Source organism: Amblyomma maculatum, chromosome 5 (assembly GCF_055883805.1).
Source record: "Amblyomma maculatum isolate TAMU_Amacu chromosome 5, ASM5588380v1, whole genome shotgun sequence".
NCBI lineage: Eukaryota > Metazoa > Arthropoda > Arachnida > Ixodida > Ixodidae > Amblyomma > Amblyomma maculatum.
The window spans coordinates 91,399,123-91,471,211 of record NC_139348.1 but is presented as its reverse complement, the minus strand read 5'-3'; the positions used below and the strand labels follow the sequence as shown (position 1 = coordinate 91,471,211).

At 44.6% G+C, this 72,089-nt stretch overlaps 2 protein-coding genes across 2 annotated transcripts in view; both read right to left on the bottom strand.

The window, feature by feature from the left end:
- Positions 1 to 22,893: 22,893 nt before the first annotated feature.
- On the bottom strand, positions 22,894 to 41,269 carry LOC146188679 (beta-1,4-mannosyl-glycoprotein 4-beta-N-acetylglucosaminyltransferase-like). The gene is made up of 2 exons (XM_084603884.1): positions 40,253 to 41,269; positions 22,894 to 23,209 (listed from the first exon to the last, which is right to left on the bottom strand). The coding sequence occupies exons 1-2, from the start codon at positions 41,267 to 41,269 to the stop codon at positions 23,003 to 23,005; spliced, it is 1,224 nt and encodes a 407-aa protein (XP_084460010.1). The 3' UTR covers positions 22,894 to 23,002.
- Positions 41,270 to 58,129: 16,860 nt separating this feature from the next.
- The window catches only part of LOC146188678 (uncharacterized), an 18,351-nt gene continuing 4,391 nt past the window's right edge, over positions 58,130 to 72,089 (bottom strand). Inside the window, exons 2-3 of the mRNA XM_084603169.1 lie at positions 66,475 to 66,532; positions 58,130 to 58,321 (exon numbers count right to left, since the gene is read on the bottom strand). Coding sequence (XP_084459295.1) covers positions 58,145 to 58,321; positions 66,475 to 66,532 — 235 coding nt within the window. The 3' untranslated portion in view covers positions 58,130 to 58,144. The remainder of the gene's footprint in view (positions 58,322 to 66,474; positions 66,533 to 72,089) is intronic.

Here is a 72,089-nt window from a genome sequence, read left to right as displayed (position 1 = left end):
GACGCCGTGGCCTTACCGGCTCATTCAATGAGGTCTGCTATGCGTCTACACCGGGCCGATGCAAGCCATAAGCAGGACCGTATCTCTTGGCTAAATGCAGGCTCGCGACTTCACCTACCACCTAAAACTATGCGACGTTAAGGAACTCTGCTCCATCGGTTACAATTTGGAGTCGCGTACACCAAAACCTACCTCCACTTGATTGGAGTTGGAGCAAGCCCGAATGGCGCATACTGCAACATTCTAGAGTCAATTTTTCATATTATTTGTGAGTGCTCTACCTACAGTGACGCGAGGAGGGCCTTGCCTTGAAAAATACTCCCAAGCAGTTGGACAGCCGCTCTCTCTCTGAGGAAAAACCTCTAGGTGCCAGGCCGAGCCAAACAGATAACTGCTGCATGATAAAGGCCCTGTTCGATTTTTAAGTACAACGGGCGTATATTCCCGCCTGTGACATTTGTGTGTGCTGTGAAGTGAGCGAGTATCACACGTGCATACGCTCTTGTGCTGAAACGTGTGTCAGTGCACTTTTAGCTTTTTCTGCTGAAGTGCCTTGTGTGCGTGCTTCCGCGTTCGTGCCGGCATGCGTGTTCAGTAACAAGTGGTGCGTGTCCAACACATATGCGGCATGTTGCGTTCTAAGAGTGTGCATGGTATCCTCATATGAGCGAGTACCCCACGCGTATGTGGAACTTTGAGATTTTCTAGTGATGTGCATCGTGTGCGTGTTTCTGCGTTTATGATGGCATGTGAGAGTGCAGAGTTCTTTGTAATTGTGGTTGTGTTCAGTGATAATTGGTATGTGCCCAAGACATGTGCGGCATATGGCGTTTCAAGAGTGTCGTAAGCTGTGTGCATGGTCTCCTCCATAACACGGACCACAAGTGAAACCTCACTGTACTATGACATCATCATCCTTCATTCACATCCTACCTCTATTTTATTTCATCTTCCTCTCTTGCCCAGTGGGTAGTAGCAGGCCAGGGTTTTTTTACCACCGGCCGACCTCTCCACCTTTCTTCTCATTAAAACTCTCTCTCTCTCTCTTGACCTTCAATTATATTGGATACTTGGACACGTTAGGATCAATTTTGTAACACAAAAAATGCAAGCTAGCAGAATATTTGAATTTACAATCTCTCTTGCACCACCAGATTTTACTGCTAGCTGATTGGCATGCCATCGCATTGGAGGTCGCCATTCAGTCATGCTTGTTACTCCGAATCACACTAGCCGCGTTGCAGACATACCGAGTTTTTCGGGGTGTTTTCGTCTGTCTTATTCTCTTCAGACAATGTTAATACTTTCATGATGCCTAATTTACAGAAGACTAACGTGCCTTACACGTAACGAATCTTTTGATTTACGCCGGAAGTTGTTTCGTCGTGGTTCCAAAAAACTCCTCGTAACGAGACCATCAGTGAATGTTGTTCGAAGTACGCGACATTTGCATACAATCACAGACTTGCCATGTTGAGATCATGTAGACCAACTTATTCATGTATACGTTGCATGCGTATCTGCTTAGCAGTCTTCAATAATACCTACAATTTCATTAAAGCGTTAGATGTATACAAAATGAGCATATATTTATGTTTTTGAAGCTGGGTCTGTCTCAATAAGTGGCCAACGCAAATTGTCATTTTTAACTCTAACATAAATTGATACTGGAAACAAAAAAAAAAAAAAAACACGCACGAATCCTTTCATCTTTGTAGTTATTTGATGTAATTGCACCAGAAGAATACTCGTAAATCAAATGCACCTGCTGAATAACATCCTGTACGTTGAAATGTTCAGTGAAAGTAAAACAGGCGTTCACAGTCATATGAAATATACAGTGTGGATCGAAGTCGACAGCATGAAGTACCCTTTGTTATTGTGCTCCATGCTCTCAGTCTTACAAGAAGAGTGAGTGTCGCACTAAACGCCTAAGAGAGAGGTCAGGTGCCATTGACACAAAGGAAAGGATAAGGAACTTTTTGACATTGATGAATGCGAAGTAATAATTAATCGTGAAAGTAATTATTTTGAGAGTAGAATGAAAAATAACCACATGCCGTCGGTGGGATTTTAACCCATGATCTTCGGGTTACGAATCAAACACATAGGGATCGGCGCTGGCCTCATATAATGACACTGCAAAGCTTTTTTGATGATGCTTATTTCTTCATTAATATCACTATGATTGAGTTGCATCTGAACGCTGTGCAGTAAAATGAAAACTAAACCACCGTGTAGTAAACGGACAAACAGCTACTTACTCAAACTACTGGCATCCGTATCCACACCATTATGATTTTCAGGTTTTGTACAATTTTCTGCATTGCGTTCAGCTGGCAAAGAACAGTAGAGGCCATTGAGGTTAAAGACTAAAGTTGGGTGCCAATTACTCGGTGAAACAAAACTGCAGCTCGACCCATATGTTTGGCTTTGTGGCTTTAGGGTGTTAAAGGTGTAGCTAGCGACATTTCCAATAGGCCAATTGTTTTAGAGCGTTTGCTTACTGCATTCGTTTCTGAGTTTCGCGCTATTCCGAGATCGACCCTTGACCGCGTATATAACGAACACGTCACTTCGACCTAAAATATAACGAACATGAGAAATGGGATACAACGAAGATGCATGCATGCCATGTGATTTCGGATACACCGAGCACGCAACCTAGGTTGTAACGAAGATGTGTGTATGCCGCGTGGTTTGCGATCTCGAAGATAACGAAACAATAACTTCGGCTATAACGAATATGCATGCATGCCACATGATTTCGGATATAACGAACACGTAACCTCAGTTATAAGGAAGGTGCATGCATCTTCGCCGTAACTGATGTCAAGTAGCGCTCGATATCCATGTGCGGCAGCGTATAACAGCTGCATATTTTATCTGAGCTCATTCTTTTGCTCTATTATCGCAAATCATTTAGTATTTATGGTGACTTTTCGAAAATTTTTAAGTATTTTGCCCCAAGGCTCAGACTCCTTTTCCAAGCACAGCAATCAGGGAAATATAAAATGTTACTCAGTATATGGCGTTGATTTCTTTGAATTTTTTACATGCGCAGAAATGTTTTGTTACAAGTTTCAGTGCATGTACAATGGAGACAGTCACCAAACCACTTACTGGACAATTTGCTTAAAAGCAATAATGGCACGCTACTGTGGCTTAGATGCATTGGTAGAAACGGACCTCTACGTTCCGCTAAGTAAAGAGTCCTCGTCCGTCTGGCACAGACATCGCTCTTTTGTCTCTTCGCGAATGCCGCGGTTAGGCTTTCCTTCGTTTGACTGGTGGAATGGTGGTCATCTTGCGATCTATTTTCGATGCGTGATGACATATTGTATTTTTTATTTTGTGCATATTTAAAAGCCATCCAAGTTTAAAAATCCAAGAACGTTGGCGTTATTTTCGCAACATGTTGCGAAAATAACACCAACGTTCTTAGATTTTTAAACTAGGATGGCTTTTTGGTCGAATCTGTGGTATAGGAGCGGCTTGGACGAGGAAGTTTGGCCTTCAGGCAAGGCGTTATGTGCAAAGCAATATTCGCTGTCTCCTCAAGTCTGTACTTAGTTCACGTCTCCTTGATAGTTCACGTAGCTCGTAGTGCACACTTCGTGCTAAATTGGCAGTCCTCATGAGGGCATGGGATTGCGACATGCCGTCAACAACTGCCTTGAAATTCCACGGATAGACGCATGCACTGATGATATGATGTCCCACATCGCGCCTCTGCGCAGTAAGAGTTGTCTTGTTGCAATAAAGGCACACACGGCGACTTCATGGATCAGTAGCTTAACAAGAGGACCTTAAATCCAGCCGAGGTGGAGACCGGGCTCGGAAAGCAGCATGTAACCGGAGGCGAGGACTAAAAAAATTAAACCTCCTTACGTGCGACAATGTTGATAGCATTTCTCTCCTAGGCATGCAGCGGCGCCACCGGTGCTGCTATGGCCACGCTTGACATGTAGACATATTTGGGCATGCAGTGGCGCCATTTACATTAAGTCGCCATGACATCATAAACTGTACCATGACGATGACTAACCTTGACTGCGACTAACCAGTCATAGCTAGTCATAGTCTAGACATATTCATGGTTAGTCATAGTCATAGGCACGCTAATAGCTCATCATAGTCATTGAACGGCATAGCCATAGTGGTGGTTAGTCATGGTTTGGCACACTCAGTCAGTCATAGATAGCCACAGTCGTACTTAATTATAGTGATAGTCATAGCCGTATTCATGATTAGACACAATCATAATCATACCATGGTTTGTTGTAATATTTTCATTGTTAGTCATATTCATGATTAGTGAGGCACAGATTTGATAATCATAGTAGAAGTTTTAGTCATAATCATAGTTAATCACGGTTAGCCACAATCATAGTCATAGTCATGGTGATAAACTAATATGACTGATTAACCATGGCTATGACCAACCATGACTGACTGACCAAGATTTCTTACTAAGTATGCTATATGGATAACTATAATTATGAATAACTATGGATATGCCTTTAACTCTAAGACTAATCAAATGTAAATATTATGATTGTTTATCAATGACTGATTGCATTATTATCGATAACTGGGTGATTGAAAGGTGTGAAGGGCGTTGTCTTGTCCTACTCTGGTCGCGTTTTTTGGTCACACGCAGCATGAGGTGGTAAGTGCTGTCACAATAAAACATATAGTGGGTTTTAAGGTGCTCGGCTGCTGAAAGAACCGGAATTGTCAAGTTCAAACCCAACCGCGATATCCGCGTTTCGATGGAGGCAAAGCGTAAATTTTTACGTGCGCTGTAAGATATCAGTGGATGTTAAAGATCCTTTGGAGGCTTACACAACGCCACATCTTTCGCTCTTGCTTCTTCCCATCCCACCTTCCTCCGTACACTTACGGTATCTAACGAGAAGTCTCGCATATACTGTGAATTTCCGTTCCTTTATCTAAGCTTACATCTTACATTAGTGCTAACCACTCCCATTACCCCGGGTGAATTCGCTGTAATTTTTTTTCCTTGGCTTGATATGGTTATCGCGAGCTGCGATGTGTGGAAAAGTAAGCTATAGCAATGGGCAGATCCTTACCTGTCGCACCATGATACAGAAAATGCTCAAGAACAATAACTAGAAACACGAGCTTCATTGCTTGCTGTGAAGGCAGGCTTCAATGCGACGCGGTTCTGTCAAATGTGGCCCTTTATATACGTCTCGAACGAAGCTCCAATTTTACCCCATCCATTCCAGAGCTTGCAAGAATTTATTCCAAACTTTCTGGGAAAGAACACATTTTTTCATTAATCGTGGTCAGTAACACGGCGACAGCTTTAAGGAAGCGAATTCTGTAAAACTGAGCAGCTCAGGAATTTCATGCGACACCGTTTTGCAGTATACAACCGTTGAAAGATGAACCGACAAAATACCGATCCCATGAGGACGGCACGTGACGAACAGTTTTTTTCTTGGAAGCGTTCAGTGACGAGACCACGTGCAGTCCTGGCTGATCTCGTGATTAATGGGACTGAATAAAGGGGGGTATTGTTATTTAGAAGGATCACGATGCGGGGGGGGGGGGTTTCTCGGTTACTCACGGCGCATGAGCCTTTTGCAGCGAGAGGACAGGCTCGTAATTATATCTCGCATGCTGACTTAATGCGCGTCGCTCTGTGCGAAAAAAGAAACGTGTATTACTTTGAGGCAGAAATAAACTTCTCTATTTCTCTCTCTCTCTCTCTCTCTCTCTCTCTCACACACACACACACACACACACACACACACACACACACACACACACACACACACACACACACACACACACACACACACACACACACACACACACACACACACACACACACACACACACACACACACACACACACACACACACACACACACACACACACACACACACACACACACACACACACACACACACACACACACACACACACACACACACACACACACACACACACACACACACACACACACACACACACACACACACACACACACACACACACACACACACACACACACACACACACACACACACACACACACACACACACACACACACACACACACACACACACACACACACACACACACACACACACACACACACACACACACACACACACACACACACACACACACACACACACACACACACACACACACACACACACACACACACACACACACACACACACACACACACACACACACACACACACACACACACACACACACACACACACACACACACACACACACACACACACACACACACACACACACACACACACACACACACACACACACACACACACACACACACACACACACACACACACACACACACACACACACACACACACACACACACACACACACACACACACACACACACACACACACACACACACACACACACACACACACACACACACACACACACACACACACACACACACACACACACACACACACACACACACACACACACACACACACACACACACACACACACACACACACACACACACACACACACACACACACACACACACACACACACACACACACACACACACACACACACACACACACACACACACACACACACACACACACACACACACACACACACACACACACACACACACACACACACACACACACACACACACACACACACACACACACACACACACACACACACACACACACGCGACACACACACACACACACACACACACGCGCGCGCGCGCGCGAGCGAAGGAAACCGTTCAAATAAGGGTATGAATCTAAATAGAGCATATAAGCACTGTACAGCGGCGTGAGTTAAACCTAATACGTGGTCCCATTAAAAAGCAGATTTGGATGATTAAGTACAGCAGACAAATTCTGCTAGAAATGTGTGCTAGCTTTGTTATCACTAAGTTGCTGGTTTCAAGAGGCGCGGTTTGCTGTGATGATCATGTCTCTCTTGGCATAAAGCAGAACAAACATATCTGATGTCTGCACTTGTGTTTCTGCTGTGCCATACGTTTGAAATCTAAAGGAAATAAAGTTAAGACGCCGTCAGTCGGTTCGGCTTATCGATGAAGAAATGAAGTGTTGTTAGCGCCAGATAGCTCGTGATCTTGCGATGAGCAAACATCAAGCAGGCTTTTTCTTTTAACCTTGGCTCGTTTCACCCTTGGTGACCGGTTCACCTTGTCCTCATGATATGGTGCTAGTGCCCACCCCGGGATGACCATCTCTGGGCTTTTGAACGACAAGAGACCAGGTCGCTTCTGTGCGCCGTGGTTACGGCACCTGGTTGCTTTTCCGGATGTTATCGCGGTGGCGTTGCAGTGCAATGTCTGCGGACGCTAAAAAAATCCAGATGATCAAAATCATCCGGAGTCGTTCATCACGGCATCTCTCGTAGCTGATGTCACTATGGGACCTCAATCCTCGCAATAGGAGAAAATGTAGGTACGAACGCCATGTTGACAAATATGGAGTACGAAGTTGGGATGCTACAAGCGGGCAAAAGTGAGTCATGCTTCATCGTGTGCTACAATGCACGGTTGGTTTATCATGGCTTAAAATATTTTTGTTATATACAGAGCTGTTGGCGCTGTCTAGATTGGAAAACAGTATTTGTGACCAATCATAGTGCAAACTTTGGCAAACTTTGGCAAAAGTGGCAAACTTTTCGAAAAAAAAAATTATAGTGCACATGACTGACTGCATGTATACGCGAGAAGCTTGGGAAAGTCGGAGGAACACCCTCATGGTTGAGCGCCCATATGTTGTTGGCGGCGAGGTGTCAAGTCCGACTCCACAGCATACATTTGTCGTGGCACTTTAAAATGAGTTCTGCTTCGAAATTTACGCATTATAGGTTTCCGCACTGTCCGCAAAAGCACTCACCTATTGTTGAAATGTCGCCTTGAGATGCACCGTGCCAAATTAAAAAAAAAAAAAACATGCTCGAAATGATTCCTATTTATTGTTTTTATTTATGCATATTGCAGCCCTACGAATGGGTTATTGCAGGGGTGGTACATAAAGAAAAATAAAAATACAAAATGTACAAGTCATAGCAGCAAATGTTCGACCACATAACTCGAAATCACGTACAATGCAAAAATAGCTAAGAAATGCCAATAGGAAAGCATAAATATATCTACTATTAACAGACGAACTGAGCCAAATAATGAATTTCAATGTTTAGTGGCACGCAAAAAAAAAAAAACCTGTTTTTGAAGGTCTTAGACCGAGTAAAGTAAGTGCAAAATCAAGAATTTGACAGTTTCTTGTTAGCGTTGGTTTAGCGCGCGTGATTTAGCAGTCACTCTAGAGACGATAACGCTATTGGAAGATGGAGTTCATACCTTTAATTGATTCGAAATGCCTGGGCTGGCGAGTGTGGTTAGTTGCAATGATCGAAGGAAAGAAGTGGATGAAAAGTCGCGGCGATATTTATGACATATGAAGCGAGTTGATTTCTATGGCTTCTGTGTTATATCAATTATTTTGTAGGGATTCCATACAGACGAAGCGTAGTCAAGGATAGGGCTGATTAATGATTTATACTTTATTAACTTAGTTTCTTTTAAAGGCTGAGTTAATGTTCGTCTGAGATATCCTAGTTTGGGAGGGTTTTATTGCACATGAAATCAATATGTCTCGCCCCATGATAAGTTATCTGTAAAAGTAACTGTAGGTACGTATATTCACACACCGTTTGGAGACTATACATTGTAATAACAGTAAGGGAAAGGAGAGGAGCTGTTGCAAAATACCATAACGGCAGTTTTGAAAACTTCACATTCATCTCCCAACGTTCTTACGACGTGCAAAAGTTGGAAAAAGATTCTAGTAAGCGAGGGTGTTCATCTGAGGAGTTAGTAGTGTCGTACAGTACGCAATCGTCAGCATACATGCGGAATTTCGAAGTGATGTTGCATGAGAGGTCATTATTATACAGAAAAATAACAAAGGTCCAACACTGAGCCCTGCACAGAGTACTCCAGAAGATACCGAGGGAACAGATGACGGAGCAGAACTGTTGGTATCGAGCAGTGAACACGCAGTTAGGCAATTTGAAATTAAATAAACTAGACTCAGGTTATTTAAAATCATGTTCAATTTGTACATTACCTTACAATGAATTGCGGTGTCCAATGGTTTCAAAAAATCAATAAAAAGGGCATCAGTCTGATATCCGCAGTCTAGATTACAGGCAATATCATGCATAAATTCGGATAATTGCGTTGATGTGTTCAACCCTTGCCTAAAGCCATGATGAACTTTTGATAAGATGTTATATGACTCAAGAAACTTTCTAATACGGGCATGAATGCTAAGCTCCAGAATTTTACACAGTGTCATTGAAATCGGTCTGTAATTGTCTAGGAGTTGCCCATTTTCGCACTTGAATAAAGCAATGACATTAGCCAGTTTCCATGATTATGACACAATGCCGGAAGTATATTTATTGAATATAACGTGAAGATATCCAGTTCTCGATAATGAAAATTGAACGAAAAATTCGCCATGAATGACATCGAGATCCATTGAGGCTTTGTGCTAATATTTAGTATCAGGTTTAAAACACTCTATAAGGAAATTACAATATTGCCTAGTGAGGGTGAGACACGTTAAGAAACAAAGGAATGATTTGCGTATCGCAAGTGAAAACAGACAAAGAATTTGTTTAAAGCATTTGAATTTATTTCATGTTCCTGAATTGGTTCATCGTTTACAACAAACAAGTTCAATAGAGTGCGCTTTGGAATTATTGATGAGAAAAATTCTTTAGATCATGGGTATGCAATTTTTTTAGTTTGACTGGAAAGTAAAGGTCTTTTCCCCTAATTAGTCTTAGACACTGAGTTGCGCTTTTGCTATATTGCAACAAGCAAAGATTCAAGGATTACAACATGACAGTGAACGTTTAAGCATCTGTACTCGACGTGATAGACTTAAAATGTCGCAATACATCCAGGGAACGTTCAAGTTCACCTTCTTAGTCTTCATGGGGATAAAACGGGCAATACAAATTTTCACAGTATTAAAAAAAAAAAGAAACCACGGAATCGATATCACTTTTGTGACTAAGCGCTACAAAATAATCGAAACGATCGGCTAGATTGTCCGTGATTGGAATATCATCGGTACTTTTGAAATCGGCGAAAAAAAAAAAAAGAAAACATATTGTGGCATAGGGATAGGAGAAATGATAGATATAGGAACTGCTTTGTGGTCAGAGATAACATCTATTATTTCGCATTTGTAACCTTTTTCCGCATGATCAGAAGAAAGGAAAATAAAGTATAATAATGCGCCGTTACGTGTTGCTCCGTTAATAACTTGCGAGAGACCAAAAGTCAATCAGAAGTTTAGTAACTCAGTGCATGTGTTGTGTCTCTATTGGAAGTACGCAGGGAAGGCCAGGGCTAATAAATTCGCCCATGCCGGTGTAGCTGGTTACACTAAAACTATTCTCACACTTGTACTGATTAAAGTTATGTAAAGTGTCGATGGAAGATCCAGGAGGTCGACAGAAGTCAGAAACAACTATGGAACACCTTGAAAGGATGATTTTGCAAAAAACAGAGTTAGTATCTCTGCGATTCGGCATTAGAGGAACCTTAATATCGGACCGCATGAACAAGGCAACGCCTCCTCCTTTTCCTGCATTCCTGTCTCTTCAAAATTCAGTGTGGCCACGAGGAGTAAATTCAGTATCATACATGTTGTCATGTAACCGGATTTCAGTGATACAAACCACATGAGGTGAGTAGACAGAAGCGTGAGCAGACTAGCAAATTTATTAACGACGATTATGACAGTCACATTTAGGAGGGTGAGATTTTTTCGGAGCCACATGTCTGTCAAGAAGAAGGGTGCTCAACGAAGGGGGCTTGGGTGAAGTTGAACGGCCGGCATCTGATAAAGCAGATGGGTGGACGGCTTGTGTTGAAAGGTTGTGAGGTACATGAGAAGTTTTGATGAAGAAATTAGAAACATCGCCCAAATATTATCGAACGCTGTCAATAAAAATGTGGTCATATTGAAATATTGCTCGAGAATTACCATCGCGAAAAGAAGCCGAACCTTTGCACAACTTTGTTTTTTGCAAGGTGTACCCAAGAAGAAAAGTCTTCGGTAGTGTAAACGCTGGAGCGTTTGAGCTTCGAGACATTTTTCATAACGTTTGTTTTTTTATGATAGTCCAGAAGTTTAAAAGTAACTGGACGCGTGTAGTCTTTACTGCTCCGCCCCAATCTGCGGAAAGTTCAATCTGGGGGCACTCCATTTTTAGTTCATCAGTGAGCAAAGAACAAATTGGGAACTTTGACCAGTAAGGTATAACTGCCTTCATCTTCCTCGGCCAGTCTGTGCACAATGATATTGCCACGTCTTGAAAAGTGTTCTAAGTCATCTGTTTATTCGTGAGGAGGTTTATCACCTCACCAGCTGTAAAAAAAAAAGAAAAAAAGTTGCGAACACAATCCTCCATGCACTATGCCGAGCTAGGGGTCACAGGACAATAATTCAAGTGCTGATACGCGTAATTCCAAAACCTAAAAGAGAGAAGAAAACTGAACATTGACATCAAACGCATTGCAAGCGATTTGCTTCTAGTTTGCAATCAATTTCGAAAACATAGAAACATTTTCGTTTTTAAATGAGTCAGCTCCACTGGGGCGTAAACCATATACACTTTCGAACATAAAACCAACTGAAGCACTTCTGAAGCGCCTTAAGCGTCTATCATAGGCCTGATGGCTCGTAGCTGACTTGGACGATGAGCCATTTTTCGCAGTGGCTAGAGGGACTGGGTTCAGCGCAATGTCACCACGTAGCATAAGACGACGTAAGCAAAACGACGCATGCAAACAAGCAGCACTCCGCAGGCGTGGTAGCAGCAGCCAGAAACGATTGTCAGATCGAACACAATTTCAACATAAAGGCAATCAAGTAATACTAATTGCTGGGTTAGTTGTTGCATTGCTCTTAAAAAGAAAGATTAACAGCGCTAACAAATAGACACTCATGGTCAGCGTCTGTCCTGCGTGCCTATTTGTGAGTGTCTATCTGTTAGCGCTGTTCATCTTTATTTTTAAGAACATGAAGGTAACATACCTGGACAAGAAAAATGCAATGCCTTAACAGTGGGCTGTTGTCGCGGTCACCGAGCCCATTGGAGAAGGATTCCGTGTCTAGCGGTTTTAAGAAGTCGATATGAAACGTCACAGGGTCCCTCAGATCGCGGTGATTGGTTGATCGATGTTGAAAGTGGCCAGTGAATGTCTTGCCGATTTTTTATGAGCCTTTAGGCACACTTATCTTCATTTTCACGCACGAGACTGATAAAATAGCCCAGGAAAAGGCAGAATCCTGCATCCACGTGCTCTTTGCACGGCAGCGATGCAGTGGGGAACTATGTGATGATCACACTAGGCAAGGCAGGGTTGGCGAGGAAGAGCGAACCAGGGACGCATCCCAGGCACTGTACGAGAAACCAGCAATGGATAGACATCGTGCTGTTGTCGCTGCCACCGAGCCTATTTGCATGCATATGTTTTGTTGTCTGCACTCTCGGTAGGTATTCACCGAATCAGCAAATCGGGTCACTAGTATTACAATGCTTTAAATGTTTATTGCCTTTCAAATTATGTCCCAAATTTGAACTTTCTGCTTGTGGGTGCCAGGGACGTTTGTCAAGTAAACACGACTGATTTGGTGCATTGCAATGTTGAATAACTAGTTTGAATGTTTTGTTGACATGCATTTATGAAGGCCTTACGTCCAGATATTACCCACATTGTCGACTGGAATTCCACCACTATTTGTTTACGTCAAAACCTGGCTGGGTATACAGACGCGCACAGAGCTTGAGAAAACGGATTTTAGAAGCATTTGGTTAAGTTGTACTATCGTGGCTCCGACCCGATGACAACGCTTGTAGCGAGGGGCGTGAGAAGCAATCTGTGTGGTAAAGAGTGATGATCGTATCGCGAAGAAGAGGGGACGTAGTCAGCGGGAGACTTGCATAATGTAGAGAGCTAGTTGTGGACATGCATGTCATGAATGTCCCCCGTGCGACGGAATAGGAGGACACTCAGGAGGGTTGGCTAGCAAAGCGAGCATTCGAAGGCCTTTCAACGATCATATATTATTACACCCGCAGGTCTGTACGAATGGGTTAGGGGAGCCATAAAGACTGTGGAAGTCATCTGGGTACTGCAGAAAGTCGAGCACTAATCACACGTCCTGCAAGAGCCAAAGCAATTCTCAAAACCCGTAAATATCCTTATTTTGTGCTCTGACGAGAAAACACGCGGCAAAGGCGACGTCAACTTCCTTACTATATATAAAAAACGAACAAAACACGAGTGAATCATGGTTTTGGTGGTTCGCTGCTTTGCACCCCATTATGAGGTAGATGAAATGCGTCACAATTTAAATGCTTCCAATCAGTCAACTGCTATAATAAATAAAAGTGTACTAACTGAACATAACATACTTTTAGGAGCCTTAATAAAAATTTATTATATATTTCGCCGATATCACTGTGTTTTACTGCCTGGCACTGTGAAATTATGTTTAATTGGGGCGAAAAGTGCATCATGGGACTGCTTAGCCTCCCAATGCTATTACAAGTAACATAAAGTTAATAAAGTCCGGCGATTTTGGTGGAGTGGTTAAGGCACTCGACTGTACTCAAGAATGCGGGATCGAAGTCCGGCCGTGGCAGCGGCTTTTCTACAGAGGCGAAAAGCTAGGCGTCCTTGTGCTGTGCGATATCAGTGCACATTAAAGAACTCCAAGCGATCGCAATTTACACAGCCCTCCACTATGGTGTCCCAATAGTCTAACTGGCATCGACACATTAGAGTTCAGAAACCAAACCAAGTTATAAAGGTTTCCACAGCGCTCTTCCTCTCTAAAATGGCAGGAAGAACATTTAAGAAGAAATAAAAAATATATAAAAAGCAATATAGTACTTGTTCGCGACTGGAACAGTCCATTCGCTAAGAGAGGGTTCTCAATGATACCTGATCACGTTTATTTTTTTTTTATCATACTCCTGTGTACCTCTCAGTTATTACGAGGCGATCCTTTGGTAAAATATGATTCGGGGTTACTACTGCTAGCCATCATACGCCCGTCACACACCTGTGTCATGCACCAATCGGCACTAACTAACGAAACGAGCCGTCAAAACAACGTGCTTAACTCAATTGCATATCCATTCGTGCACCAACAGTGACTGGCTAACGCAACGGCTGGTGCTGCCGGTGGCACAAAGAAGCAACTCAAGCAAGAACACAGATTTCATAAATGTTTATCGTGCACAACAATCTTTTGCTGAGAAATCGCGGTTGACTTCTCTTGATGGTGATGTATCACTTCTGTTGTAGTTGCATGAGAATCTCCCACTTTTTTTTACGCACTGCTGGCATCCGCTTTAGCAGATTAACGTTTAAGGCTGTTTTCGAGCATTCCTGGTTCGCACTAACACAATACAATAAAATTCAGAAGAATGTCGCGTGCCTTGTGACCATGGAAAACGACTGCGTGCGGCGAGCGAGTTGATCACCAGCCGGCTTCGGTGCTTCAACCCCTTTTAAAAAATAATTTATCCTGTTTTTTTTTCAATATATTGAGGTGAAGAGATGTTTCAAATGCTTTTATTACTTTTGAAGGTCTGTCATCGTTGCCGGCATGGTGTTTTCCGACCCTCAATGTGGTAGCTTTTTCAAAATTTAGACCTTTTGCCATTTTTTTTTACAAAAAAATGCAATAAAGGTTTGGATTGAAACTTAATAAACAGTGTGAGACCAGGTGCCAGAGAACATGTGAAAAAAAAAAAAATCGTGGATGCCATTTTTATTTAAACTGGAACAAAAATAAAACCTGAAAAAACTATATATTTAACCATTTTTACAGCGGCATTTTTCCTACACATGTGAAGTCTTTGATATTTCATTGTTTTAGGTAAAAAGGGCACATATTCATGTTTCCAAATATCCCCGTAGGCGCCAGTGCGAGCTAACATACTTTAACAAAAATTGTGAGAAGGCGCACATTAAAAGGCTTTCTCGCATTCTCGAATATGACGTCAGCAAATAAATATTATATTTTGGAAAAAATGCTTTTGCCAGTATTGTCACAAAGAACTTCAATCTATGTAATGTTCTCACGCTGCAAAAAAAAAAAAAAAATCCAAGTTTACCGCGTCTCCTTTTGCGTGGATGACCCATTGGAATGCGTCCTCTCCGACGGGAGCATGCTCCCTGGTGGACGTAAGACAATCAGCACGCAGATATGCTTCTCGTAGCTCCGCACTGTGCAATGGCCGCCATTGCCTTCAGTTTGTTGCGAGCCCATTCTTGCAGCTTTTTTAAAAACAAGTGTATCTAATTGAATGAATTTTTACGTTCCTGATAAAGCATAATTAAATCTTGGATCGAAGCTATCACTTGTAATTGATGTGGCAGAGGTGCCGTTTGAAAAAGCTGCCGATGCTGAACGCGGCGCGACGGCATCTCAAGTGAAGAGAATGCAAGATTTTTCTACCTGCAGTCATTCAGTGGCTCACTAGTTATAACAAATGCTTAAAAACACTGTTCTTACGTTCGTTGTGATGCGGAACCATTTGCGAGATCCAAATACAAAAAATATGTTTCGAAAGTTGGCGGGGTGCATACAGCTCACACATGTCATGCATACAGCTCACTTGTCCTGTTTTTTAAGGCTCACCTGAAACGAAAGCTTACGACAGATAAGTTATTCCCAGTCTCTGCTCGTCTGTACAGCGTCGCTGCAACGGCTGCCCACTGTAATAGGCCTGATGCCGGCGCTTGCCAGCGGCGACTGCTCCTTGCTCGATTTCGATGCAGCCCGCCTGGCAAGATTTTTCATCGCGATGATTTCCCGGTAAAAGTTCACTCCTTGGAGGTCAGCAAGCAGGCAAAGGTTTCATGCCATCCACGGCTGCTCGAACCGCCGTGCAGCGATGAGGAAGTGAGGATGCGTTGGTCGTGGAGGGGAGCAGGAGAGGAAACATGAGACGCGACATACGGGCTTCCAGCCGAATCCCCCGATTTCGGCGGAGCAAATATTGATGGTCCATGGAGCGACCCAGGATCGACGCCTGATTCCATTCTACCATTGGAGCAGACAGCTCTCGCTTCCATTATGCCATTGGAATGCACTTGCCTCAAACGGAGAAAAACGTGATCGGGATCTGCTATTGGAAATTAATATTAGTTACTGCTTCATGCCGTGCCGGGGTGGCGCAGTGGTTGCGGCGCTCACTACTGTTCCCAAGGACGCGGGATCGAATCCCGGCCTCAGCGGCCGCTTTTCGATGGAGGCGAAAAGCAAGGCGCCCGTGTGCTGTGCGATGTCAGTGCACGGTAAAGAACCCCAGGTAGTCGAAATTTCCGGAGTCCTCCACTATGGTGTCTCTCATAGCCTGAGTCGCTTTGGGACGTTAAACCCACAAACCAACTAACCAACCTGTTTGGTTTTATCTTCTCTAGCTTTTCATCCGGACTCTTGTTACTGGTTTCTGTCATTCGTTTAAGTTTAGCTTCTTCACATTTACTCTTGCTTCTTCTTGCTGACATCTTTCACGCTTTTATGTTTTTATTTTGGATGCCCCCTGGTCTCGGGTTCTTGGTTGGGTCCATCTTGTTCACTTTTTCTGTAGGATAGGCTTCTTCGCCTGCTTCCGTGATCCTGGGGAATCGGCATGCTTATCGTTTATTCATTTTGACGTGCATCCGAGTGTTCTTCCCTTATGGGCTTTTTTTTTCGTTTTCAAAAATGGTTACATTGCCTTTCTGCTCTCCCCTTTTCTGATGTTCATGGCATGCTCGATGGTTGTGGTCGAGGCCAGAAGGGCTTCGCCTGGATGATATTACATTTTTTGGGTTTTTTCTTTCCTTGCTTCGTGCTGTTCAGATCTTATTGCTATCACGTGTGGATGAAGTACTGCATACAGCTACTACACGGCTACTTGAATGCCGAATTAGCACTGGTTCACTTAATGGAAAAAGGACAAAAGTAAGTTTCGAGTAAACTAGACGCGGAGTGTCGTTTATTGATTCCAACCACTTCGTAATGAAACACATGTACACGCGAGTCGGAGATGAAGGGGGAAACAAGCGTTGGGGTGCAGGGCCTCGATAATTACTGTGGATATTTCACGTGAACTGAAATCGCAGAGCACATGGCCATGCTCGGTATTTTTGCCTCTATTAAAATGCGGGAGCGAAGTGGCCCAATATAGATGCGGGCTGTTTACAGACGCTATTGTGAGCGGCATGTGCTCTGCCCTTTTCACGAGAGCTATAAGCAGATGTGAATGGCCCGACGCGCATCTGGCGAGTGCATAACTGCACTATGGATCGAGCGTCTAGCATCATGCGCTGGGCGGCAAGCCGCATTTCCCGCATCTGGTATGCTCCAGCAGCTTTCAGCGCTGAAACAATGGCGAGGGGAGTTAAAAAACAAAAACGGTAATTTGAGAAGCAAAAGGTTCTGCGTTTGCTTCATGTGCCTGGAATTCTGTTATAAGAATAAAATATGAGTTCTGATAATTTTACCACGTTTCGTTAAGCAGCAGGAAGCCGATTTTGCGTTACTCTTGATAAAGTGCCGCGGAGAACTATTTCGAGCGGTAGATGATGACAAACGCCATACGCTGAAATTATGTTTCTTCCCATGTTTTGTTTTTTTCCGAACACGGATGCTTTCGTAGCGTAAAGCTACACTACGCGGGTAAGAGCCGAGTTTCGCGTGAGTCTGGGCCACCCGTTATGCGCATGCGCGATAGCCGCCAAATTCAAAGCAACCAACCAGAAGTCTCATGCCTATAATCACCATTGAATTGATACTTAAAAATAAATAATAAACTTTGTCTTCCTCCGGGGAATCGTACCTCCATCCCTTGGATGCCCAGCCCAGCGCTTTACCTCTGCACCACACCCTGGATATTTTTTTATTTATTGCCTTGCTTTGGTACACGACATAAGACGAAAGGAGACTCCAATCAAAATATGAAAAACGACAAACAAGGTAATGTACATGAATTAATGTCATGATCAGCCATGTAATGCACAGGTGTCCAATTAAGAGTTCATTTCTAGATAATAAGTGAATCGTAGTGCAGTGGTTACGAAAGCATAAGAACCATAATATCGAAATTATATCAAATGTGAACTGCGAAATGTGTCTTTAAAGGCCTGACTAATGCCTATATGAGCGGAGTATAGTTGGACGAGCTTCACTCAACATTCAAAAGTCACGGCCCGGCCCAAGTGAGGTACAGCTCCATCATTTCCCCGCCTTTGTAATAACTATCCAGATGAGCCCGAGGCATTGCAAAGTTCTATTGCTCGAGGAATTTCTGCTACCCCCCCCCCCCCCCCTCGTTAGCAGGGCTCGGGGTTTTTGTAACGTTTTGCACTGTGGTCTCCTGTGCCGCTAGGTCAGTACACGAGTCAGGTGCGGTATGACTTTGAACAACGCATAGTTGCCAATAGCTTGTGGATTTCAGCCTGCAGCTGTTTGAAACGCATAGGTGGACTCTGCAATTTATTCTTGGAAGATTTCTTGGTCGGTAGTTGAAAATGATGTACGGGGCACGGAAGTCAAGCCCGACAACGAAAATTACGTGTATTGAAGGTGATGAAATAGTGGATCTCGGAGAACCAAGCCTTTTTGATACTACTGAGTCATATCTAAAGTAACAAGATTACATAAACTTAAGAAGACCACATAAAGATTGCAACGCATTTTTGACGAAACTTTTGTGGAAGAGGTTTGACATTGAAGCTAGAAGGCTCATGTTTGATGGTCAGGTGAACCAAAACGTCGACCGGAAAACGAGAGACGTGCGCCTGAGAGGCGGCTGCACACAGATGTTTTTGTCTGCATACCGTTCCCGGATTCCCGGTGTAATTTGTCACTGTAGCATGTTTGAGCAAAATATATATGGCAGTAAAAATGTTGCAACAGCTATGGTATTCCAATCGATGGAGATGTTTTGGTTACAGTAGGATGTTTCAAACAAAGATTAATAAACTTACACCCGAAAAAAATTCTTTATGAATGCGTGGGGCTTCAGATCCCAGTTCGCAGTTGTGATACTTCCGGCAAAGAAGCCATCTGCAAAAAGACTGCAATTGTGCGTTATTCCCAGCTTTTATTTCCTCAGCGCACCGACAGTCTGCTCAGGCTATTCGTAGCCGGTACAGTTAGGTGCCGTTTGCGTCAATAATAGCAGAAGTAACAAGACAAAGAATGCTCCTCATCGGTTTAGTGGAGCCTTTAGAGGACCCGCAAATGCCAAAAGGTCTCAAAACACGAGCTCTAGGGCTCTATTAACTTAACGCTGATATTGAACTTTAGTTAATTCATTAGTGTGCTGCAACGCGCTTAAATACATACTGTTTTGCTGCTTTAGGTTGAAGGTTGAAGGTTTATTTCCGCAACTGGTGTTGCGAGGACAGCCAGGGAAAAGGCTGTATAAACACGGTTGAAGGGGTTGCTTTACTGAATTACGATCGCGTAATTCGTTTTTGCACAGTTGTGGGAGCTTGTTTTTAGCGAAACTTAGATGAAAGTTATGGGTACACTTAGTGGAATGTGATAGCAGTAGCATCAACGTTGCTACTACATGGTTCTGTCGATAAAGCTGGAAGTGCATGTTTTCGTTTTGCACAGAAAGTGTTTTGCACTTATAGTGGTGGCATATTCAACAATTCGATTTGGGGTTGCTTTTTGCACTTCGGCTGACATAAGCGGCGTTGATTCTGGCTATAAACTCATATGCCAAACCGTCTTGAAACATGTTCAGTTCAGTTCAGTTCAGTCGTGTCCGACTCTTCGTGACCCTATGGACCATGTCACGCCACGCTTTCCGGTCTCTCACTATCTTCCTAACATCACATAACTTCATCTGCAGTGCCTCGGGGATGCCATCTAACCATCGCGTTCGCTGCCTACCCCTTCTCCGGCGACCCTCAACCTTTCCCAACATCAAATCTTTCTCCAGCGACTCCTCTCTTCTCATCAGATGACCAAAGTAGCTGAGCTTTAACTTTAGAATTTGACCCTCCAATGAGCAGTCAGGGTTTATGGTCGACAATATCGACTGATTTGATCTTCTGGCAGTCCAAGGAACTCTCAAGAGTCTTCGCCAGCACCACAATTCAAACTCGTTAATTCTTCGGCGGTCAGCCTTCTTCATAGTCCAACTCTCGTATCCATACATCACAAATGGAAAGACCATAGCACGAGTTATACGGATCTTGGTTGGCAGTCTAATGTCTCTGCTCTTTACTAGGTGGTCAAGGCTAGCCATGGCTCTCTTTCCCAGTAGCAGGCGTCTCCTAATTTCATGGCGGCAGTCTCCTTCCGGGATAATCCTGGAGCCCAAGATAACCCCGAAAACATGTGCACGGAACCAAATGCTGATGCCGACTGCTTCTCAGCTTGCCATCCCTGTCGGCCATCTCACGTAAATCTACAACTGCTAACTTGTAGGTTATCTGCCATTGCCATGTTACCTACCGTCTCATGACTTCATACCCTCCATTTTGCAACATGTTAGGGTTTGGCCGTGCCACATCCCAGAGTAGCAGCCCACTCGGCTGCATAAGGTCTTCTTGCGACGTCCGGCAGCCCGGGGACGAATCAGTAGGACAAAGAATAGCACTTTTTGGTTCATGATAACAAGGAATAAGCAGGTCGACAGAGACCAAGGTGAAAAGCAGCACTGTATGTTTTGTGTGTCCTTGCTGTGTTCATAACAAGCCTACTTGTTATTCCTTAATATGAACGAGCACTCAGACAATCCGAGATTTTTATGACACATTGGAGTTGTTTGTTCTTGCCGGCTCTATTGCGGCATCAAAAGCGTTAGTACGTGCTTCCGAGACTCAACAGACATTTATTTATACTGAATATTTATGTACCGACGAACATTTACGTTTCACGTGCGGCATTGATTTTTGGGTCCCTAGAGAAGTTCCGAGGACTGCATTGATACGGTCATACTATGCGAAGGTAAGGTCGGAACGGTAAAATCTTGAGTGTTTAACAATTCCGTAGCACAAATTATTCAACCGCACCTGTCACAGACAGCTTTTCTATATCTGTTTCGGAAATCCATAGAAGCAAATGTTATAGCTCTTCAGTGTTGCGTATGCAATGGGCGGAAATTGAGTTCATCTCTAACCAAAAGCCAATGACAGGGGTTGCTTAGACGTGCTGGTGACTACCCACTTTCAGCAAGTTACCCTGGACAAAATTCTTTTTTATTTATTAAAACGAATTCCTAAATTCGCAGACTTCACCAATAATTTAACTCTGCCGTAAACTTTTAAACCCACAGTTCATCGGTCATATTGTTTTCAGCGACACCGCACATTTTGTTGCAGTGTCATTTACTGATGCTTCCTTGTGCCAACCTCTGCTCATCTGTTCTTGCAAATCCTGTGCTCTTTCTTCATACCTAAACATTTGCGACTCTCGGATGTGTTTGGGATGCTTTTGCTCTATAACTTTCCCAATAGAGCTAGGCCACAATGCGAAGGTTGATAGTAGAAATGGTGTATGTCTGAAATTATGTGCGGTATTTCGTTACTCCCGTTCTTTCCTCTTGCTTGTCTGATTCCTGCTGAAGGCAGTTCCTCTGTCAATAGGTCTGAAAAATGCTCTGTCCAATACTGCCACACTGAAGCGCCTAATACTCCCCCAGTCTTCGTTTCCTCCTTCCCCGAGAGACCAGAACTCACTGGTCGCTTTTTGGTGAGTACAGTACTCAAAGTCCTTACGCGCCGAGACGCTTGTGCCTTGGTTTGTTGGAATGAAGCGATTATATTGATGTTAACAGTTTGTTATCCTCGGATAGTTGAACGGAAACATAGATATCAATCGGGAGTTAAAAATTAAGCCGCAGAAGTAATTTGCCAAACAAATTTCGTGTCCTTATAAATGTACGTATGCATGTTCCTAAGGCGTGGTAGGCACTGGGGCTAAATCAAGTGCAGAAATACGTTTACAGGTTTCGGACCTCTTTCCAGGTCCGTCGTAATCTCCGTTCGTCATTTGCACAACACAAGTAAGTGGAGGGGACTGAGATGAATGTTTCGATGAAGTCATGAAGGGTTAAACCATATTTTGAAGGCTGCACTTAAAATGTTCAGTGACAACAATGCAGTTTCATGGCCTCAGTATATCTCCGGAAAGCCGGATAATTCCTACCCTTCTTTTTAGCCTATTTATCCATATCATATTAGAAGTATTTTGGTGCCTCAAAGCGGGGAGTAAAACAAGCCGGATTAGGCAATCAAATATGATAACAAAGTTACCACTGAAGGCAAAATACCATAAGGTTTATTTCTTCATTTGTAGCTTAATAAACCATGGTGAGTAAACGCACTCATACATAGTAAATGCTTGTAAATGGCGACATCCGCGCATGCGCACGCTACTAGAAAATCCTTTAGAGAGCTGCGAAATGCAGCAATTCAATAAGCGCCGAATTTAAAGCAAGCAGCAGGGCTATCTCAGTAGTCACCGCACTGATGCGGCTCCAGTGTTGATCTTAGATCTACAGCCAATGGTGCGAGGTGAAAATTGCACTTCAAGGATAAATACATTATTTCATTTCAAATCGAACTACAAACTAAGCCAGGGCTTCAATAAATCACAGGTCGTCATGACAGCAGGTGTCCCGCATTTATGTACGAAAGGTGCACCTTGTGCTAAAGAACTGGTGGCGACGCCGTGCAAGAGTGATGAAATTGCCGAAACATCCACATGACAATGTCTTCAGAAACAGGCGCTAAATTCGCATGAACAAATTACAACTTAGCACTCTCGGAAGCCTAACGGGTCTCTAGCTTTTACCAAATTTTCTCTCGTCATTAACTGCTGCCGGAGACAACGCGAAGCATTCACGGAATCATTAGATATCTGAAGCGATCGACATTGTTCCTGACGTAGGCCGGAGCCGCCTCATAAGGGTTGCAGCTGTCAAGGGGCGGGCTGTTGTCGAAGTATCGCCCGCTCTTACGCAGGGTGTTGATATATGCGATGTCTCTCTTCTCGGCGAAGTCTCCCCATCTTACTCCGTCATCCCTTTGGGCCGCCTCCAGCTTCACCTGCGTAGCCAAATAAAGCAGAATTTCAAGCAAAATTTTTAAACACGCATGAATGGCGGAATTGGCGCGAATATAATTACGTATTTGAAATCGGAATACATATTGAACAGGCCGTTTTTCATTGAAGGTAATTTACAAATTGTAAGCTTTAAATTTTTGTGGATATGGCTTAATGGGGGACCCTCATGCATCGCCTATAAGCGTGTGATCATCATCATCATCATAATCATCATCAGCCTGATTATACCCACTGCAGGACGAAGGCCTCTCCCATATTTCTCCAATTATACCGGTCCTGCGCTAGCTGCATCCACTTGACCCCTGGGAACTTCTTCTCCTTCTCTAATTCTCCCACCTAACTTTCTGCCGCTCCCTGCTACGCTTTCCCTCACTTGGAATCCAGTTTGTTACCCTAAGCGACCATCGGTTATCCTCTCTTCGCGCTCCATGTCATGTGCATACTCATTTCTTCTTCTTGATTTTCACTAGAATGTCAGTAATTTGAGTTTTTTCTCTGGCCCACTCTGCATGTTTCCTATATCTTAATGTTACCTCTACCATTTTTTGTTCCATAGCCCCCTGCGTTGTTATCAACTTAAGTAGAACCCTCTTCATTAGCGTGTGATACAATGCTGTTAATTACCTTGTCGGCGGCTAACATTATAGACACTCGATCGCGAGAATGTACGTTGCTACTTTCTTAGTTGTTGCCTATGCATATCCATTAGTATACTGTTGTGAGGTAAAAAGCAAACAGTCATAGTAGCACCTTATAAAGCTACAAATTCCTCGATTTATTGGAGCCTAGCAACGTGCCTGCATAACCTAGGAGAAGCGTGACATTCAAGGGATCCAAGGGTCCTGGGATTGATTCTTATCTCTTGCCCACTCGGCGATGTCAAGCCGTCTCGTGACGTCGCACAAAAGGCCAAACAATCAGGACCTCTCGTCATATCGCCTTTCAACTACCACCTATCTGCGGCATGCCCGTTGTTCTCTTCTCGCAGCGACGGCAACAACGCTGGTGCTGAATTTATTGTAGAAGTAATCCTTTAACAATGCCGCAAAAGGAGCTCTACAATACACCATAGAACTGGGGAAAACGATGTTTTTGGCTAACCTTAGCGCTGATTCACACATTATTGGTGGGCAATACGCCAAAACAATATTCGACACACTTCACATGAAAGAACAGCGCAAAAAGATACTAAGCAAACATGAATACACTAAAATGTAATTGAGACATAACAGCAATAAAAACTATACCAACAATCGCAGACAAATTGAAGGAAAGTTTACAGCCTTCCAAACCGTAATATGAGAAGGAAACTTCAATCATATCACTGAACACCGTATGAAGGAAGTCTGAATCATTTTATGTTCTGCTGAATTGAAATAAGAGGCAAATAAAGGAAATTTTCTTAAGCATTACATTTCAGGTAAAATTTTGGACCGAAATGGAGAATTCACTAGGGAATGTGTAACATGCCAGTTGCTATTTTGTTTTACGTCCTCTAATAAAAAACGACCCAGAGAGATTCAGGCGATGAGGTGGATCGTTGTGAAGGGCTCCGCAAATGTTGACCATTAGGACTTTTTTAGAATCTAGGAAAAGCTATTTACTGAATCCAAGAAAATGCTCATGCTGAGTAGGTATTGCATCAGACCTCCTCACAACGCACACGTTTTTAAGCTAGCTTCACTAAGACCCGTGTATCGGCGATCGAAAATGAGAGCCCTGCTCCCCACACTTTGTTTAGGACATGCCGGTGAGCAAGAAAAAAATAGAGAAAACAAGTCGCGACGGAGCCTCACCGTGTCTCGTCTCGGCTTCGCTAATTGGGAGCGTCTAATGAGAGGGCGCACCCGGAAAGTCCCATTGACGTCATCGAGAGAAAGAAGGGAGGCGGTGTCCTCCCTTCCATTATTAGCGTTCCAGGGTCTCTATAACATACGGTGATATCGTGCAGTACATACATGGGCGCCTTGCATTTCGGCTCAAATGAAAATTGGACGCTGTGGTCCGCATTTCATTCAACGTCATTGGGTTCAGCAGACAACAGCGCTAACCAGTAAGCTACGGTGGAAGAACCCAATAGAAAAAGATGCCTGTCAAATGATGGAAAAATACATGTGAACGTATATACGCGCGCGCAACGACAGGAGTGCTCCGAATGCGAATTCCGTGAACGTAGCAGCAATCAGTGTTGCCTCAAATGTGAGGATGCAACAACAATGAATTCGGCGCTAGTGGTTGTATCGAATGTAACTTCTGTGACTGGCGCCGTTAAGTGGGAAAACAGTTAACGTGCGACTTCTCGGTAACTACACGCGGGCCTTCATCAGAGCTCCTTGTTTTGAAAACGCATTACGCGCCTTTCATCTCGCGACTATGCATTTCAACGCATTTATTTGCTTTTGAGTGTGATGAATTAAATGTGATATTGATAGAAATTTTACAGAACGGAGGCCCGGTGGCGACATCTGATGCATATGCAACTGGGTCTAGAGCAGGGAAAAATTGGAGACTGTTTGCTTGGTTGCCCAAATGCGTAAGCGCGCTAGCTTTGGTGCACCGAATTAAGGTAAACTGTGAATTTGATTCATCCATGGCGATACTCGCCACGGCATAAAAATATATTTATTTTGGTGCCGACAATGACCACCCGCTACTGTGGAGCGCACCTGCAGCATTGTAAATGCGGCGACTACAGTGTCACGGGGGCGCTGTGGGGAAGTGGAGAAGTGGTAGTGTCTGGTGCGGGCTGCTCAGCGGCGGGCTTTTAGGCGTCGTTTAGGGCTGTGTTTTCTGAGTTTTGTGAAGCCAGACAAAATTTAAAAAGAACGCTGGATTCTTTTCTTCTGCATTGAAGGGGAGGCTACGGCGGTAAACCTTTTGCTAAAGCTAGCACTTTGCACGAGCTCCCAGTGCCTTGAGTTTGGAGTGAACATTGGCAAGAAGTAATTTGTTATGAACTGCATTTTGCGATGCCAAACTACGGCGGATTGAATGCTACGTTTTAAAGTTCTGTCGGCTAGTGCTTATCTGGAGCGGCGGCGCTGGGCAATCGCAAAAGCAAATATAAAATGCGATAAAACGAATATCTATTTTGCGTAATTATGAGTTCGGCATCTAGTGGACGCGTGTTTCTGAGAGATGCATGCATTTATCGAAGAAGTAGGCGGATGTAGTGATCGTTACAAGTGCTTTCGGAATGTAGGTTAGTCATTAAACGATAGTACGTCTACAGTCTGTGAAAAAATGTGGTTTGTGCTAATCTTGCGAATTCACGAAGACACATCTCTTTTTAAAGATAGTTGCAAAAATAAACTTGTTTCTTATACGGACTGATCAGGCCACAGTTCGATAAAAAAAAAATGTAAATAGCGCAGTTTAACGTTGCCGAATAGCGCACGTATGTTACGAAGGGCGTCAAAAAGTATAGTCTATAGTTTTTTACATCAGCTAACCTTGTTTGTTATGCGCTGAAATATTACTACAATCACCTTTGGCGTTTCGTCTACCAAAACGCTGCCGTCACAGCCGGGACTGTGCCCGCTTTCTCAGCTCTTCACCTTAGCGCTCTAAAGTCACTGTGATATTCCGAGGTTTCCAACTAATCACGTCATGAGATTAGTGAACAAAATGATTCGGGCTACTAACGAGAATCCGGTTTATCTGCTATGTTGATGCCTCGGTCCTCCCATTTCGAGAACCACAGTATAGCTAACTAGATGCGAGATGGTAAAGTGGCGCCGCCGTTAATTTCAGTTGGAGATCTCATCGCCTTCAGTACTTTTAACCCCCTGTACATTGTGGGGATGCAGGACATGGTCACACCGGAGGCAGAAGATATGCCGGCAGACTTTACAAAAAAAAATATGCAGATTCATGTTACGCACTACTTTCGAATACCTGGTAGTCAATTTTGTGACAAATGCTGGCCGCTAAGATTTGCTTGAAACGACACATACCAATCCAAGTTTCCAGCCGTCTATAATATCTCCGCGCGCACACTGTGGCCTGTGATTGTAATGATTAACCGCTCATCATTATTGGTATCGACGTGAAAGCCCTTCTTGAAGGCAGTAACGAGAGGGCCATTTCCACAGATTGTCGAGTGGTGTAGCTGAACGTTCGAAGTACTAGCATATAACGTATACAATTGTACTCCTGGTTTTCACCAGGACAGGCTGAAAGCGCGATTTCGATCGGAGCTGGCATGACAATATTCCTGGTGCAGCAGATTGTAGGAATGCCTCAGAAATTTCGGTGCGCATTAAAGATCCCAGGTGGCCAAAGTTATTCATGTTCGCTATAAGACCGGCCTTATCTTCACAGAGCGTTGACGCGCATAGCAATGTTTGAGCAATGTTTGAATGCACACGCAGCAGCAACTATGGAAGCGTGAGCATTTAGGCTGGCGGTATGTCTTAAAATGGGCTATAAGTAACTATTCTGGCTATAAGTAACTATTCTCTTAGAAGTTGTGCGGGAAAAATAGGCCTTGGGGATATACGTTTCTGTGTCCAACTCGGGAGGAGCTCAGGACCGCGCTCCCGTTGCTGCTGCGCCCATTCATGCAGCACCGGCAAGTACATCACAAAGTACATAATATGACTGGACTCCGACAACTGTTTCAAACATTTTCCAGTATGCAGTACTCTATAATGATCCTTTAAACGTCGCTGCATCAAAACATCCAGCAACATCCGTAATAAGATCGCCGCATCATGGCGACTTCCCACGCCCCCGTCTCGTGGCGCCAACGTTCGACTTTAAAACAAGCATGATGAAAGACTAGCAAGATCTGGTCGTGCCTCCAGGTGCAGTGCAGACACCTAGACATATCCTGAAATCGAAGACGAGGTACACGGCTGGGGAGTCTCCACAACCTTTGTTCTGTTATGCGCGAACCGCGCGCTTCTACAGTGCATGGTATGGCTGCTTCCCTCCGTTCTTGAAGGTTGTTCAAAGAAGAGCAGACAGATAAGGAAACATTTGCGAATGAATGTAGAGTGCGCCGCCGAAAAACAGCGGAACGATGTACATTAAGAGCTTATGCATCACAGCAAATGAAAAGAAAGCTTTACTTGCGTTAAATCTCTCGGGAAAAGATTTCCAAATCTGATACGCTTTCTTAGCTTTTTAAACATTTTGGCGGCTATAAAAGCAAAAACGTACCTCAAAACAAACTTGAAGTAGCGTGTTTTACGAAATTTACGCTTAAGCCAATATCTGTTAAGTCGAAACACTCGAATAATTTTGCAAGAAAGAAGCAAGTGGCCCTTACGCCGGCAATTAGATTATTGAATTCAGTGTTTTTCTGCTTTGGGGACATTAGCTTAGTGTGTATCGTTGTAACAAAAAAAATTATTTAAGTTTAGTCGACCTGTCTGTGCTCGTAATTTTCGTCCCTTTATAGAAGATAGAACACAGCAGGAATGACACTTAAAGCAAAAACAGAGACTAAAGTCTTGTACTTATTTTCAGGAGAAATGACTCATCTCTAAAGTAAAAAAAAACAAAAACATTATACATGCTTTTGTAGCTTGTCATAAGCCAAAAAGGCTTGTAGACAGGAACCTTACCCAAGGCAGCTCATGCCATGAAAGATGCCGTATTGAACGGCTCATTATAATTTTGACCGCTTGGACTTCCTTAACGTGGACTGAAATCATGCTTTACACGTCCCTTCCCCTACCTTTGCCGATATCGGACGCATATCTCACAGCTCAATGTAGTGCTGTGCCCTGACAATAGGTGAACGCGGAGAGGGTCAAAATGCAATGAAGTAGGGCTGATGGGGATCCTCAGTCTAGTAGCGAGCTTTCTGACAACAGGACTTTCCTTCGTCTGATGCAAGCCCTTTTGACAAGACGTTGGCTAGCATACTGAGGCTTCCTTTATCCCCCTTTTAGTTTGCGTTATTTTATTAGTCGTACTTCACATTGAGTAAGGTATTCACTTGTAAACGCTGTATCAATGAAGTGCAGGTTGTGTACCCTAGCCAAAATAAATGTTTTTAAGGGATGCTTGGAAGCGCCAAAATATAACGGAAGGTAATCGTTTCTTTTAAACAATAGCTGCAGGTGCGGTTGTTAAGTTACTTTAACTTCTTTGCTTACCTGATTTTTATTGTGTGTTTCAAATATGTTCGACTAAAATAGTGACGGGGGTGCTCTTTCTGAAGCGGAAGACGTAAATAGAATTTTTTTACAAGGGCGGCTGAAGTTTTCCACGCAATGAAAGAGCCTGCTAGCTTTATGTAGTGGTAGGAAAAGGAGACAGACGCATAACTGTCACAACATCCGCGAGACGGAGCATGAGCTATGAGCGTGACAAAGCGGATGTCACTTGTGCACTCTTGTAGTGCGGTCATAACCAAACCGCTGACACCGAGAAAAGGTTACATCCCGCTTATATTTCGTGCTCAACTGTCAGAAAGTTATTAGATGAATAAAAAAGGCGGAGCATAGTAAACATTTCCAACACTGGTAGAGAAAATGACCAACGTTTTGTGATAAATGTTCAAAATTATTCTCAGCGAAACCCTTTTAAGTTGTTCAATATCTCAAAACTTTAGTCCTCTTAAGAAACAATATGATCCTAATATTTTAATGCGCACAGAGTGATTGGAAATAGACTCTGCCAAGCGGTTTGTTAATGGCTTGCTATGAATTGTTTCGCGTGTCCTTATGAAAATAACAGTCTTCTATTCTCTCTCGTAATTGTGATTAACATGAATATTCTTTTCAATAATTAATATTTGTAGCGCACTCACTTATAACGGTAGAGTTAAAGGGAACAAAACTCACTTTTTGGCTGGTCACCTTTGTTCTAGACTGATCGGTGAGCCTTTTTTAGAATTAGTGTTTTCATAAATGTCTTATTTCTTATTATAAGATGAGAAATATGCTCATTACCTGGTAAGATAAATTTCTAACGCGTTAGCGGTAATCACCCCTTTAACAGAATACACCTTGCGTCGTAGTGACTGAAGACTAAGTAGCGGTTTAGCTGTCCTAAGCTCATTAATACATGAAGAAGCAATGTTTAGCCCTCGTTATGTTCTGTTTCGTTTGACATTGCTTCGCTTCGTCCTGCTGGTTTAGGCTAGTTACTTAAATGTCGATTGCGAGTTTTATTGTAGTAAAATTCTCGAATTAAGGTTCTTAGAGCAATTTTGTCTGAAGAGGTGAAGGCGGTGAAGACGACATCGGAACTAATGTGGAGAAAGCTGGAAGCTTAGCATCTGAAAGAAATGGCTGCCGAGGTAACGCATTGGAAAAGAGCAGCGAAGAGTGATGCTGAGCTCTTTGCCTCAGACTGCGTTAGAAGCCCATAAACATAGATTATTTTAAAACGAAACCTGCATTAGCCTCGTCAAGCCAAGGTCATTCATGACCTTGGCTTGACCTTGGCTTGACGGCGCCGGAAATTAGATCTTAGGTGAGGCGCGAGGAGCCGGCGCCATGCTTCTCACATGTGGCGCGCGGAGACAGCAGCGCTCGCTTCTTCCGCTGCTAGCTTCTTCTACTTCGCACACCTCCTGCTTCTTCTTCTTCTACTTCACACACCTGGCAAACTTTATTCGTACATCGACATATCTCTACAAATACCACAATATGACACAATGCCACATAGCCTTCTAATCCCCTACCAACCCTTTCCCTACACCAGTGCCCATCTGACTCGTCTCCTGAGATGTCCACCCTCAAAATGCCCTCGACACCATCGTTTTGTCTTCAGCAGTATATGTTGCCCTTGAGGTTCGCAGAAAAGGAGAGTCGCAAGAAGAGAGACCGAGCTTGTGCTCAGTAATCCGGTCATCTATACAATTCTAATGTGGCTTATCCATACTACACAATCAAGCATAGTAAAGCTTTTGCTTGTATAACCGGAATAAGCCATGCTAAGCCGCAGTCATTTTCGTCGACACATCGCCCGAATCAGGCTTCACAGGCAAGCCAGTGGGAATGGGGATTGTGTGTAGCAGTTGATTCTGGATTGAACCGACGTGCCTGCCGCCGGTAGGTAGTACATGACAAGTGACATTGTCAAGCGCTGATTGGTCGCCAAGTTGGGTGAGGTCACAAAATCCCGTGGAGTGATAGGACATGCCATCTCAACTGAGATTGCCGGGTGAGATGGGAATTGAAATTTCCACCATACTTGAATCCCGGGCGACAGCTAGTTTACGCAGGTACGTTCCTACGACTTGGCTGGAGAGGGGCCTTGTACCTATGTCAAGACGTGATAGCTTACAAGATTATGCTAATGAGTATGTGGGAGACAATCGGAACACATATTAAAGCTCAGAAATTAAGAAACCAGCTCACTCTATGAAGTCAAACGAGATTTCACAAAGGGGGATAACAAGTAAGAGTCATCAACGTCGTCGGGAATCTAGGCATCGTGGAAATATTTCTGGCCATAGATTAATGTAGTATGTTTATAGGTAATTATTAACTCGCAACATATTTTATTCCAGTTCTCGCACGGAGATCTGTAAAATCTGTAACTGCTTCAACAAGGTTGACGACTGGGCAAGTTGGTAAGGGTTCATGTTTAACGAGCTAAAAGACGAGACACAGGGAAGAAGAGCACAGGACCAGCCTTGTCCTGTCCTCTTCTTCCCTATGTCCCATCCTTTGGCTGGCTAAAAATTGAAATTGCTGTTTTATATCTGCAACAGCTGTAGCAGATGTTCGTGGTCATACAGTTGTCACAGGTTCAACCAACTAGAAGTAATATTTGAAAGCAGATAGCCTTTAACTCCGGCGAATCCCGGGCTGCACATAACTCGTTTACAGATAAATGTTTTACAGATATCATTTTCATAGCTACATAATGCCCGAGGTATCCGTGTACGCGTGCTCAATGCGAACCAAATTTTAACCAACTAAGGCAACAGCGAAACGAAATATCCGCAGTTGCTTTTATTCCCTGTTTATTGATAAACGTGGAGTGAGGTTTGTGGAGTCAAAGTGCATTGCTGTGAGGCGGGGTCTCATTTTGTCTTGAAGCTGTCAATGCGAATGTACTAACGCAATAGCGAAATGAGGCCATTTCCCCCAGAATGCGCGCATTATGAGTATGTACTCACCTATGGCGCTGAAACATGGAGGGTAAGATAAGTTCTCTACTTAAGCTGAGGACATCGCAGAGAGCTTTGGAACGGAAAATGGCAGGTGTTACGTTAAGAGACAGGAAGCGGGGAGAGTGGGTCAGAGAAATAACTAGAATTAGTGACATTATAGTGGAAGTCATGAAAAAATAGGTATGCGCAGGGCCTGTAGCACGACGAGAGGATAATCGATTGTCTTGAAGGGTAAGAAATGTTTCTCCAAGGGAAGAAAATGTAGCAGGGAGAGGCACAGAGTTAGGTGGGTGGATGAGGTTAAGTTCGCAGGGGTCAAGTGAATACAGCTAGCACAGGACTAGATTAGTTTTAGTAATACAGGGAAAGTTTTCGCTCTTTAGGAGGTCTAATTAGGCTTGTGATGATGATGATGATGATTATGAGTTATGAGGGAAATAATCTCTGGAAGCTATTCGGTAGGATGTAGTTGGCAGTTGAGATGACTGCGCACTGATTGGGCGGTGGGTTTTGGAGCATCACTAAACTGCTTCACATGCGAAAGTAGCAAGTCACTAGCCAACTATGCTTTCTCGTTTGACATTGATTCTGCAGGGTCGGTAGTACCCTTTCGTAAAAGTGTAGCTTCATACCTATATCAAGTGGTTGTGCACATAATAGAGTAGTGTTACGCTATTATGCGTTAGCATATGCTCGAAAATGAATAGTGCGTAAGCCAGAATCTAGTCATATATATGCGAACGGTGATTCTCAAGGGTAGCCGCAGACGAAAGCTGTGAACGCTGTCCCCTGATCACATAAATATAGAGATTGTGCCTCACCCAAACTCACATTTCGGTGAGGCAGAGTCTCAACGTTCACACCGAAAAACTAACTCACACCTTAAAGGTTTTAGGTGGGAATTGTGTTAGCACTGCGACATCTGACAACGTGCAGGTAATAAAGAAAAAGCTGTAGTGGATAAGTGGCTGTGGAGAATGGCTGTTCTCTCAACGCCACGGGTTCGATTACGATGCGGCGGCTACCTTTCACGAAGGAAAAGCATAAGATCGGCCTTGTACATTGCTATGGATGGCACAATGATCGAATGCCCTCCGCTACGGTGTCCCTGATACCCAACGGGGCGCTTCGGTTACATGAAATCCGATGCACAATAAACTGAGATAATACTCGTAAATATCTCTTTTAAATACCTCAGGAGGCTCTCTGGTGCGAACATTTGAGCGGCATTTTTAACGTAGCAAATTTCACAGATTAATGCAAGGAATAGAACGATAATACGAAATATAAAAACTGTTTTTGTTCTGCTCATCACCAAGACACATCTTCTGAAGAGCAACCCTAGGAGCACTGTTCGCAAGTTTTTGTTTCGCATAATTAATTAATTAATTAAGCGTAAGAAAATTTTGAAGCTCAATGTATTTTAATTGCAAACCATGAAAATATAAACTTCGTGCATTTTTCAGTCCTCTACAGACTTAATACAAGAAAATGTAGGCTCGGTAGCTGTGCAAAAGCGCAGACTACTAATCCGTTTGTCTTCATAATGCAGGCGCTTACAGTCACCGTTCACCTGCTGCTTGTTACCCTGCTGCATGCTTCACCTGGTTCCCCGCTCCACGTGGCCACTCGCCACCATGAAAATGCAGCTTTCCCGCCTGCTACGTCACCGGTCCCAGACCTGCATGCGCCGCCGCCGCCGGATTACCTCATCCTGGATCCATGGCCATCCCCAGCGAGACAACCATCATCGACTGAAGCATCTATAAATGTGTCGCATCTGTCGCCGCCGCTCTGTGGGCTCGGTAGCTGTGCAAAAGCGCAGACTACTAATCCGTTTGTCTTCATAATGCAGGCGCTTACAGTCACCGTTCACCTGCTGCTTGTTACCCTGCTGCATGCTTCACCTGGTTCCCCGCTCCACGTGGCCACTCGCCACCATGAAAATGCAGCTTTCCTGCCAGCTACGTCACCGGTCCCAGACCTGCATGCGCCGCCGCCGCCGGATTACCTCATCCTGGATCCATGGCCATCCCCAGCGAGACAACCATCATCGACTGAAGCATCTATAAATGTGTCGCATCTGTCGCCGCCGCTCTGTGGGCTCGGTAGCTGTGCAAAAGCGCCGACTACTAATCCGTTTGTCTTCATAATGCAGGCGCTTACAGTCACCGTTCACCTGCTGCTTGTTACCCTGCTGCATGCTTCACCTGGTTCCCCGCTCCACGTGGCCACTCGCCACCATGAAAATGCAGCTTTCCTGCCAGCTACGTCACCGGTCCCAGACCTGCATGCGCCGCCGCCGCCGGATTACCTCATCCTGGATCCATGGCCATCCCCAGCGAGACAACCATCATCGACTGAAGCATCTATAAATGTGTCGCATCTGTCGCCGCCGCTCTGTGGGCTCGGTAGCTGTGCAAAAGCGCCGACTACTAATCCGTTTGTCTTCATAATGCAGGCGCTTACAGTCACCGTTCACCTGCTGCTTGTTACCCTGCTGCATGCTTCACCTGGTTCCCCGCTCCACGTGGCCACTCGCCACCATGAAAATGCAGCTTTCCCGCCTGCTACGTCACCGGTCCCAGACCTGCATGCGCCGCCGCCGCCGGATTACCTCATCCTGGATCCATGGCCATCCCCAGCGAGACAACCATCATCGACTGAAGCATCTATAAATGTGTCGCATCTGTCGCCGCCGCTCTGTGGGCTCGGTAGCTGTGCAAAAGCGCAGACTACTAATCCGTTTGTCTTCATAATGCAGGCGCTTACAGTCACCGTTCACCTGCTGCTTGTTACCCTGCTGCATGCTTCACCTGGTTCCCCGCTCCACGTGGCCACTCGCCACCATGAAAATGCAGCTTTCCTGCCAGCTACGTCACCGGTCCCAGACCTGCATGCGCCGCCGCCGCCGGATTACCTCATCCTGGATCCATGGCCATCCCCAGCGAGACAACCATCATCGACTGAAGCATCTATAAATGTGTCGCATCTGTCGCCGCCGCTCTGTGGGCTCGGTAGCTGTGCAAAAGCGCCGACTACTAATCCGTTTGTCTTCATAATGCAGGCGCTTACAGTCACCGTTCACCTGCTGCTTGTTACCCTGCTGCATGCTTCACCTGGTTCCCCGCTCCACGTGGCCACTCGCCACCATGAAAATGCAGCTTTCCTGCCAGCTACGTCACCGGTCCCAGACCTGCATGCGCCGCCGCCGCCGGATTACCTCATCCTGGATCCATGGCCATCCCCAGCGAGACAAACATCATCGACTGAAGCATCTATAAATGTGTCGCATCTGTCGCCGCCGCTCTGTGGGCTCGGTAGCTGTGCAAAAGCGCCGACTACTAATCCGTTTGTCTTCATAATGCAGGCGCTTACAGTCACCGTTCACCTGCTGCTTGTTACCCTGCTGCATGCTTCACCTGGTTCCCCGCTCCACGTGGCCACTCGCCACCATGAAAATGCAGCTTTCCTGCCAGCTACGTCACCGGTCCCAGACCTGCATGCGCCGCCGCCGCCGGATTACCTCATCCTGGATCCATGGCCATCCCCAGCGAGACAACCATCATCGACTGAAGCATCTATAAATGTGTCGCATCTGTCGCCGCCGCTCTGTGGGCTCGGTAGCTGTGCAAAAGCGCAGACTACTAATCCGTTTGTCTTCATAATGCAGGCGCTTACAGTCACCGTTCACCTGCTGCTTGTTACCCTGCTGCATGCTTCACCTGGTTCCCCGCTCCACGTGGCCACTCGCCACCATGAAAATGCAGCTTTCCCGCCTGCTACGTCACCGGTCCCAGACCTGCATGCGCCGCCGCCGCCGGATTACCTCATCCTGGATCCATGGCCATCCCCAGCGAGACAACCATCATCGACTGAAGCATCTATAAATGTGTCGCATCTGTCGCCGCCGCTCTGTGGGCTCGGTAGCTGTGCAAAAGCGCCGACTACTAATCCGTTTGTCTTCATAATGCAGGTTGGTAACAAGTTCTCTCTTTTCGCTAAAAAAAATAGTAATTACTTCCTAATGCAGCTGCCGAGCCTGCAGTGCTGCGCTGGTGTTGTTGTTGATTGTTCACGTGCCATTCGTTTACTACTACTTTTGTCGGGAGATGTGGAGACCAACCCTGGGCCCGAGAATTCTGAGACTATACTATTCGAACTGCAGAAATTGACAACTGGACAAGCAACGCTAATTTCCGACTTGCAGGACATCAAAGCACAGCTCAAAACAACTGACATAACCTTAGCCGATTTAAACAAACGCATGATTACCCTCGAATCGCACTACGCCACTCTTTCTGCCCTTAACTCTGAAATAGACAGCCTGAAAACATTAACAACTGAACTGAGCCAGCAGATCATCAAACTAGAAGAACGCGTTGATGACGCAGAAAATCGTTCCCGGCGCAACAGTCTGATATTTTATAATATCCCTGACACTAATGCGTCCGAAAACTATCAGGACTCAGAACAAACAATCATTCACCACTGCTCCACGACTCTAGATTATGAAATTGACCCGAATCAAATCGAGCGCGCTCACCGCCTCGGCCATTATTCCACAGATCGCATAAGGCCAATCATTGTAAAGTTCTCATCATCCAAAACCAAAGAAACCATCCTCTCTTATGGCAAAAAGCTTAAAGGCACAAATTATAGCATTGGTGAGGGCTTTTCCCCTGCGGTCCGTAACGTTCGAAAACAGCTAGTTACCTACGCACGAACAATAACAGATAAATTCGCCTTGCGTTTTAAAACCCTGCACATTGGTCCTAAGCGTTACACTTACGACGAAGCTTCACAAACCATAAAAGAGATTAAATAGCAGTCATTCCGTCAACATTCGGCAAACAGTCCTAAACATGCACCGCAACCTACTCTTTCTTTATCAGCGATTTTCACGAATATCCGCAGTTTTATTTCAAAGCACGACATCGTTTCTAATCTGGTCTTATCATCATCCAGCAACTTACTAATCTTGACAGAAACGTGGCTGCACTCTGACATCTCTGACAGGGAGGTCCTAACTGACTTGCCAAATTTTCGTCTTTTCCGCAAAGACCGTAAAGACAAGAGGGGAGGGGGAGTACTCATTGCAACTAGGCAGGAGCTATCATGCACATACATTAACTTGTCATCGGATATCGAAATATTGTGGATCTTACTTCACTCTTTACCACACTCAGTTCTCATTGGCGTTTGCTACAACCCCCCTAATAACAGTTCAGATTTCCCTCGTAAATTTATCAATGCATTGAATGAAATCAGAATCAAGCACCCTAATGCCACCATTCTACTCTTTGGCGATTTCAATTTTCCTACCATCAATTGGGAGACTCTAACAGCTATGGGTAACAGCGATGCTAACGAATTTCTGGATATTTGCCTTAATTTCAACCTCGTACAAATAATATCCGAACCAACTCGTGTAACCCATGACTGCGCTAATACCCTCGATCTCATATTGACGGACCGTCCTGATTATGTTAAATCTGTCACATATCATCCAGGTATCAGTGATCACAAAATAATACATGCATGTTTCACCATTAAACCCCTTTCTCGCATAATCAATAAGCAAACAATTAAACTATATGATAAGGGAAACTATACTGCCATTAACAACGGTCTTCGCGCGTTCCAACTTTTTTTTTGAGTCAAACTATAACCAAAGAATAGTCCATGACAACTGGTCACTATTCAAAAGGAAAATTGAAGAATTGGTTGAAAAATTTATTCCTAAAATGACCGTACGAAACAGCCAACAAAACCCATGGTTCACCAACACATTAAAACGTTTGGAAAACAAAAAGAAACGCCTTTACCGCTCAGCTAAAAACCAACACACTGACAACTCATGGAATAAGTATTACGAGGCCGAGAAAGTATACCTAAAGAAAATTCGTGAAGCCAAACGCACCTTTTTTCATTCCGATTTACCTAAAATGCTGACCACTAACCCCCGGAAGTTTTGGCAACTCATTAATCCACAACATGCGCGTACCATTTCAATCGCTGATGAGTCAGGTGAAACAATCTCTGATACAGACTGCGCCAACATATTTAATGAAGCGTTTTCATCCGTATTTACTAACGAATGTGATCCACCTCTTCCTGTACAACAGACATTTATTCACCACCCTATGCCTCCCCTAATATTCTTTCCTGCAGGAATCTTTTCATTGATAGAAAACATGAAGCTGTCATCTTCTGCCGGTATCGACAATATCAACACTAAAATACTGAAAAACACCAAAGACACATGTGCGTCTTTATTGTCATTGTTGTTCACGCAGTCACTACTCACAGGCCAACTACCCAACGATTGGAAACGTGGGAAGGTCGTTCCAGTCTTTAAATCAGGTAACAAGAACTCGCCATTAAATTACCGCCCCATTTCTCTAACCAGCGTACCCTGCAAAATCATGGAGCATGTTATCTATACCCATATCATGGCCTTCCTTGATTCTAACAACTTTTTTCACCCCGCGCAGCATGGGTTTCGTAGGGGCTACTCTTGTGAAACCAAACTGGCTATTTTCGTGCATGACCTGCACATTAACCTGGATTCTAATCAACAGTCCGACGTCATATTTTTAGATTTTGCTAAAGCCTTCGATAAAGTACCCCACAAACGCTTAATGATAAAACTTTCCCTATTAAATCTGCACCCCAACATTTTAAAATGGATTGAAGAGTTTCTAACTAATCGCTCTCAGTTTGTTACTATTAACAATAAGTTCTCTAACTTCCTTCCGGTGACCTCAGGTGTTCCCCAGGGATCAGTACTTGGCCCCCTATTTTTTCTTATATACATTAATGACCTACCAACACATGTAACCTCTAACATACGCATGTTTGCTGATGACTGTGTAGTTTATCGTACCATCACTGGTCCCACTGATCAATCAACACTACAAAATGACCTTAATGCTGTACATAACTGGTGTGACCACTGGCTAATGGAACTTAACCCACATAAATGTAAACTTTTATCCTTCCACCGTCGTCGTAATCCTCTTATTTTTTCCTACGTAATCTCTGGAGTGCCCGTACAACCTGTTCAGCCATATAAATATTTAGGCGTAACACTTTCTAGTGATCTTTCTTGGAATTTGCATGTAACTAACACAATATCATCGGCCAATAAAACATTAGGATTCTTAAAACGTAATCTACATTGCGCGCCTCAACATGTTAAACTCTTAGCCTATAATTCACTCGTCAGGTCTAAACTGGAATTCGCGTCACCCATTTGGAACCCCCATCAAGCTTACCTCATTAATTCTCTCGAGTCCGTTCAAAATCGCGCTGCCAGGTTCATCCATGCCCTGTATTCTTATGATGTTAGTGTCTCTGCCCTAAAAACAGCCTCAGGTTTATCATCACTATCTCTCCGTCGTCGCACTTCAAGCCTTTCTTTATTCCATAAAATATTCAACAGTCCCATGCGGGCAGCTCCTTATATTCTTCCCCCAGCACGCATATCACCCCGCACCAGTCATCGCCTGCACGTCGCCCGTCCATTGTCACGCACCGTTACCTTTTCGAATTCCTTTTTTCCCCGCGCAGCTGCAGACTGGAACGGCCTTCCAGGTGACATCGCTGTTATCACCTGCTCATCCAAGTTTCTTGAAAATGTCAAAAAATATGTACAATAACTATGTTTTTATAATGTTTCCCACCCCTTATGTAACACCCCTTCCTGGGGCCTTTAAGGAAATAAAATGAAATGAAATGAAATGACACGATTTTCTAACCTTCCTTCAGAGCCGCGTTATAACATTCTAAAATTTACCGGCATTGCACTCGCCCATCAAGAATTTACGTTATATTTTGTAATGCCGTAGCTACAGTTAAAAAAATGACAAAATATTAGTGAACTGAGGCCTTAGAATTTTCACTGAAAATATGGCCCAGAAACAGCGGTCATCACCTGTATACCGTGAGCATCGAAGCACCAGGAGCAGTGCCAGCCTGCGTAAAACGGTGGCGTTCCTTCGATCGTCCATCGCTGCTGCAGTGTCCCAGTATTTGAAAGCCTGCTGGTAGCGTATGCTTCCGCTCTGCGCAGGCGCAGAGGATCGTTGCCATACACGTGGCGTAGGAAGGCCACCGTGCAAGCGCCTCCGACAACGACGGGTTGTTTGTTTTCCCAGAAGAATCCGTACAGGAACCAGCGCAGGCTCACAGACACTGGCTCACCGTAGCCGTCATGGTGCTTCAGGAAGAGCAGCACGTCACGGTTGGGTATCTCGTCGGCATCGGCTATCATGAAGAGATCGTCATCTCGCAGCAAATGCTTCAATTTGTTTTGACCTTTGTGCCAAATGGACGTACGAAAGTAGTTCTCGGGTGCCCATGGACTGCCATCACCATAATTGTACACGCCCACAGTGATCGGCAAGATCTTTTGCGCGTGTTCGCGCAGAAACCCGGTTTTCAGCTTTGAACGCAGGTGTAAAGGCTTGGCCGTTCCGAAGAAGGTGTAGTTGGACTCACAGATTACATAGTAGTCGACAGCATCGCCAAGTTCTTTTACCCGAATTTCCAGCAAGTCCAGTTCGTGGTTGAACACGAAGCCGTTGATGATGGCACGCGGTCTGGAACGGCGTTTGATTAACCCACGGGAGTACCACTGCTGAAAGCGTTTGGTAAACCACACAACGTCGGGAACGGCACATTCCGCGCCATTCCAACCCTTGCGACAGACGCAAGCCTTCTTGAAAAGCCCGGGCTCCGTACCTTCAAGGAAGCAGTTGGGCAAGCTCAGGCGGGCCGTACTGTCTCTTCGCAAAGGGTGTCCGGCCCGCGGACTTGAAGATAAGCGGTGTTTTCTAGAAGTGCCGTTACTCGCACGAATCGCGGACTGATGTCGAAGCATCTTTTCACTCAAGCTACCATCTGAAACGCCTTTTTGGTGGACGTTACTGGTTCTCCATGTAAAGTTCATGCTATACGAGCACCATAAAACTGCGCACGAAATGATGCCTGTTGTACACAAGAGGAACAGCAACTTGATTAGTTTTGCCGACATGACCCCGCAAGCGGATCTGGGATCGTGTACGGCAGATTTCACTTTCCGTTTTTAGCCGCTGCTTGATGGTAGTACGCACCCAGTGCGCGCAGAAGCTACAGCTTTTCACCAGCGCCCAACAGCTGTTTTGAATGGCTGGCTCATGTGTGAGTGCAAAAAAATATATATTTATGGCTACGTGGGGCGAAGGTTATAGGCAAGCGCAGTAAAATGTGTTGCTGAAAGTGCGCTGTGTATTGCTGGGATCCTAGTGTAAAGAAATGGTTTCAAATGCTTTCTATCTATTTAGCCCTACCATGGAAAGGTACACGCGTAGTCTGAGTGAATTTTCACAATTTCGGGAAAATGACAGCCTTCTGTATGCATACCGAGGCGGCACGGTCCGAAAGTGTAGATCACCGGACAATTTGGCGGGAAAAGAGACTAGGAATGACAAAAGACTGCCCTGTTCAGATTTTGAGAACTGTTTTTCGAGCCCTCAATAAACGAATTCCGTTATGATTTAGTTGAGTTGGCAAAAGATGAAACATGTGTATGTGATAGTATGCCGTGTTTCGCTTTCCTTGAAGTTCGAGGCAAGAGTTTCAAAGTTCAGCTATAAAGCAAAGATCGGCGAAATAGGTGCTTGAGACTTTTGTAGCATACTGTACATGTTTCGGGCCGTTAAAGAACGTTAACAAGGCAATGGGATAGTGCTGTAATCTCAATCCATTGCGCAGGTGTGGAAGTTGACTAGTACAACATGCAATGCTCAGCACGAGTAAGTCAGGAGGTGCGATCGGTTGCATCTACAGCATCATGCTATCTTGCATTGGCCAGCGAAGCTGACTGTTTTTCACGCCTCTGTAGGTCAATGCACAACGTCCACGAAGTCGTAGCCATATCTATATTGCACCAAGCGACAGCTGATATCGTTCGCTCCGGAGAAGAGGCCGTTGGCGGAGTGGGCACTGCTATCGGAATTATTCGTGCGGAAAAATCCTGATTGGTCGACAGAGCTATGAATTGATAAATACTTAACCTCGTGCAGAAATTTCAAACGCCCCAAATTCAAAGTGCAGGTATATAACGGACTGGGCAGGGTTCAAATGAAGCCCAGAATGACCAGGAGGTTCCCCTAAGTGAGGTATTTCACAAATGAAAGGTGATTGAATGCTATAGATATGTCGTCATTCGGGTTGGGACCCAGGTCCTCTGCGCGCCAGACGGGCGGCAACGAAAGGTCATCGGTACTAAGCGTTGTCAGAAGGGCACTTAGTCAGCACGTTGTGGTAGGTATGACTTACTAAGGTGTGTTATGTGTAGTGATGTTACCGTAATAAAAATTATAAATTGATATGATTTGAACAAGAAAAATTTATATTCTTCATGAAATAAAGGCTGTGTTGCAAGCGCTATCTCGTCTACACATAAAAATGTATACTCTTTATGAAATAAAGGCTGTGTTGCATGCGCTATCTCGTCTACACATAAGGTGAAGCTTGTGCGATCCCTAATTATATTTTTTCAATCAGAGGGTTAGACATGGTCATTAACAGCGGCTCTTCAGCGGAATGGAAGAACCAGAGCTAATACTCCCAAATAAGACGAATGTATAATGAAGAGAAGGGAAATAATTGAGTTTCCATTTTTATTAAATACTAAGCAGTGGTCTGCTCCAAGACACTAACTTTGATATCAGGCTTGATGCCTTTGAAATTGCGTCTTTTGTCATCATATTCAGCGTGATTACGCAGCCGGTGGAAGAAGACACTGAGTTAAGGTAAATATACGGCACTTCACTATGCGTGCGAAGACCAATACTGCTGCATCCGAAAAGGCTGAGTCATGGAGAAATGCCATACTGGAGGCATCGCAGGCCGATAATCAGCGCCTCCGGTTTGACTCGGATACGTCAAAGCTTGTCTACGATGATAATTTGGCGTTCTGTTCGTCCATAAGCCCAGTATATATTGGGAAAACTGAAAAAAAAAAAATACTGTGGCACCAGCTCTGGCGGTTTCAGCCGCTTTCACAGCCTTCTTTTAAAGTTCACCATTGATGACAGAAATGTATACGATTCATTCGAATACAGCTTCATGCACCTGGCACGTTTGCAGCATTTATAGGACACTTTGGAGATTGGAGATAAAAGAGTGTCTAAAACAATCAGCATGACAACAATTATACTGATTACAGGTGTCAAAATCAGAACTTATATCTTTCCTTCTTAATGTGTGGTATCATGTTCCTTTTACCAGAAGAGTATAATTTTACGGCCCCTCGAATCATAATTAGCCCAGTTAATTTTTCCCCGTATATACTGTTGAGAATTCATTTAGAATATGTAACAACTTTCTACAGGAGTGAACTTTTGCATTGGAGAGCTGCTAGAATATGTGCCATACGGCTGAATAACTATGCAACGGTTGAAGTAAGATGCTTTAATATCCCCCCAAAAACACTGGAAAACGCTAAACCTAAGACGGTCGTACGCACCTTAGTATTGCCTATCTTCATCGTCATTACAAAATTATGGTCTAGAAGCAATGCTTGCTGGAGGACCTGTAAGAGCTGTCATCCACTAGCTGTTCTTGAAAGCCAACACTCGAATATTTATGAGGAAATGAGCCATTGCACTTTATTGGCAACCGAAACGCGCGTTTTTTTTTCTATGAGGAGGCCCAGGAAAGATATATAAAAACAGAAGTGGCAAATTAATATTGCTGACACAGTGGAGTTGCAATGGTATAGCGAAGAAGGACTGAAGGGATTCGTGACTCCATCTGCCTGAACAACCCCGTCAATATAGCAAACTAGATGCTGAAACGACGAGGAAGCAACATTGGATGGCGCTTGGCCAGATGAGAGATTTAAAAAAAGAATCTATGCTGGAGAGGTTTCTTTCATTCTCCTAATGGTAAGTTCTAACATATTCACTAACACAGGAAAGTGGCTTCTGATTGGAGTATTAAATCTTCATATATCGTATCAAGCAAGCCGTTAATGACATAAATGAGGTAAAACCAACGCAATGAACGCAAGGACGATATCCGAAAATTTATTTGATACATCCGAGCGACGCAAATGTCAAAACAACAAGAAAATTTTTACTCAAGCTCATGCCATCATTCCTTGATGTCCTCAAGCATCAAGTGACACCGGACAAGAAGCCAGCAGTCCTCGTTTAGGCTATCCAATTGCACGCGGTCGCCATGAATGGCATAACAGCGCACACGTTCCCTGACGACACCCGCGAGTCGCATGAAATCGTCCATGCCTTGAATGAGTCGAAGTTTCCGATGCACCAGCGCAGCTGCTTCCTCGACACTGATCGACATCATCTCGGCGAGCTCTTCCAGGAGCCCAGTTTGCTGGGCCACTCGTTCCAGAGCTTGGGCACAGTGCCTGCGTAATAAATTTGCAATTAAGTTTCGAAACTCATCGTTTGAAAACTTAGCTCCGCCCCCCCCCCCCCCCCCCCAACCCTCCGAAAAAAAAAGAGACGGACAACGCAGGTGTAGATGGGACAGGCGCAATACATAGCGCCTGTGGCATTTACGCCTGCGTCATCCCTGTCTATACATAGCTAATCTCGCACCTATTTTTGTGTCACTCGTGTCTTTTTGTGCTATATTTAAAAAAAATTAACTGATTAGTGCAAACCAAGCTTCTATTGTACCAAATACAGAAGTAAGTAAGTAAAGAACATTTAGCGACAAAAACATCCTGCTTAACATTCCGGTGAGTAGCACAAGGTATGCAGTGGTCGCCAATAGAAGGCGGTGTATGAGCTCTGCTTAAATTTTATCAAGGTGCTTTTGATCTCTGATAACGGTGATAGAGATTATAGCCGATCGTCTGCATTACCCTTTACCTAAATGGCTGGTATCTATGTCCATCAGATTTTCATATAAATAGATGTTACCACAGGGTTAAGTCGCGAGTATGAGCCGTTGACTGGGAGTATATGCTTCGTTATAGAATCAGGCACGAACGGTATGAAATTTAGTCCAACGTTGCTGATGATAAAGGAAATATTTTTACTGCGTTTGTTGCCCACTACAAAAAGTCAAGCAGTACAATCATGTGTACCGACATCAACGAGAAAAAGTTATTTTGTTGTGTTAAATAAATTATGTTCCTGCTAGAAACGCCGCTGGTGCAAGCTCTGTATTTTGCCACGTTATGGTGACATATCGCTGTTCTGAAATGTGTCCTAAGAAAAACCTTTATCAAGGTCTAGGAAATTCAAGTGGCTGCGCCTCATGTTTTCTTCGATGCTCAGCAGCAGATGTTTGTTTTAATGCTGCATATAGTAGAGTTCTGAGCCGAATATTTTTCATTTGCCACCTCATCAACTCGAGACCTTGACGATGGTGTCTTACATGAACAGGAGTTCATTTTTGCCGCCTTGAATTTCGGTTGCGATGCACAAAGTGCGTTAGCATTTCGGTACGCTTACACCGCCGCGGTGGTGCAGTGGGTAGGGCGCCTGACTAATGTGTCCTAGGGTGAGGGATCGAATACCGGCCGCTGCGACCTTTTTTTCCGACCGGTGCAAATACGCTTAGATATTTCTTTAGCGTTGAAGCACAACAAGATGCCATCGACCGCAATTGGTCTGTGGTAGGCTCAAGAACTCACTGTGGTGTCGAGCCACCTGAGACGGTACGCCACAAAAACTAATCAATTGTCCATTGGTATGCTCCAGCACTCACACTGGTGTCTAGCAACCTGGAAAGTTCCGTCGAAAAACTAAACGTTATACCGGACTTAGTTTGAATTACCCGAGCGAGTCCGAGTGGCTGTGACCTTAAGGAACAGGGTATTTAATCAGAACGAGGGCAGAAAGACGATTGGACAAGATTCCTGTTAGGTGGTGGTGGGCGGATGAATGCCTTTGTCCTAAAATTAAGATAAAGCTGTATTCTTTACATAGGTGCTGCGCTTGACTTTTGCTACTTGATAGCGTGACAGCAACGTTGTGTGCAAACTGCTCTGGTTTAGTAAGGTAGGCTTAATGTCCGAAAGGAAAATAGAGTTTGACGATCGGCATATTGGAGAGAATTCGACTACGTTAGGGATTTCCGTGTTTTGACATCAGAAACTCCACTGCTTCGTACGATTCGCCTTCGTGCAAAGTGGACGCCACAATCAAAGTCAAAACCTTGTCCTAGAAGTAGCACACGAATGTCCTAAGAATAGAGTCATAGCGGTGGTGTGTGAAAGACCAGGGCGAGACCCATGGCCACGCTGAATCACAACCCCGCTTGACATTATCACGCAGGGTCACGCTAGCATAGCACTATCAACATACTGCAGAGGCAAAGCCGCCAGCATTTCTCCTCATGCGGAAAGTGAGCAAACATCAGCATAAGGAGAACCGACTATTGCAGCGGCATGGCGCAGTGCGATATACAAAGAGCCAGGGGGGAAAACGTAGGCTAATATACATCATGACTATGCTCTACTTTCAAAAACTATTTTCAGTGGGATAATTTGTGCGCTGAACGCAGCTATTTCATAACAATTCTGTTTCGGTGTCTAAACGCCATTGTTTTACATTAAAAGCGTCGATTATAATACCTCCATTCGTACGCTCGCTCCTTAATATCTATCGAAGGTTGGCATCTCAACGGTTTGAAGAAGACTGAGGAGCGGTTAAGATAAGTTACTACTCAAGTCAGTATTATTCTAGGCAGTTAAAAGAATAAACTGTCGCCCTTCTCATTCACGCAATTCTTGGGGGAAGATTACTGCAGTGTCAGTTACTTAGACATAGAGCATAGCAATAGTAAAGACGGCAGCTCGCTAACGCCACTTGCTAATGGTCAGCGGCGAGAAACAATTTATCATCATCATCATCATCATACTGACTGTACCCACTGGAGGGCGAAGGCCTCTCCCATATTTCTCCAATTAACCCGGTTCTGTGCTAGCTACATCCACCTGACGCCTGCATTAACCTCATCCGCCCACCTAATTTTCTGCCGCCCCCTGCTACGCTTCCCTCTTCTTGGAATCCAGTTTGTTACCCTAAGAGACCATCGGTTATCCTCTTTTCGCACTACATGTCCTGCCCATGCCCATTTCTTCTTCTTGATTTCCACTACAATGCCAGTAACGAGTTATTTCTCTGACCCATTCTGCAGGCTTCTTATATCTTAATGTTACCCCTACCATATTTCGTTTCATAGCGCTCTGCGTTGTCCTCAACTCAAGTAGAACCCTCTTGCTTAGCCTCCACGTTTCAGCCCCATAGGTGAGTACAGGTAAGATGCAACTGTTGTATACTTTCCTCGGTAAGCTGCTAGTCATAATCGGCAAGTGCTTGCCAAATGCGCTCCATCCTAATCCTATTCTTCTTATTTCCTTTTCATGGTCCGGATCTGCGGTTAGTACCTGTCCTAAGTAGACATATTCGCCTACTACTTCCAGTGCTTCAATGTATCCCCAACAGTGAAACAATTTATGCCCAAAGGTTATTTACAGAGGTTGCGGAAGCACCCTCATGTCCCGAAAATGCCCTGGAGCAGGCTAAGCAGAACGGAGAGCCAAGAACGCGGAATTACTATGATAGTAAATGAGTCACGTACTTGGCCAATTAATGCTGGCTCTCCATAAACGTTAAGCGTTTACCTGTCTTCCATGGTACCGTCCACGAACCGCAATGCCGAGACGACCAATTCTGCGTTTCGCCGTGCTGTGCTTCGCAAAGCGAACAAGTCTGGAGCAAGCCTCATTGCCCCCAGTTCGCCGCCATCAACGATGACGTTCACCAAAGTGTAATTTTTTTCAATTCCAGAACGCAAATGCCCGACGAATGCTGCGGCTATGTCCGACTTGCCCACAGTCAGCTGAAACCTCCGGATGTTCCGGCTGGAGATCACAGTCTTCGCCAACAGCTGTACGTCTTCTTCGTCCATGCATCTCACACCGACGCGCAGTTGCTTTATGCTTGTGTTTTGGTGCAGGGATTCACACATGAGGGCCCAGCACATCTTTGTAGAAACACGAAAAATATAGCGGAGCCACACGGTCAGGTGGAGCTTCCTCAGCGAACACGACGTTTTGATGTACGATGCTATGGCTGCAATCAGCTTCTCTTCCACGTCAGGCAGCCATATTTCGAGGTGAGCAGATGAAATATGGTTGAGGGAGGGTAGCATCAAAAAAGTTCGATAAAAGCCATCTAGGGAATCTTGGCACGGAAAGGCATAAAATTCTGAGAATGCTGTGCATGTGAGCATTTCTTTCTTATGCAGAGCATCGAGAGTCGTCTCAAACACAACGTTTGCCTCCACTCCGCTAGCCAGGAGGACGTCGCACACCCTTTCCCATAAGTGGCGTTCACTACAGTGGCCGCCTATGGTTAACTTCATTGCGCTTTTGTTTGCCGATAGTTCCTTAAATATTAATCCCCACATATCGGGGTCACAAATAAGAAGGGGTAGGGTAACGGCTTGTAGGGTATCGTTCTTGGGCAACGCAAGAAGCCAGGAGCTGCAATCGGCTGTGTTGGAAATGGCACCGCCTTTTAGTCGAGCGACCCAGGCGTCGAAAGTGAGTAACGAAATGTTGAATCTGCGCAGAACATTGTTGCGATTGAGAACATCGGTCATGAGTGTGGAACACTCAGAATCCATGATAAGACCAGTAAGGCTAGCGTCCGTCACGGTTTGATTTTCAATGAGGCCTTCGAGCACCGACTTCAAGCAGTTCTGCCGTACCTCGTTGTAGCCTCTGACGCTCAGCTTTGTCAGGCTTGTAGTGGCAGCTATGTACTTTGAAAACATTGAGCGGTATTTTGGGCAAGCTTCGCCGATTACAGAACCGTGCAGACAAAGGTCGGTGAGAAACTGTTGTGCTATCAGCGCTTGCAAAAATTCGTCAGCGGCTCTGCCATTCATGTGCAGCTTCGGCACTCTCAGAGCTTTCAGGGAAGTGTTCGTTTGCAAAACTGCCGTGAGAGCCCGACAAAACGCGGCAGGACCTTCCGAAGCCATCCCGAGTTCCAGCTCTTGGAGATTCACAAGGGATGGTATGACTGAGAAGATGCCTTTTTGTCTCGAGAGCGTGCAGAACCGGATCTTCAGTGACTTGATGAAAGGACTGGTTCCCAGGGCATCGCCAAAGAGCGCCTCAGACCCTTTGAAACTGGCAGCACGTACGTTGAGAGCCACAACACATGAATGAGTCTTCAAAAGGTGGCGGGCAATCCCCACTGCCTGGCGTACTTCATATTTTTTTGGAGACGGTAGGAGCGCCTCGTCGAAAGTAACCAGGGACAGCTTGCCAGAGTCATCTGAGAGATAACGCAGTTCTAACCTTGCAGGCCACAGGAACTCGTTCCAAGAAGCGAGGTGCCGAGATAACTGGCAGGTTCCCGTTTTAGTTCCTGTGCATGGTAAGTGCAAGTTGATAGCACAGCCTGTGCACCAGCCTCTGGCCCCCTCTAAGTCGGCCAAGCAATCCTCAGCTTGCACGGCTAGCTCCGACCTACTAGGGGGCTGCAGTTCCTGTGTAAGGCTTTCGAGTTGGGCCATTTATCCTGCGGAAGAACCACAAAATATACTTTCGCGGGTGGTCTTAGGTAAAAGTCCACCAAAAGAGAAAGCTAGACTTAGCTGGAAACAGTAGGTCAAGCTGAAGAAATGTAAATGGCACAAATACACAGGTGATTACCGTAAACACGTGCTGGCGCTCTTTACCGAAGCTCGGCATGGGTTGCATGGTCTGAGTGATTTGCCAATACTCGGATTCGCTGAGCAGTGCATATAAGACAAGTGTTCGAAAAAGCTCGAGTATCATTTTGTCAGGTCACATAATAACAAAGTATCCACATGGGAGACAAAGGCTTATCTACTATACCAGATGCATCTGACTTGCGAAAACAAGCCATTAGTTTCTCATTATTCCGTGCGGTCCAGATATGCTAGGTATAGAACACACTCCATTTTGTGAAGTGTTCATGCAACAGGTCATACGTCGTCAAGTGTGGATGTATAAGGTTTCAACGCAGCTGATGTCCACAGCAACCCAGCAATGGTGCGATTTCCAGACCATGCACTATAGCATTTAAATAGCCCACAGACAAAGTTGAGGGTTGACAAGTGCTTACATAGAGACACCCTTAGCCTTACAATTGCCTCAAAGTAATTGTTTTACTTTCCTTTAAACTTTTTCAGGTAATCGCAGTTCCAGCTCTGTAAGACATGGTCAAGCGAATAATAGCAGAATGCTTTTACGAGCAGAATAAGCAAGAGCTGTAACCGAAATGGGATAGGGTACGTTTTACCAAGACAGGCAACGTGCGGTGGATAATAATGAAAATCGTTTGTAAGTGAGAACATAATCTTACCACTGTTTTATTGTTCCCTTTCGCCATGTAGCGCCATGTGAAATAGGAGCCCATCAGACAAAGTGCAGTAAAGTTCTGAAACCGTGAAAGCTACGATGCGTGTTTCCTAAGGTAGGTCAAAATGATGTGAATATTTGTTTAGGTTCAGTTTCAACATGATTCGGGTAGAAATGTTCGAACTCAATGTGAAATTCAGTAAAATGAAAGTGACAGTGGAAACTTCGCATTATTTCTGAAACTTCGTATCAATTGACATCTCTGCGTCGAGCACGCAAACTGAACGCAAATCATGGAAGCACTATGGTAGATTCTGAAACGTGAAAACGAGCAATTCGAGTGATTCATTAGAAGATTATAGGCAAGTGAACAGTGATGAAAAGATGTTACACCTATTTCTGAAAGACAAGAAAATATAGTTGACTCAATGAAAAGGCGAATGCTAACTCTCAGTCAAATATGCGCTGGTTTAGTCGAGAAGACCGTGATAGAAAGGCCAGTGCAGATAGGAAAACAGCTGATAGCCAAATATTTTTGGCAGTGCCAAGCGCCAGATTCATTTACAACACGACAGCCCGTGCTTATCAAGTAATCTTGCAATATGCTGTTTAACACTCAGAAGCGCATGAACTACAATGTGATATACAGAATTGATTATTTGTGGTGGAAAATATCACCATAAAAAAAGGGAAGGGCAAGAATGATTATTAGCTTTATTAATATTGCCGCACGGTCACATATTCGCCTTAATGCTATATAGTAAAGAAGCGTTTAACAGAAAATAATGTGTGATGTTCATATACGAGGTCAATTAGCATACTGTGCGGTTCGCAATAAAAACAATTTCTCTGAAATGAGTCTAAAAGTTTACCATAAGTTTGAAATTGAAATTTAGGACCTTTCAGCTGCGAATAGAAGACACGTAGTAAGAGAATGAGCTTTCGGGGTTGAGAATTTGATTTGCAATGAATTGAAGAAGACCCAGTAAAAAAGCTCAGAGCTTCGCCCTCTAAAAGGAGGTCGGAGGATACAAGTAGGAAGAAAGCGATCCAATACTTCAGGATACCCGAAGTCCATACGACAGATTGAGGACTTTACTTTGTAATCAGTAGAATTGGCTCTGACTTAGCCTATGCAGCCTGCCTTCTTCCCGAGAATTGTTTCCAGACATAAATGGTCTATTTTAGGAGCCCAGGAGAATTGGTGTGTGATGCGAGCCCAAAGTAATTAGTTTTTAATCTGGTGAATAATTGAACGTAAAGCCTGCTGTATATCCGATGCATGCGACAGTCTGAAAAGGATAACACGCATTTATTAAGAATAATGGATATGAGTATTGCAGTCACATAGAGTCTAGGAATCTTTAGATATGATTCTAAATGTCACCCTAGTGTGTAAAAACACCGCCAGCATATTCGCATATTTTTGTACAGTAAGTGCTGATATTCGAGAAGTGTGAACTGTTCAAGTGGGAAGGAGCAAACACAGCTTGTAAACGAGCTCCTATCGCTTTTTTGAATACGAAACGATTAATGGCGCCTTAAAATAAATGAAGCTCTCCTCCAAATAGATATTGATATATCTACGTCAAGATGGTACCGCTCACCTGTCAGTGCCCTCGTCAATGAGGCTTCTCTTCTTCCTTCATTCATTGTCGATGATGCTGATGGTCGATCTCCGATTGCATTTCACAAATTAAAGCTGCGAGAGTTGGGTATTATCTAACTCGTTCTATAATAAAATCCACAGGTGACAAGGCGAACAATAAGTAGCATTATCTAGCTGTACATTATAAATTAGGCGCATCAAAATGAATAAACGCGATAATAAAGCATTGAATAAAGCCTTTATTCCAAGTGCAGGTATGTCTCTCGGCGGCTGTTCGAAGATGACGAAAAAGAGTGGCGGAAATCGAAGTAAGGAAAAAGAAAACGGCTGCGAGTAAGTTCGGCTAAGGCCAGATATGCGAGCGCAGGCTTTCTTAAGCTTGGTTATGAAAAGCTAGGTTGGACTAATATAAGTCTGAACCTAATTTACAGACCGGAAGCTGGAATAAACATGGCGAAGCACATTAGTCTGTCGTTTAACTCCTCTGTGGCTATCTGTGAACGTCAAGAAAATGTAGCCGAAGCCCTTTGCTGAGCGTCACTCTTCCATGGTTGTCTGTGAACCTCAAGGGTACCAAAGCCGGGACTAGACGACACGGGTTCAAGGGTATCTTGAATGGGAGAGGTCCCAAGGCGAGCCGTATGGCCAAGCTGCGGTGTAGAGAAAGGGTATGCAGGGGACCTACAGGCAATGCTGTATATTTGTGGAGAGATGAAGCGGTACGAATAAAGTTTGCCAGGTGCGTGACGAAGAAGTAGGTCTACGAAGAAGAAGAAGCAAAACAGGAGAGGAAGATGCGAGCAGCGCAAGAGGCCAACAAGAACAACGTGCTAATTGTGAGCGGGTCCGGCTGCTCGTGCCGTACCTGAGCTCAAAATTACTGCACAGATCACGTTGGCTCGCCGAAGGTAATAAATCGTTCGCTTTCAGAACTTGCCAGTAATTCGGAATTGTGAACTGGAAGAGGAGCGCTGAAAGCTCCGCTGCAGGAAAAACACTCCCAAATTCTGTTTGGCCTTCAAATGTTTTTTACTGGTTTCATATCTTGGCGGGCGAGATAGGTGAATACCCTGTTTCATTGCACATGTTTTCCCTTATATCACGCTACAAAACTTCAAGAAATATCTGAAATAATTGATGCATATTATAGAAAAGTGGCTAATAAAGCAGATTTCTCTCTCGTCTGGCACACAGCAGGGCTCCGTACTGCGCGTACACCCAGTGACTAAGCTGTAAGTTGCCACTACAGCCGATATTATCAAAGCGGCATAGAACGTTTTTACAAGTAGCGTTACTGAACAGCAAGCTTAGCGGAGCTCTGGGTATGGAGTGTGTTCTCGTGGGGTTTCAGCAAAACTGATTAATCAGTGACTCGTCGAAAATTACAGTTGACGGAGCGAATAACGAGGTTAAAATGCAATGCTGCTGCATTATTTGCATGTGATCAGGAAACAAAACATCCGTTGCTTTATTTCATGTAATTCCTTCCAATTTAGAGCTCCGTTAAAACTGGCTCAAGGTAATACGAAGAGAAAATTGCAGAAAAGCACACCGTCAAATTATTCTATAGTATTTAGCTCGCATTTCCAACGAAGGCATTTAAGAGATGCTACCAAGTTGGCCATGCCCAAGAAGGCAAGTCGGTGCATTCGATCCGAGCCACCATGGCATCGCGATCGTGTTCAGGCTAGCAATATCACATCGCATACATGCCCAGAGCAAGGCGAATGTAAAATGGCGGTGAAGGTGGGCGCAAACGCGGTTAACCGCGACGGTTCAGCGTGACGATAGCCACAAAAAGGGGGAGGGGGGTTAAATGTTAACGCAAAAAGTTTTAGACTAAATATACCACATCATCATCATCATCAGCAGCAGCAGCCTGACTCTACCCACTGCAGGGCGAAGGCCTCTCCCATACTCCTCCCCTTAACTGCATCCACTTGACCCCTGCGAACTTCTTAATCTCATCCGCCCGCCTAACTTTCTGCCGCCCCCTGCTACGCTTTCCTTCCGTTGGAACCCAGTTTGTTACCCTCAGCGACCATCGGTTATCTTCTCTTCGCACTACATGTCCTGCCCATGTCCATTTCTTCTTTTTAAGTTCCACTAGAACGTCGGTAATTTGAGTTATTTCTCTAACCCACTCTGCACGCTTCCTATCTCTCAATGTTACCCCTACCATTTTTCGTTCCATAGCCCTCTGGGTTGTCCTCAACTTAAGTAGAACTCTCTTGGTTAGCCTCCATGTTTCAGCCCCATAGGTGAGTACAGGTAAGATGCAACTGTTGCATACTTTCCTCTTGAGCGATACCTGTAAGCTGCTAGTCATAATCTGCGAGTGCTTGCCAATTGCGCTCCATCCCAATCTTATTCTTCTTGTTATTTCCTTTTCGTGGTCTGGATCTGCGGTTACTACCTGTCCTAAGGTGACATATTCGCCTACTACTTCCAGTATTTCGCTACCTAATGTAAACTGCTGTTCCTTCCCGAGGCTGTTGAACATTACCTTAGTCTTCTGCATATTGATTTTCAAGCCTACCTTTCTACTTTTCCTGTCTAGGTCATCAATCATTATTTGCAGTTCAGCTCATGATCATGACCTCTCATGATCAGCTACACAGATACGACAGCTGTACTCTAAGTAAACAAGATTAAAAAATAATGGCTCTTTCTCTGGCTTTGCTAAAAGCGGTTAGCAAATAGCATTGTGCTAAATTTGCAATTCGATTGCAATGCTTGCTACGGTGCTTGCGTGGCAGGCAACGAAGCATGTTCTTATCGCTGGCGTCTGTCTGTCTACGCTGGTGTTCCAGTGAGTGGTACTGAGTAGCTCGCTTGTCTCGAAATGTGCAGGTTGCGAAGTTTTCGTCTTGCAACATAGTTTCTTCTAAGTCACTAGGTTTTGCTAGAGTGATTTCAAGTTACGCAGCCGTAGCCTAGGCACATGTCGTCTGAAACCTGTAAGGGGGACACGAAAGAACTTAATACGTGCCGCTGGTGCCGGCGCCAGCGACACGGCAGGCTTCGAAATGGTGAATGTCCCTTGTATTGACCAACTCAGAAAAGTTTCAAGCCTTGAAGAAAGAGCAGGGGGGAGCGGAACTGAAAGGGCATCCAAACAGTGAGGAAAAGGGCGGGGAAGCTAAATAGTTTTATGGACGAGAAGGAGTAAGGACAGCCTGGTCGGTCTGCGGCTACCGTTACAAATTGATCACTGGTATCCTGCACCGCGGCTCGGCCTCTACGCTCTTGGCATCCCACACACCCTGTAACCCTCATCTCGACCTCAGCACACGCAGGACTCCCGGGTAACGGGGAAGTCCACTCCTTCGCCCAAGATTTCACTTTCAGGGCAGGAGTCGGTTCTCCTACGCCAGCCCGGGAGCGACTGACTGCTTACCTCCAGAGAGATTTTTACCTACTACTGAGATAGTTGGCGTGTTTACGCACCGCAGACTCTCGCAGACCGTAACCCTAACCAAGGCCTCCCACCGGCGTGACTCCAGACACGTACTGCTCCCTACACTATTCTCCTTCATGCCCGATACCCCGATCAGTTCCTGTCCTCCTATGAGCTCTGCGGGAAACCGGAAGACTTCCTTCACGTCCTCCTCACATGCCCTACCTTCTCACATCCTCAATCCCCAATCACAGCGGAGTCATACTGGGAGACTGTCCTGGCCAGCTCCACTGCTGCAGAGCAGCGCTGGGTCATCACCAACGCCCTGAATCGAATAGCTCGCCAAGGGCTGTCTTTTGTTATGTAAGGGTGGTCTCCTAAGGGCTGCCTCGTGTCATGGAAAGGAGTGGGGTTTGCCCCCTCGACATTTTTTGGAGTAAAAGTTTTCACCACTACCACCTAGTTTCCGATACGTGTAGCACGAGCGCTCTGGCGACGGATCCGAGCGGCAGCATGTGCAACGTTCACGCAGGTGCCCGAAATTGGTTCGGCAGCGCTGCGCTTGATGCGTGCTTGTTTGGAGTGAGAGCTTTATAGCTACACTTGGTAAGCACCGTGCGTTTTTTGTAGCTCCAAAAGCGGAATTTTCTCTTGGCGGAAGCTATGCAGTGAAGGGCAGGAGACACGTCTTTGTCATCGTGCCATGGAGGGTGTTGTCAGGAGCGGGGCAACTGCGGCGGGACGGGTAAGTTTAGTGAAGCAGCCCACTTTCTACACGATGGGGTCAAAATCCAATCACCTACCCGTCCCTGCTTAGTATTTGCTGCAGATCAATACAAGCACTGCTGCAGCACCTTTGGTTTCGCGTGATCCAACGATATTATTCCTATGTCGACAACAAATGCTTTTTCGCCAGGTTTAACAGCAGGAAAGTCGCCCTCCCATTTGAAAAACAAAAACAAGGACGTAGTTATCTTTGGCCGGACATTCAATTAAAGAGCACAACGACCGCCTAGTGCTCGTACTGAACTGCTTGCGCCAAGCTGACCTCATGCTGAATTCAAAGAAGTGCCGTTTTGGTGAGCGACAGGCGTTGGTGCTTGGTTACCTCGTCGATGGTGATGGCGTCCGGCCTGTTCCTTAGAAGACCGTAGCTGTTGCCGGGTTTCCACAACCGCGTAACGTGAAAGAGCTTTGCTCCTATTTTCGACGCTTCGTCCCTCATTTTACAGACGTCGCCTACCCGCTCACGTGCCTAATGCATGAAGACGCTCCATTCGAGTGGACGTCTGAGTTTGACTCGTCTTTCCGGCAACAGAAGTTCCTCTTAACATCGCATCCTATTTTACGGCACTTCAACCCTTCGGCTCCAACGGAAGTGCATACTGACGCAAGTGGTATAGGAATCGGTACTGTCCTCATTCAGCGCTATAACGACTGCGAACATGTCATTGCTTATGTCAGTCGGACTCTAAGTAAGGCTGAGCTGAGTGAACACTCTCAAGGTTCGTATACAGACAACATAAATACCCAAGAAAGTAGCAGGGGGCACAGCGGCCGATGTACCTCAGTTGGAAGAGCACCGGACGCGTTATTCGGAGGTCGTGGGTTCGGTTCCCACCATCGGCACGTAGTTTTTTCTTCTACTTTGTGTTTAATTACCTTTCCCCTAAACAGATTAGATTACTAATTTCTGTGATTATCCGTGATTATCCAAGTAAACATTAAAAAAAAAAAGACAAAGTACCATCCCCAACGCTTTCCTTGGCCTCGCCGACTGTTAGCTTCTTTCCTTCATGTAATATAACAAGCACCCTCATTTGCCTCTATATATATATATATATATATATATATATATATATATATATATATATATATATATATATATATATATATATATATATATATATACAATAGTGGGTTTGTTCGGTTCTGTGTTTAATCTGACATGGTGTTGGAAAAGCTTTGCACTAGGTCTGCACATGCATGTCTGCGTCGGTGAGATCACTTGTTCCGTGACTTTATTTCTGCGTACTGTTCGTCATTATAGGACGAACAAAAATACCAGAATTTCCTCTTACTTATGGGCGCAGTCGTTAAAGTGCTTTGTTCGGGTGTGCACGTTCTTTGAGCGGCCCTACATTTGTCAGCTCTCGTTTGTCGCATTTCCTGCATGCTAAGAAAAGTTTAATGCTCTCCAACTGACCCCATAAGCAGGACCACTTTACGAATTTAGGTAATGTCGTCAACACAAACAATTGGGGGTATAGTGTAAATGAAATGTTAAAAAAAGCTATTCCCATGCAATACACCTCCGGATCTGAGTTATGTAATGGCGTCTTTTACCGCGATGAGTGTACAGTCAAACACTGCATGCCTAATCTCGGCAATCGCACAATAACACATAAAAAGGCGGTGACTTAACGCTTGCTTGGAGAATATTTTATTGACGATAACGCACTTGTCCACGAAGTTGTATTGGGTCACCGGTCACCGGGCGCTGATATCCAGGAAGCGGCGGGTAATGAGGGTTCATGCACTTTCCAAGAAAAAAGTTTACTTTCTCTGGATGGCAAAGACATCCGTCGGGGCATCGAGGCCTATTTGTGAGCGTGCGGCACTGCCAGAATTGGAAAAAGAGAAAGTGATCATTTAACAGAGAGCATCGACTTTAACATTTTGATTACACAGCACATGGAGGGTCTGCACATGCGTGGTAGCCTGAGCCTAAACGCAAAAAGGAAGTCGCAAGAAAGAATAAATGTTTCTAGGACTAGGAACAGCACATATATAAATACCCCCCTACCCCCCTCCCCCTTAACCCTCATAAGCTTCTTTATATTAGCTTTTATATATGCAGCAATGAACGAGAACGCCTTAGATAGAACTGTGCCTGGTTGGGTTTAAATTTTAATGAAAGAAATATCAATGCCAAGCGGTGTTTCTACTTTTGCAAAACCGTTGGAAAGCGACTTTCTCTCTTTGAAAGCGGCGACTGGTCACTTGGCGCAGGGCTTTCACTTATGAGGAGGATAGGGCTCCCAGGAGGCTGTTTACGGTCACCTTTGTAAACTGGATCCTTGCTAAACGTAGGGACTCTTAAAAACTTCATGATCCGCAAAGCGAAATCGCTTCTTTGAAGGCGATTTCGTAGTGTGCACACTCACAGAGCTTGGAAATGGGGATTGTTACGAAATATATTGACCAGAAATCGTTCTTCTTTCTTTTCATTCTCATTTCGAGGTTTTTTGTTAGGCCAATGTATCATACGGGTCACTGGGAGCACAGAAATTTGAAGATGGCGCCCGAATAATTGTATTTAAGAAATAATAGGTTTCTTTTTTTTTTATTCGACGAGTTTGCCATCAGGCATAGTGAAAAGGGAGCGGAGAGTAGGAGGAAACTAGAAGAAAGTGCAAGCAAGTCTCGCTTGAATAATCACACAGGTTGCTGATAAACTGATTGTTCAGCGTCCACTTCCTGTACTCACATTCAGGGTACCACTACAGGCCTACTTTCCGTACGTAGCATTGTCTCACGGATACCGTAGCTGGGCAGGTCCACAATAGATGCTTCGCATCGCACAGTTCTGGTGAAGCACCACAATGAGGGCACTTTTCGGTCACTTCTAAGCGTTGCTCACGCCACCGATGACTCACAGAAGGGGTAAGAGCCGCTCCTACCCGAATCCGGCGCACAGATACCTCCTCCTTCCGAGTTGGATTACTGGGGAGAGGGTACGAACACGGAGGAATTAGAGCGCGTGTTCGCTGGCGCAAATATTCTTTCTCGGAAACATGGAAAATGAGCGGATCTGGGGAAAGAGGGGAAGGTGGCGGGATGTCTGATGTGCCAAAGTGGGTCCGTTTATCCACATGGATATTATGTAGGTCGTGAGCATGGCCGCGAGTCCAGTGTACACGCACAGGACAGGGATATTTTTTACAGAGCTGGTGAATGGATTGTGTAATTTTGAATGTGCGTCGAACAGCCTTAAGCTACTTAAGGGCGGCTAGGAAATCAGTGTAAATGTGAACAGTATCAAATGTGGGTTCGAGTGGGAGGGAACTAGTTGCGTTGCAAAATTGCAAAATTCCGCTGGCATTTTGCAATTTCAAAATGCCAGCGGAAGATCTGGCCGCTTAACGGTTGCTTTGACACGCTGGGTTTAACGTCCAAAGTGACTCATTTATTAGAAAATCCTTTATGGATGGATCGGGAACTTTCCATCCCATGGGATTCTTTAATGTTCGCTAACATCGCACAGCACATGGGCATCTTGCTTTTCGCCTCCATGGAGAAGTAGCAGTCGCGACCGAGATTCGATCCGACGGCCCTGCGTTCAGCAATGGACCACCGTAACCAATCAGCGACTACGATGGAGCTTCAGCCATTTTTAGGAAGCAACTTAAAATTTCGCTTTTTTCGTTGTTTTCTTTGCACGTTTCAAGACATGATGAAATTTTGGAAGCGGCCAAGCTCGCCTATTTCAAAGGCCTCGATAACATAACATAGGCAAACCTACTATTGCTGTTTTTATATTCATGATTTCCGAGTTCTTTTCACCAAACGGTGTTTTATGTGTGCGTATGCAACGAATAAGAAGGCCTTGTAGACAACTACTTCTTTGATTTGAACGCAAAATGGTTATGCAACAAAGAAGAAGTTGTATAGCCTTTTTGATACATTTGGTTTTTGCGGACATTATATAGATCAATGAAACGTGGCATAGGTATCAAGCCATTGAAAGAGATAAAGTGCGATACACACTAGTAAAGTCGCCCGAGCAAAAAGGGGAGGGTGCGATAAAAATTAAATTTGGGTGACGCCCAAGGGAGACCCGCCTTTAACGCCAACTTCTCATTCCACGAATTTTTCAAACTTTATAATGCTTAAATCCTTCCAATTCTGAACTTTATATTACTGCAAAGTCAGTACAAATCACTAACACATGTCAGTAAGTTATATGCACCACAGCGTTTTCACCAGGTGCCCCTTAAACAGGCCTGGTAGCAATGATCCTTCGTGGCCTATATTCCTCCCGGTTGCCGAGAGTGTCGGACGTGGAATCATGAGCTCCGTAAATAGGTTAAAGAGCCCTACCTGGCCGCAGAGACAGAGATGCTGCCACTGTGCTCGAGCAATATCAAGTAACCTTCCAATGTTTGCCAACAGGACTCGTTATCATGACTAATTTCCTTTTGCATACAGGCGTTGATGCAAGACCCTAGAGGGTTGAATATTCCGAGATACACTGGTGCACCTGAAAATGCTCCCTGAGGTTGTGCCATCGGGGAGAATCCTTAAGCTCTTTAGGTTCCTGGAGCCCATGACGCTCCACGTCTTGCATCGGATGCTGTTTTGTAGGCTTCCATGTGAAAAGCGGACGCCGAACAGGCTGTCGAGACACCAAAAGAAGTAAACCCTGCGATGAGACATTAGGCCAGCTTTCTTCCCCGACTAAAGAACCCTTCCAGTTACCTGTTGATAGCGCCAGATGAAGAGCGTGACAAAATTGATGTAGAACCATAATAAATTAAAACCAACGCCTCGATAGTTCAATCCCACAAAAATGGCACCTTCCTCATCGCCACTTCTGGAATCGAAGCAAAGGAACATCGACACTGTAATAGAATCTCAACAAAAAAAGAATTAATGGGTCTAAAAAAACAGCATCTTATGGTCTGTTGCTCAACGCGCTAAACTCAGCAGAAGCGGTCGCCGTGCTACTCTTTTCCTTCTGCTAATGTCCAAGTCCTAGAGACTACGCGGCAGATTGGATTACCACAACGGTAGATGGGGGACGGTCACGAACACTTGACGCTATAATTACAGTCTAAGCGTGTACTTCAACGCAAGTGTTCTGTGCGGAGGAACTGTTTAAAACATTGCGAGAGCGCTGTTGAATCTACACTGCAGGAATACCAAACTCTCATCGTTGCTGTTGCACAGGATGCATCATGTTTGTTATTATTGTCATGTAAATTGACCGTCATTAAAATTGCTACTGTTATCAGTGTCATTATCACTAAATACAGAGTCATTGCAATCACTACTATCAACCTCACCGTAGGAAAACAAAAGTATGACATGCTTTACACAGTCCCGGGTGTTTTGAACCTTTGTGGCGCTCACTGTTAGTGATGTGCTCTACATTGCCTGTTGTTTAGAGTTTTGTTGACTTGGTGCTTCCTATTCCACATCGTGTTGAGTTGATGCTCTTTTTTAAATCATTGTACATTACCCATGTATATAGGACATATTGTCAGTGTAATAAATACAATGTTTAAAAAAATTACTGACGTGACGTAGTTGGTTAAAGCGCTCGGCTGGAGATGCGAGGGAGGGAGGTTCGATCCCCGGTGTGAGAAAGGGTCTTATCTTTCTCATGATGTCATCATGTCATCATTTGACGGGCAGCTATAATGTGGCCGGACCGGTGCCGACAGTACATGCAAGAAAAGGCTTCCGTCTTAAAACCTTGGAGGGTGCTTAAAGCTCTAAGAGTAGACGCGATAACGTGAATTTGCTTGACTCCAACTTTTTTGAATAGCACGGATTATGACAAATAGTCAAGACTTAAGTACGACGGTTGACGGAACAATGACTAATCACTCCCATTTATTTTGTGATGGACTGCAATAAGACCACTCACCACATTCAGTTTTACCTCGACGGACTTGAACACATTACCTTCAGCACTAAACTTTTTATTATAGTTATGTTCAGTTCAGTTCAGTCGTTCAGTCGTGTCCGACTCTTCGTGACCTTATGGACCATGTCACGCCACGCTTTCCGGTTCACTATCTTCCTAACATCACATAACTTCATCTGCAGTGCCTCGAGGATGCCATCTAACCATCGCGTTCGCTGCCTACCCCTTCTCCGGCGACCCTCAACCTTTCCCAACATCAAATCTTTCTCCAGCGACTCCTCTCTTCTCATCAGATGACCAAAGTAGCTGAGCTTTAACTTTAGAATTTGACCCTCCAATGAGCAGTCAGGGTTTATGGTCAACAATATCGACTGATTTGATCTTCTGGCAGTTCAAGGAACTCTCAAGAGTCTTCGCCAGCACCACAATTCAAACGCGTCAATTCTTCGGCGGTCAGCCTTTTTCACAGTCCAACTCTCCTACCATACATCACAACTGGACAGACCATAGCACGAGTTATACGGATCTTGGTTGGCAGACTAATGTCTCTGCTCTTTATTAGGCGGTCAAGGCTAACCATTGCTCTCTTTCCCAGAAGCAGGCGTCTCCTAATTTCATGGCTGCAGTCTCCTTCCGAGGTAATCTTGGAGCCCAAGAACAGAAAATCTGTCACAGCTTCTACTTCTTGCCCATTGATGCTCCAGGACTTGACAGGGCAAGACGCCATGATCTTTGTCTTTTTAATGTTCAGTTTAAGCCCAAACTTCTCACTCTCTTCTTGTATGCGCATCAGAAGTCTCTTGAGTTCCACTTCACTTTCTGCCATTAAAGTGGTATCATACGCATATCTAAGGTTGTTGATACGTTTTCCAGCAATCTCCACTCCAGCTTAAGACTCGTCCAGACCGGCCTTCCTCATGATGCACTCTGCATATAGGTTAAATAGGCAGGGCGACAGTATGCAGCCTTGCCTCACTCCTTGCTCAATCGGAAACCAATCAGTAAGACCATGCCCAGTTCTGACTGTGGCCTCTTGCCCTTCATACAGGTTCCTGAGGAGACATGAGGTGAATTGGAACTCCCATCTCTTGGAGAGCTTGCCAAAATCTGCTGTGATCTACGCAGTCAAACGCTTTCGCATAATCAATAAAGCAGAAGTAGATGGGTTTCTGGAACTCTCTTGCTTTTTCCATGATCCAGCGAAGGTTGGCAATTTGGTCTCTAGTTCCTCTGCCCTTGCGAAACACAGCTTGCATGTCCGGAAGCTCCCTATCCACATACTGCTGCAGCCTACCTTGGAGGATTTTCAACATCACCTTGCTAGCATGCGAAATAAGCGCGATCGTGTGGTAGTTGGAACAATCTTTGGCACTGCCTTTCTTTGGAATGGAGATGTAAACTGACCTCCTCCAATCCTGTGGCCACTGCAGGGTTGTCCAAATCTTCTGACATAATGTATGCAGAATGTTAACAGCGTCATGGTTGAGGTTTTGAAGCAACTCAGCTGGAATGTCATCAATTCCGCTAGCTTTGTTCTTAGCAAGGCTGGCTAAGGCCCATTCAACTTCACTCTTCAGGATGCCCGGCTCGAGATCAGTAATCACAACCGTCTTATGTTGGGTTTGCACATTCGGGTCCTTCTTGTACAGTTCGTCTGTGTATTCCTGTCACCTCTTCTTTATCTCTGAGGCTTCAGTGAGGTCCTTGCCTGGTTTGTCCTTTATCACGCCCGGCTTAGCACAGAAGCTTCCTTTGATATCTTTGATTGTTTCTATACAGAGCTCTTGTGTTCCTTAATTGGCTGTTGTCCTCAACTGCTTGGCACTGTATGTTCAGGAAGGCATTCTTATCTCTCCTTGCTATATTCTGAAAATCCGCATTGAGAACCTTGTATCTTTCTCTTTCCTTCATAACTTTTGCCATCCTCCTTTCCTCAGCTATTTGCAAAGCCTTTCAGATAACCAGTTGGCTTTCTTGCATTTCTTTTGCTTTGGAACTACCTTAGTAGCAACTTCTTGTATTATATCACGAACATCAGTCCACATCTCTTCAGGCTCTCTGTCTTCTAGATCTAATTCTTGAAATCGATTCCTCACTTCCACAGCATATTCTAATGGAATTTGATCCAGATCATACCTGAAAGGCCTTCTAGTTTTCTGAGTTTTCCTCAATCGAAGCTTAATTTTGGCAACAAGAAGCTGATGATCGGTGCCACAATCGGCCCCAGGCCTTGTTTTTACTGCTTGTACAGCGCTTCTCCACCTCTGCCGGCAGAGAATATAATTGATATGATTCCTGTACAGACCGTCCGGTGAAGTCCATGTGTACAGGCGCCTCTTATGCTGTTGAAAATGAGTATTCGCTATGGTCAGGTTGTTTTCTTGACAAAACTCTACTAGCCTCTGCCCAGTTTCATTTGGCTCGCAAAGACCGAACTTGCCTATAATTCCGGATATTTCTTCATTCCCGACCTTAGCATTCCAGTCTCCTATGAGAAAAACGACGTCTGATGATGGCGTGCGGTCTGAAAGGCATTGTCGGTCCGCATAAAATTTCTCAACGTCAGCTTCTTCAGCAGTAGTGGTCGGTGCATAGACTTGGATAACTGTTATGTTAAAAGGGTGACCTTGGATCCGAAGTGAAATCATTCGGTCGTTTTTGGGGTTGTACCCTAGCACTGCTCTGCCCATTCTTCTGTTTACTATGAGGGCGACCCCATTCCTTCTCTTGGATTCGTGCCCACAATAAAAGACATAATGGTCGCCGGAGTTAAATTCTCCCATTCCGGTCCACTTGAGCTCGCTGATACCCAAGATATCAATGTTCAATCTGCCCATTTCTCGCTTGACGACATCCAGTTTACCTTGCGTCATAGATGTTACATTCTATGTTGCTATGTGATGTATCTCCTTGCAACATCGGACTTTCCGGTCGCCTCCCGACACATTCACAACTGAGCGTCCTTTTGGCTTTAGCCCAGCCGCTTCATTCGTCCTGGAGCTACTAGGAATCGCCCTTTGTTCATCCCCAGTAACATGTGGGACGCCTTCCAACCTGGGGGGCTCATCGTCCGGCGCCATATCTTTAAGGGTATTGTGACTGGCCATAGGGTTTTCTTGGCAGGAAATACTGGAGTTGGTTGCCATTACCTTCTCCAGTTAATCACAATTTGTCAGAACTCTCTGCCGTGACCTGTCTATCTTGGGTGGCCCTACACAGCAGAGCTCACGACTTCATCGAGTTTCGCAAGCCCCTCCGCCACGACAAGGCAGTGATCCATGAAGGAGAGAAGTTTACTAGCATTTCTCTAATGAAAACTATTTAGCAGCTTAGATCATTGTTGAAATCATGTGGCGCCGAACTATATATGCTAAGCGGGGGAAAAGGGTTCGATTAAACTGAAGACAACGCTACGGAAGAAAATAACCGTCTTAACGTTAATAGGCTGCATGCTTTCTGCGATAAGGTCGTCGCAGCTGGCATATAACATGGATAACGGACGGATATGAGATAAGCCTTTTACTTCAAAATACATAGCTAAACATCGTGGCGGCAGACATCACATTGGTTTTACTTAGCAGTAACCTGAGATACTCTTCCATGCTGCTCCCTCTTCGTTGATCCTTCGGTGCCGGATTTCGTGCGAAAGGTTTGTATGGATTGGCTAGTGCTTCCCTAAATATATTTACTTCCGCGCTTGATGAATATCTTGGGGATCTCGCTTTATTTGGGCCTTTCTCGAAGAGGGCAGAAATGAAAGCTGCGGTAGTTGGTTGCACGGCTGTAATTTAATCTGTGACGGTTAGTTGTGGATGTTATGCTTCCAACTTCACAAAAAAGCGCCATTGAGCATACATTCACCGTATTATACTGCAATAAAGTTTAGTAATTGAACTCTTATTTTCCAGCTACTGATCAGGCGACTGTAGGGCTTAAAAGCAAAATGCCCAAATTACTTTTGTGGTGTTTGGTAGTAGTTGGTAAAGTCAGTTGTATCAGAACAAGCGACCCAATACAATATCTCGAACATATCTTTTTTTTTTGGCTCGAGTAGTATATAAACATATTTGGAAAGTTTAAACTGTTTCGCAGTATCAAAATATAATTAACCATCTTACCACTTGCAGCAGACAGCGCCCATGAGCCTTTCGAAGTTTCTCCCATGGCTCATTTGCCCTGGATGATAAAATAAAAATTGGCAAATCAGATAAAACGTGCAACTACCCTGGAAATAGTTGTTCGCTTGTTGATGGAGAAAAAATAAAATTGCGTTTGTGCAGAGAAAGGGGATGAAAATGCGGAATTTCACACAGCTACGTAACTCAGGCGTAGCAAGCAAACAAAATAGCAATGCGGCTTCATTATTAGCACTTATCACTCTCACAGGGACGAACACAGGAGATGCAGTGAATGCACTATGTATGTATTCCGGCGTAGAAATAATCCAATCAATGCATCTGGTTCGTCCTACCAGATTCCTTCAATATCGCTTTATGGTCGTGAAACTTCTCAGCCACTCTATGGGAGAGTTTGATGCGCTGCCCAGAGCGGCCGCAGGGCGACACTGTCATCAATTGAGGTGCATGTGATTGTGGGAGGCGATACGTGTGTTTGAGCTGCCTATCACAAGGTAAAACAGCGCAAAAATCACACACAAGGCGCAGAAAGGTGAGACAAACACAGGCGCTGTTTTACTGTGTGATGATCAACGAACTAGCCCGCAATGCTGCATTTGAGCTGCCTAAATGACGATGTGTTGAGGGATTCGGTTGTAGCGTTCTCGTTTCGCGATGGTTTAATTGGCACATTGTTGAAGTATCCGTATGAGATTGTTTTCGCAAAGCCGTTGCGTTTAGTGAACGATGCCGTCCGCTTGTTGTGTGATGGGCTGCCGTTACGGCTGTGGGACCGACGACGAAAAGGTCCAGCTTTCTTGTTTCTCGCTAGACGCCGACAGAAGTGGAGACGCCCTATCCGCTGAAAAGAAGTTGTTGACACCTGATTTGACTCCCCAAACGTGGGTGTTCGTCAGAAATATTTCGGCACTACGGACATCATTCGGTACAGTAAGTTCGCTGTGTATCGGAGAGATGCGTCTCTTTCAACAACTGGCCAAACTGAAGCCTGCAGCTATTGTGCAGGTATTCGAAGGGCTCCCATGGTGTTTAAGGCTGACAACGCCACGTAATCGGCCATCTTCAAATTACAAAATGCGCCATATTTCTTTCTTTCTGAAATATCGCCTACATGTTTTTCTCAATAAGGGTCTTGGAAACAACCGTGCATATTAAATGCTTACCCATCGGAGGTAGAATGATCGAGAGCGTATGTTTTGTAATAGAAGAGACATCTGGGCGAGTTGGTATGGTGACATGATTGTTTATTTATTTATTTAAATAGGCTAAAGGTCTGAAGGCATTTCAGAGGGAAGTGGATTGAAATAAATTGTATTACACCGCACTTTCCACCGCCACCGAAAGTGGCAGGCATTCAGCTCTTCAAAGAGCGCCAAGTACTTTGCCGCTACCGGCGCCGCCGAATGTACGTTTCATCATGGGTGCTAGTAAGCCCAATAAAGTGCTTCCTTTCGAAACCATTCTCTGTTTTCCTCACTTCTGATTAGCAGTCACCACTATATGAGAGTATGTGAATACATAGCTAACTCTGTACGAGGCGCTCAATTTTTTATTCATGTGAATTTACACAACCGATGACAGCGGTGGCTAAGTAGAAAAATAATTAACGTTACCATAATGAACACCGCAGTACGGCTCTGTATTATGTACCTAAGCACGTCGAAATTCAAAACGGCATTATTCGATCAGGGTCTGATAATTTTGCCATAACATGTCGTATAGAATTTTCACTTTACAAATAGTGAAACCATGTCGACAAAGTGGTAAAACTATACAGGCTAAAATGTCCAATAATTGACACAAAAAATTAACAAGTGAAAATGCCATCTGCTCTGCAAGTATAGCGAAAAATATTAAATCTACTGTGCTTACTAAAGGTCAGCACCTGACTGCCATGCAAAGCAAGCAACCAGTAGGGTATTTTTGAGCGTTCGTGGGCTGCTGTCTAAACGCTTAGTTATAAACCATCTAGTAAAAACCCAAGCCGGCCAGTGGTAGCCTGCTGCAAGGTGAAGCGACGTACTGTTTGTTAAACCTGTGCATGCAGGTCGATCACGTGAGCAAACCGGGCGAGCAAAAGAAGCGCAGTGTGAATTTAGTGAGTGCTGTCTTCTAAAGAGGCTTTTGCCTTACGGTTCATAGTACTGAGGTGACTCGTAAAGAGGGTTTTGCCTTACGGTTCTCAGTACTGAGGTGACTCGTAAAGAGGGTTTTGCCTTACGGTTCACAGTACTGAGGTGACTCGTAAAGAGGGTTTTGCCTTACGGTTCACAGTACTGAGGTGACTCGTAAAGAGGGTTTTGCCTAACGGTTCACAGTACTGAGGTGACTCGTAAAGAGGGTTTTGCCTTACGGTTCACAGTACTGAGGTGACTCGTAAAGAGGGTTTTGCCTTACGGTTCACAGTACTGAGGTGTCTCGTAAAGAGGGTTTTGCCTTACGGTTCACAGTACTAAGGTGACTCGTAAAGAGGGTTTTGCCTTACGGTTCACAGTACCGAGGTGACTCATAAAGAAGGTTTTGCCTTACGGTTCACAGTACTGAGGTGACGCGTAAAGAGGGTTTTGCCTTACGGTTCACAGTACTGAGGTGACTCGTAAAGAGGGTTTTGCCTTACGGTTCACAGTACTGAGGTGACTCGGAAAGAGGGTTTTGCCTTGCGGTTCACAGTACTGAGGCGACTCGTAAAGAGGGTTTTGCCTTACGGTTCACAGTACTGAGGTGACTCGTATGTTGTAGGCTAATGGGCATATCGCACTCTTCAGCAAAGTTTAGTGCTCCGTTATAAGAATAACAAATTTCCGCGTAGAAGCGAGGTGGTGATCTATGGTTTTGCTGGCAGCGCCTTCTTCATATAAGCTTTAAGTTGAACATGCTTACATATGTGCAGCTGATACACAACGTCAGCTTAAAATTTGTGCAAAGTAATGAAAGCAGGACACATCAGCAAGAGCATGAAAGGAAGAATTTAGCGTGCAACTGCAGTGTACGCTACCGGCTCAGCCGACTGCTCGTGGCCCCCTGATCGGCGGCAGCTTCCCTCGCGGCCGCTTTTATCTGCAAACCGAACTTCGTTGGGAGTTTCATGACCCTTAGGAGTACTGAAGGACTTTGGTCTTACTGAAATTCCAGGAGTTAACGCCACAAGCGGTTCTGCTTTTAAGAGCCGCTCAAGAGGTTCCGCGGCCGATTTTTAGATTGCGACAAACCAATCTATACAGTCTGGAAAATGGAGCCGAGCATGTGAGGAATCTTTATCAGAACCTTTTTAGAGCTCTGGCCGCTTTTTTCTATGCAAAGCTTCCTCTTATTCTTGTCCTATTTTAAACATGGCACATGCGCACCTCAAGGGATTGACCTAGATGTAGTGCTGCGCTACCAAACTTCTACGCGTGTCATCGAATGTTGTCGTTTTTATCGTCTACATCTCCTGCGATAAAGTTGCATTAGGCTTCTTTCGTCCCAATAATACATAAAGAAATCGGTGAAACGGCTATTGCTAACCGTGACGCTGCCCGAGTGATGAATTCTACTTTTTATTCTGTGTTCCCGCGAGCCTAATACGACCTTAGCAGAGTTTCCTTTTTTTTGATCACCCTTTAATGCCTGACTTAACATCCGAGCCCTATGGAATCGCAAAACTTATTGAATCGCTGAACTTACTTTATCTGCTGGTGTGGACGGAATTAAGTCAAAAATACCAATGAACACAAAGTGCGTTTCAAGTGTAATATTATCTCATATATTTCAGCAGTCCCTTTCATCAGGCATGGTTCCGCAAGATTGGAAGGTAGGTAAGGTCATTCCAGTCCCCAAAAAATGCCCTTCACAGTCACCCAGTAACTATCGCCCTATATCGCTCACTTGTGTTTGCTCTAAATTTATGGAACATATAATCCACTCGCATGCAGTAAACTTTCTAATCTCTTGTAATTTTTTTCATCCCAACCAACATGGGTTTCGCAAAGGCCGCTCGTGTGGGACACAGTTAGCATCATTCAGCAATGACCTTAGTTGCAGCTTAGATAATGTCCTATTTTTAGACTTCGACAAAGCTTCTGACAAAGGTCCTCACAAACGGTTATTTTTAAAACGTTCATCCCTTAATCTCCATCCGCACGTGTATGACTGGATTTGTGGCTTTTTAACTAATCGACAGCAATTTGTGTATGCTAATAATACCGCTTCTTCTAGGTCTCCTGTACTCTCTGGTGTGCCTCAGGGCACAGTCCTCGGTCCACTACTCTTCTTAATATAGATTAATGACCCCCCCCCCCCCATCAAAACAAATATTTCATAATATTTCATCTTACATTCGCCTATTCGCGGACGATTGTGTTATCTATTGCACTATTATCAATAACAGCGATGTATGTGCCCTCCAAACCTACCTTTCACGAATTGAATCTTGGTGCAAAACGTGGCTAATGTCATTAAATGTTAGTAAAACTTCGTTAATTTCTTTCCATCGGCGACACTCATATATAACGCCTGACTATGCACTCTGCGGCTCCGTTCTTTCTTCCACATCAGCATGTGAGTACTTAGGTGTTCACATGTCTCACGATTTCTCTTGGTCCGCCCATATTACAACAATTGCTAACGAAGCTAATCGTGTCCTGTCTTACGACGTACTTCACCATTAGCTCCTTCTTCTGTCAAATCTCTGGCCTACGTAACACTAGTTCGTCCAAAGCTTGAGTATGCATGCGCAGTATGGGGCCCTCATATTTCTTATTTGACTAAAACCCTCGAATTTGTCCTAAATCGTGGAGTTAGATTCATCTTTTCCGATTACTGTTATCGTTCCAGTGTGGCTACTATGAAATCTGAAGCTAACCTGCCTAACCTCGAGACACGACGCAAAATCAACAGACGTAGCCTCTTTCACAAATTCTATCCCTTGTCACTTGCTGATCTAGAACCAGCTCATTGCATCTTCATTCGAAGGAGTCACGCAAAAGCTGTTTATTCGTCTCGCGCACGTACCTCTGCACATTTGGATTCCTTCTTTGTCCAGACTGCAGTCGACTGGAATGGCCTGCCTGCCGATACCGCACTCCACATCAGCACCGCGAATTTTAAAAAAGCCGTCGAAGATATTTTTATTTAATCTTTGTAAGTAATTTTTGATTTTCTGTGTGGGCATGTATTCCCCTCATGTAATACCCCGTACTGGGGCACTTGAGGTGTACAATAAATAAATAAAATAAATAAAGAAAAAGGCAAGGCGTGGCAAAGCAAATATAACATGGCAGCACGCAACTAAACGGTTGCTTAGAAAAGCTAAACCGCCCCTTAATTTCATTTTACTTTTACTGGCATTTTTTGCCTTTAACTGCCCCGACATTTCGAATGTTCGTGCTGCTTTCCACTAAGTGACGACATTATACGCTAACTTCTTAAATTGTTCCTTCGTGCGCGACCATTATCTTGTCTCTCGGAAATGAATTAAGGCGAACATGCAGATGTGCTGCCCTAGTTACACCATATGCTAGCCATGTTCTATAGTAAAGGATATCTTTGTGAAGATTTTTCAGCATTTTTTGTACGTGTTTTTGTACTGTCGTACTGTGAAAACGCACCCCGACTTCATC

What these genes read in the sequence shown, in the direction of transcription:
- LOC146188679 (XM_084603884.1), bottom strand. Translation starts at nt 41,269, where the DNA reads ATGAACTTTACATGGAGAACCAGTAACGTCCACCAAAAAGGCGTTTCA. An exon ending in TCGATGCTCACGGTATACAG is followed by an intron (nt 23,210 to 40,252) that starts GTGATGACCGCT and finishes TTGGCTACGCAG; the next exon opens with GTGAAGCTGGAGGCGGCCCA.